Here is a 72,089-nt window from a genome sequence, read left to right as displayed (position 1 = left end):
AGAGTATGTGATCTGTACTGCTGTTTGCCAATACTTCTCATTCACCTTTTGAGCTCACGGTGTGATTGTGCTTTCCTATCCTCTCTGAGTCAGGCACAGGCATGTGATTAGCTCGGCCAATGGAATTTGAGCAGAAGTCATCAATGCCACTTTGACATAATCTTTTAAGGAGACTTTGAGAACCAATGAAGGGTTTGCCACCTTTGCTTCTCAGGCCATGGTGATCAGTGATGTTCTAGGTGGTGTCACCTCCAGTAACTTCACAAGGGCAGGTACTGTGACTGAGAAATAGGCTTTTGTTGCCTCAGGCCACAGAGGTTTGGGTGTTGTTTGTTACGGCAGCGTGTTCTGGCTCACCCTGAATGAAACCACTGTGGAATTTATTTATGGTGACTTTTGCTATACACATGCTTTAAATTACTTTCTTACAGTCAATTATGTCCATCTTTTCATTTATAACTTCTGGGCCTCTAATTTTGTCTGGGAAGATCTCTCACATGTCAAATTGAACTTGTTGACTAAGCTTAATTTCTGGATCTGCCCCCGATGGGCTTCCTTTGCTCTAACTGGACCCTCTCTCTACGACTCTGTTCTACTTCCCCCTATTGTCCTGCAAAGGGAATAGATTGGATTGGTCTTTTTTAGTGCAGGATACAGTAGATTATATGTAGTGAGCTTTTCACTTAGTAAAAGAGTCTGAAAGTGTGTGTCAATGGCAAAGGCAGACTCCCGTGACCGCTCAACTCATCTCTGTTCTCTGTACTCAGAATGCTAGGTGTCTGCAAATTGAATTGTTTTCATTTCCACCTCTAAAACTCATTTATTGTTTATTTCTCAGAAAGGGCTTTCTAGCCACACGGCTTTATTCAAAAGGTCATTCATAGCAGGAAGGAACCACTTAAGAAATATTTATTACACTCTCTTGCTGTCAGAGGTATTGATATGACATTAAGCTGCTTATCATGTCTGTGCCACCCTCCCTCCCCCAAGCAATCAGAAAAGGATCAAGTACACATTTTTAAAAATTATTGCAATTATATACAGATCTTTCAAAGTTATAAAACAGCCATAAGCCTGGAGGTTAACTTTCCCTATTTATCTTGTTATAAATGAATGAAATAACTTAATCTCAAAGTTGCTGGAGAACAAAAGGATAAAGAAAAACTGACATATGCTCACAGAGTGAAAAGAAATATTCCTACAATGTGTTCATAAGTCAAAAACAACATTCCATTCATAGAACTTGTGAGGGTAAAAACGTGCTGAAGTGTGTTTTGATGTGACCAAAGTGGTTGTGCCGTGAGACCTGTCAGTGTACTTATTTACACCCAGTTTATAAAGGGGAGTCTTTAACGGGATAGAAAACTCAGCTGTCTGGAGTCTGGTTGGATGTTTGGGAAGAAAGAAGCTGAGTAAAGGGGATCCTTAATGGGTTTTAGAACCAGCAGTTGATAAAAAGGGAATTTTGCACTAAATTCTAACCCAGATACTTTCAATACTTTGTTCTCTCTAACCAGAAATGAGGGAATGCAGTTGACGCCTACACTGAGAAGGTGACACTTTGGGTGAACTTGGTATTGAGTGTGCAGGTCTATCCATGACACTTGTGAAATCGGTTCTCTGCTCTACAGACAGGAAGCAGAACCTCTAGCTTCAGGTCTCCAGAATTTGCAGATGATTTGAGGGAGGAAAGACCACACAAAGGCAGGAATGGTCAAGACTTGCTTAGGTGACCTTGGTCTCTGAGGGGCCACCCATGGCCTGGCCAGCAGGTCAGTGTGGACCTCAAGTTAAAGTCAGAACCCCAGGCTGTGAGGAAAGCCAAACTGGGTCAGACCCTCCACCCCTCCTGGTTCCTCCTTTTACAAGCAACCAACTATTGTTCCATAGACATCTTTAGCTGAGCAAGTGGGCTCAGCTTTCTCAACAATCTGTGACAGGTCACGTGGAGAGAGAGAGATCACCCACTTTGCACTGGACTTTGCCTAAAGGGACGCTGTGGCTGAGGGCTCAGGAGTCTGTCTATTTTAGGAAGGCGGTGGCTTCCTCTGGCTACCAGCACTCCCATCATCACACTCAGGTTATCTGCAAAAAGCCAGCTGGGGGCAAAGTGTGAAGTGAGGAAGTACCGCTCCCTGGCTGCGGACAACCACCTCTGACAGGGAGTCACTTGACCGGACGCATTTCCCACTGGGGCAGGGAGGTAGCTGTGAGTGCCCAGAGTGAGTGGGCAGGGACGGCTTCCATCAGGAAGAGTGGCCTAAGCCATGCAGATCTTCCCAGAGACCGCAGACTTCACACCACTTGAGGGGACCCGCCTGCTACTGGGGAATCCAGTGCTGAGGGCTGACGTATTAGGAGGCTTTGAATTCTTAAAAATGAAATCACTCTACTGAAATAAAATGCTCTGTTTCCAAATGCACACTGTGAAAGAGAACTTTTGCCCCAATTTGTAAAATTATAGTTTATTGCTGAAACAGCCTGAGGGTACAAGTACAAATGAAATGACATTAATTAAAATACAAAAAACAGCAGAAGGGATCATTGTATAATGTAAGTTCAAAAGAACAGGAAAAAGATGGAAAGGTTCACCTTCCACCACTGGAGAGAACAGGTTTGAAAGGCCGGGGGCTGTGTCCCCAGCTCGTTAGACTGGACACAGGCACGGTCTTCCACGAAAAGCACTTTGCCCTATGCTTCCAAAATGGTGGTTAGGAGCTGGAGGCGGGATTTGCTCAGTGATAGCAAGGGTCATATGGATGCAGAGGATAGTGGTCTCCTGTTGCTTTGGCAGCAGCCTGAGCATATCCCTGCCCTCCAGCCAGCTCCTGCTGCTTCGTGCAGGTGGCCGAGTACATGCAGGAAATGTGCCATCCCCGACGGTGTGGCAGACGGTTAGGGGTCCCCACTGCTAAGTCCTGTCCCAGGGCCACTGTTTCTGCATCAGTGGGGGGTCCCAGTGATTTCCTGATTGAAGGGTGCAGCAGGTTGACCGCTGGGCGATGAAGACGCCCTCAAGAGGAGTGCCCTGAGGTGTTTGCACGTGGGGGGCCTGACAGGGAGCACGGCAGAGGGAGGAGGAAGGCTGTCCAGACCTGCTCGTGGAGGACGTTCCCACGTGGGGGACAGTGGACAGTGCAGCTCTGGAAGAAGCCGCAGGGGCAGTGAGTCGGGCGATGCTCGCCTGCGGGCTGGTGAGAGGTGGATGGGCCTCCGGTCCCTGAAGCTTCCGCCCACGACACAGCCCTGCCTGGTTCCCAGGCCAAGGACACTCCAGTCAGTGCTTGGCCTGCAGTCCTGGCTGGCAGTGCCCGGTGGACAGCACTGACATGGGTATGGGGCTGCAGGAAGGCGCCCTGGGCTGGTTCGATCTCATTTCCCTGTGCAGGTCCCTAGGGGAGAGCAGAGAAGCTGGGGCCTCTTGCCTCATGCCTCCTTTCCTTGCACCCACTGGGGTTCCACTCAGCTTCAGAGTGGTCCTACCAGTCAAGATGACCCCAAGCAGGTCTGTCCCCTGCCAGGGCGGGTGGGCGGGGAGAGAAGTGACCTCGACTTTTTCTGTTGCTCTGCTGTTCCTTCCTTTCACTGAGTCACACACGTCTGCAGCCACATCCCGGTGTGACCATGAGCCCTGGGCTTTGTTGCCTCTGAGGGCGTAGAAGGCAGGGCTGCATGCACATGTGCAGGTGGCAAGCAGGAAAAGAGAATTAAGAATTGGCGACCAAGACAGAGATTCAGTGCAAGACTCAGCACTCACTTTGAGGATTTTTACACCAAGTCAAGTAAGCAGAAAAGGCAAAATCACGTCTACCTTCAGCAAACACAGAAATCTGACTGCAAATTAGCTGCATGGTGGTCTATATTTGAAGCTGCAATCACTGGTTTTGTTTTTATTTGTTTAATCCCTTAAAAATCCCAACTCGTTATGCTGGCATAACTGAAGACTGAACCCCAAACGTGGGGGAGCCATTGTCCCCTGCACAGGAACCCAAGGTCTAGGGCTTGGCTGCATGGACATGGGACGGGGTGTCATCCCAGGAATAGCCACACTGCTGCAAGTGGACCTGCAGGAGAATGGCCACTGACTGGAGGGAGCTCACCTCCAAAGCCTGGCACAGCCTGACCCCCACCCTCTGCAAGGGGCCTTCAGCCGTAAGTCCTGCCAAACTGGGCTCCAGGCCACAGGGCGAGCTCGGCCATCACCAACTGAGTTGCGAGGCTGTGTTTCACCTGTGAACTCCCAGGGAGCTTGTGTGGTAAGCTTAGGACAAGAGAGGCCTGGGAGAACAGAGAGACATGTCACACAGGTCCCCTGGAGGCCAATATGTCTCATTCCAGCTCAGTGAGTTTCAAGGACTCTTATCCCACCGCAGTCTTTCCATGTTCCCGTCTGGATTTTACTTACTGTTTCAGATCACACGTATATCTCTACCTATAGCATCTATACGCATACTCACATCTGGATCTATCTCTACATCATTTTAAATGTAATTTGGAAAATATGGAGAAGTACAAAGTAAAACTTTACCTTTTAATCTCACATTCAGAGATCAGCATGAATAGTCTGTTTCTTTTTTTAATCTACTAGTTCCATATTTTACACAATTGGAATAGTATTGTGTTTATATTTTCACATGTTGTTTTTTCATTTAAGTTTATACTATACAAGCATCGTCCAACATCACTGAACATTCTCATCACTCACAAGATGTTCATTCACCTAACGCTACCAAAATGGATGAGGGCAGGTAGACATGTAAAACGTGGCGATGACACATAGCATCCCAGCCAGCATCTCTGTGTACGAAGCTCTTCTGGGCTTAGAGTTGCAGCCCGATTCCGATCTTACATCTTGAGTCAAGAGGTGGAGGTGTCCTGAGCCTCCTGCGGCTTCTCGCCGGGTTGCATCTGGGTGCCTTGTGGGTGGCGCCGGCTCTGGCTGCAGAGCTCACTGAGTGCTGTGAGAAGAGGCAGGGCGCAGTCCGTCACCTGGACGTGCTTGATTATTTCACTCCAATTTGATGTCCCTGGGGAACTCACACAAGTCATAAAAATTTTCACAGAAACCGTTGACTTCAGGTGTGTCCAACATCCCATGAACAACAGAAAATGCCTGTAATAATGCCCTCGATAGGAGAGTCTTTAGGCTCCACTGGCAGCTACCAAATTCCTCCAAGTGATTGATCCTTCAATAACAATTTGCTGTTGCATAAAATTAACCTTGGGTTACCTATCTCAAAATGCATAATTTCCCATTATCAGCCTGCATTTCTTCTGTTGAATCCTTAAGAGAACGCATTCAAATATCGAGAGCTGCCGAGTGCATAAAATCGGTAAAGACCAGGTGTGAAGAGCTTTGGGTTAGAGACACAGCACTAAAATGGTGGCCACAAAGTGGCAACAGAGAGGGCCCATGGGACAGCTCCCAGCAAAGCCGGAGGTGCTGGCTGCTGACACGCTACCTCAGTCTCCCGCCTGGGACCTCCGCACAGCAAGAACCTCCGTGAGAGAGAGAAAAGCTTGTCCGACTGTCCCTGGGAAGGGGCACACGTGCCAGGTCTTATGGTGATGTCTGGTTGAGAAGCCAAGTGTGGGAGGCCATCCGACTGCGTACAGACACGTTTCCATCACTCCCCACTTCAGGCCGAACTGTGTGAACGTGATGGAGCCCCAGGTTACAGTCAGCGAGCCAGGTGCTCACATTTGCATTTCCTGAGGTGATAGCAGAGCCTTCTTCCAAGTGCTCATGGCGAGCCAGCCCAGAGAGCTCTGGTGGCGCATCCTGGCCTCCTGGCTGCCCATGGCTCCAGCAGTGCCCTCCCCTGGACTCCACTGGCCGGCAGCTCCCACCTGGGGCGTCCAGTCCTTCCACAGAGGACGCCTGCGCAGAGGCTCTCCCCAGATGCCAGCCTGGGCTCCAAGGGACCGGGTCGCCAGTAGGTTTGCCGGCCTCTGCCTCATGCTCAGAAATCAGACTCAGGGGAATTGGAGGGGCCCCTTGCTTCCCTTGATAAAGACGCTCACCTGCAGGTCCATTCAGTGTGGGGGCTCTTGCCAGGCCTGGCGGTTCTCCTGCACTGCATGGTTGGTGTCCATTGTTTTCATTTCCTCTAAAATGTGTGTTTTGCTCCTGACCCTTTGCCTCGTGACGACTGCATGCAGGAGCATGAGGTGACACAGCCACTTACAAGGACATGTTTGGGGTTGGTCAAGTTAGACTGAACAAAGTGAGGAGTGAGATTCATTTGGGCCATGCCAGCAGCAGCCCCTCAAGGAAGCAGCCAGACTCTGGGAGTCTCGCAGCCTGCACCTTTGGCTTCAGTTTACTGCACAGCAGCATTCTCTAATGACACATGCCACTGGGCCAGCGCCTTGATTTGGGTGGGCCTGGGAGACACAAGTCGTCACTGGCCCACCCCCGCCCGGATGGAGAGAGTGGAGTGAGGTTGGGTGGGGCATCTCTAGGAGCCCCTCCCACTGCCCCATGGATGGGAGTGGTCCCGTTGGGTCTCTGCTTCTGTCACCATGGAGAGCTCTGCACAGTGAGGGGCTGGCTTGATGGGGCAGAGGGGGACTCAGTGGCCTGCAAGAGGACACACGGGCCTTTTCTAGAGCATCTCTGCCCAGTCTCTGTGTCCACCTGACAGCGCTGGTCATGTCACCCACAGAACAGGAATGTGTGGTATCTGTTGTTTCTCCATCACGGTTAACTCCTTCTGGTCCCGCTGGTAACTTAGCTCTAAGTTGTGTTTTGTGTAATGTACTATACGGTATTCTTTTTCTTTTTAGCATCTTAGACTCAAGTATTTTCATCAGGGGGATGCATCAAAATAAAGCATCTTGTTTCTGAAACCTCAAAAAACAAAGACACACTTAGTAGTTGGTATAAGGAAGCACTTGTCAGAAACCCGAGACAGGTAAATATTGTGATTAGTAATGGGGACCCGGCCTGCTTTTATTTGTAATGGTTCTTATGATAACGGACCGTGTATTAGTTGTGCCTCCATTTCAGCATATTGTAATTGTTGCATAGGTGAAAGAGTGGCACAGTTTGGTCTCTCCCCATCCTTTTGGTTCCCTGGCTCCATTCTGTCCCCACATGGATCTTCCACTGCTCAGGCCGCCCCCCCGACGTCCACTCTGCTGCTCCACGGCCATGACATTCTGGATTTTACTTCTGTCCCTGCTTCCCCTGTGCTCGGCCATAGGCTGGCCACCTCCACTGGGTTCTGACTTCCTGTTTGCATCTGCCCAGCTCCCCAGGCACGCAGGCCCCAAAGCTGTGGGCGGCGGTGCCACTGTACAGGGCCTTCCCACTGTACAGGGCCCCACTGTACAGGGTCCCACTGTACAGGGTTCCACTGTGACCCCGGACCAGAGCCCCCTCCTCTCCTGGCCCCCAATAAGCAGAAGTCATTCTGTTACTGCCAGGGAAAATGTGGCAAACCATGAAGAAAACGTAACATGCATTTGTCAAATGAGACTCTTATCCTTGACCATCTCAGTTTGTTTTCTCCAGAATAATCAGTTTAATACTTGTGATATTTGTGTATCTTTCAAATATATTCACCTATCCTGACATGACTGGCCTGGAATTCTTTCAAAATCATATGAGTAACTCTGAAGCATAAAGGCTACTATACTACACGTTGTCAAGGTCTTTGCTGCACAGGAGATACCGGCTCCACGGCTGTTGTATTTTTCAGGCGAAACTAACTAAGGAAATTTGCTGGACGAGGGCACTGCTTCTGCTGGCCTCTCGGAAAACTCACATTCTGTTTTGACAAGTCAACCGTGACATCGTATGAAGAGGTATGTGTTCAAATAGTTCTGAACATTCAGAAGAAACAAATTCCATAAACTAAAAAAACATTTGAAAAGGCATGCAAGCTAAATGCTGGTTAATTGCTATATGTGCATACTTAGCAGGCAAGTGTCATTAATCTTTAAATGGTGTTAACAATTAATCAAAATGACTGCAAGGCACAGTCATCTATCTTATAGTAACTCTAATAAATATGATTAAATAAAACACACAAAGTCAAAATATGTACTTTTCCTCTTGATGGGTCCTGATTAATAAGCACACGAGCAGCATCGGCAGGTGTCCCCGGGTGGGACTCAGCCAGGCAGTGGCCCTCGCTTCCTGGTCGAGCACAGCAATGTCTACACCGCGTTGGGGCTTCAAAGGCAGAGCCGTGTCTTCCCAGGTTAATCGAGACCGGAGCTGTTTCTACAGTTAGTGCGGTTGTTTTTAGAAAAGGATTCTTCCAGTTCATCTTGGGTGACTGACCACTCAGCAGACGCCTGCTTGCTTGTAGGCTCTCGCGGGGACTATCGGCCAGAGATGTCCTTCCCAGGACTGCACGGCCACTGACCTGAGCACGGAGGCCCTACCATCGAGTCTGAAGAAGGTGGTTGTGAAGGTCTCTGTGGGTGGTTGGACGCAAGGGTAATAAAGATTCCACGACTGATCACCCAGAAGATAAGAAGAAAATATAGGTTTAAAATAAAGCTTTGAAATTTGAAACGTTGGTAAGTTTCCAGAGCTGAAGATTAACTCTGTTTTATAAAAGGGAATCTCGGTGATGTGGGAGGAGGAGGTGGGCCGTTTACCTTGGTACCAGTCTCTCCCTTCCTCCTTCTCTCTCTCTCTCTCTCTCTCTCTCTCTCTCTCTCTCTCTCAGTCTCCCTGGGTGGATAGCTGACTGGCTGGCTGATTTCAGTAACAGCCCAGGTTCTCTCTCCGTGGGCTGTTGGAACACCACAGACCAGGTGGCCCTGGGGCATAGACAGAGAGCTGAATGGGGGACCAGGCAGCAGGACCTGGGCCTCCCAGCCTTTCAGCTACCCACCCTACTCACCGTGCCTCTGCCCTAAGTGATGTTGTCAGGGGCAGGAAAGGTAACTGTGGAATTCCTTAGGAGGGAACAAAGTGTGTAAACACACTCACTGCCTGCCTGTCCTGGCTCCTGGGGTGCAGGCAGAGGACCCAGCAGAACCCACAAGGCACTGGGGGCCAAGACCCCACAGAGAGGAGCCTGCCTGCTAAGCACACGGGGGAAGAAAGGCTGCAGGGGCCCTTGGCCCGGCCCCTGACTTGTTAGGCTCCCTTCTCCCCCCGGCCCCTGAACATGCCTCCAGTTCTCTTGACAATGCACCCCCCACCACCACTCTTCCAGCACAGGTGGGGACCAGCCACATGGCCTTCGAGAGTGGAAAAGATGGTCTCGAGGGAGGCACACAGCCACATCCAACGCAGGACCTGGACTTCCCTTGATCTGTCTGCTCACAGGAGAAACAGGGCACCTGCCCACCCCAGGACATCAGGCGCCGCCCTACGGATGAGGAAAGCACCTGCCAGGCCTTCCCTGATCCTAACAATGCTCATTTACACTTGTTTGTCCTTTGCACTTAGAAAGCAGCTGTATTACCCCCCAGGGGCCTAGCCTTCTGACCCTCCGTCCAGCCCCAGGCCCCAAATGCCTGGTTCTTGCAGGTAACAAAGAGAAAGAGAAACAGAGTCCAGGCTGCGGGTGGAGCGCCCTGGCCTCAGAACAGAATCTGGAGGATGACTTAGCTCCCCCTGTGAGGACGTGTCCCTGATAAGTGCACGTACCTGTCCTCCCTTCTGTGCCTCCCTGGAGTCCTGGCACCTTCTGGAATGGCCTGCAGCCCAGCCCCCTCCTCCAGCACCTGCTCCTGAAGCATCACCTATCACCTTTGTGTTAATTGTGTGCCATTGCATGGAAATACCGTCAACCCCTGGGGGGTTGCCTCCTCCAGGGCGTGGTGGGGGCAATGGGTGATTTCTCCTTTCACCCCCCCCCCAACCTCGTTTCCATCTGGAACAGTAAGAGGCGACCACGGAAAAGTTCTGGGAGTTTAGGACAATGACAAAGAAGGATTTGCGTCTGAAGCCGTCAGAGTGAGGACGGGAAGAGAGACCAGGCTAGAGAGAAGCACCTGGGGACAGAGACCTCTTCATCAAATCCTGACCACGTGGGAATGCCGTGGTGGCCTCACTGCACATACATTATTTGTCGTACCACTATTTGCTTTAAAACAGGAAGAGGAAGGAGAGAGTTGTAGGCCAAGTCCCAGCCAAGCTTAGAGTGGAGGTGGCAGGAGCAGCATAAGGCTCAGAGCTGTAGTTCCTGCGCTTTCCGAGCTTAACTGTCACCAGGACAGTCCCACGGTGACGCCCTCCTCTCTGACCGCAGTGCTGAACTCCGGCAGCGGCTCCGGCCCTCGGCTCACAGGGGCCTGTCAGGAGCTGCCTTTGTGTCTGAGGCCCGTCTGAGGGTGTTTGGACCCCATCCCTGACCACCTGCACCCTAAATGCAACCCAGGAAGACGCGCTGACCATAGAGGGATGGGGTGAAGCCGCCCCACCCACTCCTGACAGGACACTGCAGGCAACAGGAAAGAGATTCCGCAAGGAGACACTTAAAGTCAGAAAGAAAACAGCAGGAGACCACAGTGGAGGCCTGAAGCCCCAGGGCCTCCAAGGACGGCCGGAGCTCCGGAGCGCAGGGTGCCAGCCAGGCCCGGGAAGGCAGAACGACCTGGGCCCACCGGCTACTTTCCAAACCTGCATTTGTGTTCGTCGCGAGTGCTTGTGCTTTTGGGGCACAGCCCCGTGGAAACGGGAAAGGCCATTGTACAGAACAAGGGAGCCAGCTGTGAAAGGTGTTTGCTTCCTCCGCCCCCATCCGCGGGGTGGGGGGCGGGCGGCCTCCCCGCGCGACACAAGGACACAAGCTGCGGTCATTTGCCTTAAAGCCCCTAATGAGTGGGTCGCTGCCGGCCAGGCCCGGGAATAACCGGTCCCAGCGCGGCGGGCGCCACGCTCCGCGGGGCAGTAAGCAGACCGCAGTCACCGCGGCCTCCCGCTCGCTCCCAGGTGACAAGCCGCCCCTCCCGGCAGCCCAGCTAATGAGCAAGTAATGAGGCCTGGCCCGACCCCTCCTCCCTCCCGGCGGGTCCCGGGCTGCGAGGGGACGCGGGGCTTCCAAACGCGCAGCGCTGGGAGCCGGCCGGGGTGGCTGAGGCCGCGGGGCCGGAGCCCAGATAAACCCGGCCTCTCTCAGCGCCCGCGTCCCGCTCCGATCGCCTCCGCCGGGCAGACAGCTTGACGAGGTGCAGGCCCCGTCACGCCGCTGACGGTTTGTTTTGTCACTTGATGGATACGGAGCCCTGACCTTTCCCGCTACCTCGTCGCCGCCACCCCCTCCCCCGGCCGCGTCCCCCCCCCCCGCTTCTTGTCCCTTTGCAAGTTTGCCACATTCTACTGTGCAAATAGTCAAAACCCGAAAAGGTAGGCAGAGGGCTGTTTGAGACCATTAGCTTAATTTGAGCTGAAAGGTCTTTGTTGTAAATCGGGAGGGGAGGGACCTGGGGACCTCAGCAAAGTGTTTTGCTGGCGAGCTTGTTGAGATACGATTGCCTTTGTTGTGATAATCTGAAATTAATTTGCACTTGAACCCATCTTTCTTCTGGGCTCCCTTTAAACACTGTTATAATTATGCACCCCGCGTGAAATTGAGCGCGGGCCCTGATACGACAAAGCTGAGTATCTGAATTCCCCAGGTAGGAAAGGCTTTTTTCCCTACTTATCTCACAAGGTAATAAAACAAAGTGTTCCGTGCTCACGCTCCAGAGCAGGTATTTGCCGGAGGGGAACAGGGCTAATCAGTGTTCTCCTGCACATTTCATCATGTACTTTCTCAGTGGGTCAATCACTCTCTTTTAAACTGCTGTTAAACTTCTGCTACCATTAGTTGATTTGTACCTGGAACGTTATAAAAAAAAAAGTGGAAATGGGATGTTTTATTCTATTTCAGCCGCCCCTCATCTAAGAAGCTTGGTCTCCAACATCCATTTTCTCAGATTTTGTTAAACACTGAGAAAGGCTCCCTCCTAGGGTGAGCAGTTGATCTGAGGGAAGCACCTTTCCTGTTCTCAGTGTGAGCTGTAATATCCTTATCAGCATTCTTTTAGTTTTAACCCAGATTAGTGTTTTTGGTGAGGAATCTCATTAACTCCGGCAGCCATCTCCTTTTGTGATTGCCTTTGGAATTGTAATGGACTAAAAGGCCAGCGGGGCCTTTCCCCAGGCACTCATTTCTTCTCAAATGAGCCTGCAGCTTAGAATAACTACGCGGTCCTCAAAAAGAGACATTCTAGAGGATTCCCCTGGCTGGAAGCCTAAGAAAGTCGGCCTGGGAGAGGGGAACCCGGGGGAGGGGGGGTGAGGCCCCATGGGCACCCCCACACCACATTGCGCCCCCACCTCTCCCATACCCCCTCATGCTTTCCCAACTGTCCTTCCACTGACGCCTCAGCTGACCCCTCTCTGAAAAACAGCCTTGCAATTGTCCTCATCTTATCCCGGTGCTTATAACAAACTGCAATTTCATGGTCGCGTGAAGCAAAGCACCCACGTGCCCACCAGAAGTGACGGGGCAGAGCCTGGGCCCAGAAGGCACTGCTGCGCGAGACCCGGGTGGACTCAAAAGGAAATTCACTCACGTCAGAGTATCCACCACGTGTTTTGTAAATGATTAAAACACACAGTACCTGGCGTATTTTAGGAATAAAACCTTCAAGGGTCAAAATTCGTGGTTACTTGAAAAATAAAATACCGTCTTCTTAATGTGAATTTATTTCTATTGCGCGTGGGGTAAAATGTCAACAGCAAACTTATGTGACTGCTCTCGTGTTAGAAATTCTATTTTGAAAAAATACAAATGACTAATTTGGTGCAATATAATTTTTAACAAAAGAATGTGTATTGGTAACATGGCTTTCTCCTCTGGGAGTAATTGTTTTATGCGTCTATTTATTTCAGGGAAAATGAAGAGTATTTTAAGTTTGAGGTTGATCATGGTGGTAACAGGACTATTGTACTTACTATTTCCCAAAGCCTGTTAAAATATGCACGTGAGTGGCATCAGTGCTCTTTAACCACTTTTCTTACTACAGTATTTTAGACAAAGCATTTTGGGACAACGCCTCCGACTCTCATGTGGCTGCCGCCTTGGAAAGGCCACGCTGTTTGTATAGGCACCTTGGTACTGAAGGGAAGAAGCATGGACGCCAGCACAGAGGAGGTTGTTTTCCTACAAAGGAGTATGGGTGAGCCCATCGTAGGAGACGGCTGTTCCCCTGATACCACATGGAGCACAGCCAAGGTGTATGTGCTGCAAGTCATACGCAGGTGTGGGTGCACCGCTATCACACAGAAGGAGAGCTGGTGGTTCATGTCACGTACAGGCGACGTGGGTGTGTCTCCTGTCGCCTATGAGGGGAACGGATGCCAGGTGTTCTACAGAAGAGGCCCAGGTGACTGCTGTCACATAAAGGAAGGGTATGTAGTTGTGTCCTACAGAGAACATGTGGCAGTCCCCGTTACCACATCGAATGTGTGTGGGTGTGCCAGCTATCTCACAGAAGATGTGTGGGTGTCGCTTTATCACAGGCAGGTACGTGTGCCTACTATCCCACGGAGGATACGTGGGTGTCCCGGTCCTAACAAATGACACGTGGATACAGCCCTTAACACAGGGAAGAGGAGTGGTACCTCTGGTGCCTACATCACATGGAGAAGGGATGAGTCAGGTCCCTGAAGAGCCCCCCATTGTCCCCCATTGGCACTCTGCTTAGCCACAGCCTCTGGAACTCCCCATGAAGTGTCCTGGGAAGGACTTAAGAAATACACCATCTTAAAGTGGTGACCCCTGGTGACACTGTGAGGATGGGAGGGCAGGTGGCCTTATAGCTGCATTTCTCTCTTGAGTGTCTGTGCCTGTTTCCAGCACCTCCTTCCTTGTGGCTTTATCTCCACTCACTCTGTCCTGCTGTGCACGTCACAGCCAAAGACTGACAAGCAGCCGGGGTGCAACAACCTTCCACAAACAAAGCAGGCAGCCCTGTTTCTCTTAGGATAACATCTACTGATCTCATTAATGATTATCTGCTTTCTTGGGTCTTGTTTCCTGAAAGTTTGATATGGGGCAACAGAGGTGACAAAAGATTGGCACTGGGCTCTGGAAATTAAGTGGCTGGCCATTAGATCAGCCTCCAGGATGGACGGAGGCTGGAGTGTTTGGCAAACGCATTAGATGCTGTCTTGACTTAATCTCTCGCTCCTTTATCTTGAATCTGTTTTGAACCCTCACAGGCAATTTACCAGCCTTGTCGTTGATTTTTATCACCCAGATGTGCCCCTATGAAGACCTACTTTCTGAATGATGAATCGGCCCCTCATTCAAACAACTGTGCGCTTCACCTTACTGTGGAAATAACACTCTAAACCACAACAGCCCAAATACCATAAATGCCTCTAACCTCAGCCTCTGGCCGGACTCCTGGAAATGCAGCCTGGCCCTCTCTGCCGGTGGTCTGTTTGCGCCCAGTGCATCCTGCAGTTGAACTCACCGCACAGAACACGTGTGCACATCTCACAACCATGCAGAGGGGCAGCTGGGCCAAGGAATGCTGCCAAGAAAAGGCAACCTGAAAACTGAATTCATGCATGGCCTCTTCAGTCACAAGACTGGTTGTGGCACGTGTGTGGGTGTGCACCTCTGACTAGCATAGGGCTTGCTTCTGGTGTGTAAGACCAACCCAATTTTCGGGTAGAGTTCCTGAGACTGAGGTCTCCTGGCCACACATCGCTGATGACAAGCACCATGCTCCAAGTGCAGTGTCCTTTCTCCAGCTGCCTCCATCCCCTCCCCACGCCCCACCTGGGAATCACTATAGATCCCCTTCCTGGAAGTTAGCCGGGGCCCAGGTGAGCTTACAACTCTGGCAGGATGGACATGGCGTTTGTGGGATCTCCCAGCAGCACAGACTCTTCAGTGTTTAGCTTTGGAAGTTCTTTGCCTTAATGGGACTTGGTTTCAGTGGTGATCAGAATTATGGATGTTTCTTCGGAGGGTCTCACGCAGGTAGTGCTGTAGATGGGGCAGCAAGCAGCACCTGCCGCCTCGTCAGGATTTCTGCTGTCTGGACCATGCTGTTGTTGCACCCACAGTGAAGGTCAACGTCTCCACCATCCGGGGCTGAGTCCTGGAGTCTGGGTGGGGCTTGATGTTGGGTGTCTCACAGGTGCCACAGTGTGTGATGTTCTTGGAGGTTTATCCCGGCTGGACAAGGGCCCAGGCATTTGCCACAGTCACGTTACGGACATGGCATTCAGTGAGGCGTGTGACTTTGTCATCAGGTACGACTGATGTACAAGAATCTCCAGGGAGGGCCTGATCCGAAGATCGGATGCAAAAGAATAGCTTCTGTCCCCTTCCGCCTTCCCATGGCTCACCCAGAGGCTCCAAAAGGTAACTGCAGGCCAAAGACACCACCTATCCTGGCAGTGGCCTGGGGTAGGTGGAAATGCCACACAGCTCCAGGAGAGCAGGGGGAAGAGCAGGACCCTGATTTTGTGATTCTGGTGTTTATGATCACTGTGCAGAAGCCAGCTTTCTCACTCTGGCCTCTTGACATGCATTTCCTTCCCTTCAAATAGAATTTGAGACTGTGTCTCTCAGAGACTGACCTCCTTCCCATTTGCTAATTATCGTTACGATCATTTATAGATTCATGCCCCGTGGGGTCCCTGGCAGATGTATACATCCACAACCCCCAAATTAAGAGCCAGTCTCGACCCTCACTTGCCTTCCCTGCCTGCCCAACTGCATCCACCACACTTCAGAAATTCCCTGTTGGACCCAATTCCGAAAGGTCTCCAGGATCCCAGTAATTCCCTGTGCTCTGCTGGTGCCATGCCCTCTAACTCCAATCCACCCGCAGCTTTCTGCTCCTACACCCACCTCCATAGCCCATTTTGGTCATCTGTCAGGGGCATCTGCTCAAAATATCCACTGTATCAGGTCTCACCCTTGTTCCTGGAAGTCTTCAGAAGCTCCCCATAGTATTGGGGTCCAAATTCCCACTACGGCCTGCAACGCTCTTGAAATCTGGCCCTGTCCGCTCTCACATCTCCCTCTGCCCCAGTCACGCTGGCCTGTGCTGGTCTACAAAGGTCTACCCTCAGCTCATTCTGGCCCCAGAACCCTCGCTCTGGTGCAAAGTTTTTCTCCAGTTTCAGACATCACCTCCATGACTTCCTTACAGACAGACGCCTTCCCTGCCCGTCCTCCAGTCACACTTGATCTGATTAGGTTACTTCATCAAAGAGAATTGTCTTGTTTATATCTCTTCAAGGTTTCTTGGTAGACTGTCTTCTACAATAGTCTACGTTCTGAACGAAGGAACAAATGGCAGACATGCTGGAGACATAAGTGTGACCTTACCTCAGCCTGGGCTCAGCGTCTGTCTCCTGAATGACCCATGGCGACTCTTGTCTCATCTACACCTCAGTTCTCCGATCTTTAAATCATAAATGACAGTACTTGGCACTCAATGGAGCCATAGGTTTCGGTGAGATTTTGCTGCTAATGATTATGAGGGTTTATAGAAAACTTCTGCACAATACAAACATCCTGGGAGGGTAAAAGGTCTGAACAGGGGTTCCTAATGATGGCCTGAGAAGAGCGTGCTCCTCACGTGTGCTTTTCCTCCTCAATCTCATCCAATTGCTGCCATTTCTTTTCCACATTATTTCACGGACCTTGTGTTTGTGGATCTGTGAGGGCAGGTGCTCACGAGCTTGAAGTCGGGGAATGGGTGAGAATTACATAGTCGAGACCCCCTTGCCCAGTCTGGGGTCTCGTCTAGGGACAGGCTCCCAGTGCAGGGAGTCAGGTCTGGGAAGAGCTGGGTATCAGACAAGACCCGTGAATCATTCCTACTCATATATAGTTCACCAAAGCACCTCAATAAAGTGGTTTGCTCTCTATCAGTTTTATTTTCCACAGTCAGGAGAACATTCAAATCCTAGGTTGATCTAATGGCCCAATTTTATTTTCTTCTCGCAACTATGGAGTTGTAAATACTTTCCCTGGACTTATGTCCAAACATTTTGGAATTCACTAAATTTTTAAACTTAAAAATAACAGAAGTTGATGATGACTTTGGGTGGCATGAAAATGCCAACTCAGAAAAGGGGCCACGTGAAAGGCCCCTGGAATTTCATGGCTGGGAAGAGCTTTACCATGGGTGGCACCCTTCACTGGCAGATGGGACCTGGAGGCCCACAGGCGTTCCTGGGCTTGTCTAGGTCTGGTGAGAAGGGGAGACTGGGATGTGGAGAAGATACATGGCGCCTGATGATGTGATTGTACGTTGATACACAACATTTACTCCAGAGAACATAAAGTGATGTCCAATGTCACAGGATAGCAGAACATTAAAAAATATGCCTCCTTCAAATGTGTCTTTCAGTTAAACTTGAACTTCCCCTGCTAGGAGCTCTTCACGCACAGGGTTCGTCAATTCCGTCCTGCATCACACAGGTCCGTGGTAAATACACCGTGGTGTCAAAAGTCTCCACAATCCCACTGAGCTGCCAGGATACACAGGAAGCCAACAGAAGCCCAGGATGGCTTTTTAGAATTTGTATTTGGACCCAATTTTCCCAATTTTGAGGCAATATTTTTGTGACAAAGACTTAATATCCTCTTGCCACCTTCACACTGTTTGGGACCGTGTATTAGCATCTCGTGAAATGAAATCATGCATCAATCACGTCACGTGCCAGTGGAATCAGATCAGTGTCCCAGGGACAGGGAACTGTGTGTGCAGGTTGTTCTTGCTATTCTCACCCAGTCTCTGGCAATTCATTAGTATTTAAATATATGCTAATTTCATCAAGGTGTGAAAAGATCTTTTTCTTGCATATACATGAAAGCTCTATATTACTATTCAACTAGGTTTTTTTCTCTCTTTTTTTTAACCCAAGAAAAGCCTGCTGTGGTTTAACAAAAGTGAAGGCAATCATCATCATCATCACAGTCTTGAAAAAGTGAGGGGGGACTTGTATATTTCATGTTGTAAACATGCGCAGCGCAGGAACCTGTGGAATATGTGTTGAGGGGATCACGACCTGGCACCTGGAGTCTTAGGCGTTTAAAATAACATCCTCAATGTCATGTCCACGAGTTATTATTGCTGCCATTTACATGTCTTAGGTTTTTCTGGATGACATAATACAATGCTACATGGTATCCAATAGTATAGCCCAGCCCTGCTGTCTCACTGTGTATCAATTATGGATTAAAAAAAAAAAAAATCTACAAAACCGGTCAGCGTTTCCTGTGTCACAATGACATCAAATGAGTGCCTAGCACATGGGTGCTGACTGCACGCTCTGAAGGCCATCGCCCTGTAATCAGATGTTAGTTTAGAAACCAGCGTCCTCCCAGAGGTGGGCCTGCCCTGGAGACCTGCCCGGCCAGGTAGATGGCCTGCCATCTGCGCGGCCTAGCGAGCAGCCGTCTTGGCAAAGACCTCTTAAATGGCTCAACAAGGCACATCATAAAGGCCTTGTCTTGCACTCCCATCATGATACAGCTTAATGGTGTTTAAGGTGGCCTGGCGTGCGTTTGTCACGATGGTAGATTGTGGGCCCGTATAGATTTCCTGTCATTCTGCAGGCATCTCAGACGTGACAGGGGTGTGTAGAGCGCAGCAGGAACTGGGGGCTCGCAGGGGTTAAGTGTGCCTGCCTCCTGGCTCGCATCCCGGGCAGGGCAGGCGGGTGGAGGTGCCTCACTTCCCTCAGCTGGCTGATGACATGATGGATTACCCATGTCACTGTCGGTGCAGGCAGCGTCACTCTGCCACCGATAAGGTGGCCACTCTCCTCCACGCAGAGAACGCAGCTATTTTGCTCCATGATTTTAGGAGAAGAGCTGTTGCAGGTGTCCTTCCGAGTGGGCTTTGCGATGTCTTACTTGGATAGATCCTTATCGTTCTTTTAAATGATACGGGGTCAGAAATACACCATCTGCACATTTTAATGAAAAATGCCAACATTTCGAAGAAACAGCTTTCAAATTTTGCATCATGAAAGTAAAGCTTGAAAAGTGTAGCCTCTTAAAGATTTTCCTAGACTCTAAAATGGGCTCCCACGTGTCCGTTCTGGACAGTCTCCTGCGGTTGCTTCGTTTGTTTTGTGTGACTGAAACTGTCACATGTTGAATGAGCAGGAAAAACATTTAAAGCCGCCTCAGCACGACCTCGTCTAACTTTCACCTGGCAGAGATATTTGCCTCTGTAAACTGTTTGTCTCAACTATGAATCTCTCTGCTCATGCGAGAAACAGGGTCCTACTTTTCCAAATGTGGAGCATGGTGACAATTTCTTTTCCCCCACGTGACAACATTGAGTGTGCCAATGGTGGATGGCATCTTATTCCTTACACGAGAAGGGCGTTTCATTCGGTCGTCAGCATGAACAGGGACCTTTATCGGTCAAGTGCTAAGCCCGGGATGAGAATATGGGTGCTGTGCCAACTCTGCGATAGTGAAAGCCCTGCTAGAACGGAAGTGCCAGCCTGCATTATTGTGCATCATTGTGAAAACGCACAGGAAGTAGTGTCACCGTGCTTGGCCAACGCTATGTAAGGGAATGAGGTCCCTGAGCTCTTAAACCTCTCTGTGCTTCCATACGACAGCTTTGTCTGCAAGTGTTTGCAAATTCTTTCTTTAAAATTTTTATAATCTTGAGAATCAGCTGGGAGTGCGGTCCTGGCCCTTAGAGCTTGTCTCTGAAAGGGACTTTGAAACTTCCTGGAGTTTCCTGATCGCCCCATCACTTAATGACAACAACAAAAATCGTTCTACTGTTTCCAACGAGCTTTGTTTTGAAGTTTTAATCAGGTCTAAACGGGAAGTTATTGAGGAGGACGATGTGGTCTGCATTTCAATCCTGGCACCTCCCCTCCCCCTCCCCGTCCCCGGCTTTGTTGCCTGCCGTGTGGCCTTGGATTCCAGAGTGTTTCTAACATCCATAATGAGCTCAATGTCAAACTGATGGGGCTTTTGTCTTTAACAATAAGCATTTAGCTCAACTAAATGAATAGAAATTGCTTTAGTGAATTACAAAAGCCAAGGTCCTTTCAATGCATGAACACTGACATTAATTATTTTCAACATTGTTTTAGTTTTGCAAACGCCATAACTTAAAATTTGACTTAAAATGAAATAAATTCATTTACTATTTAAACTTAAAAAAAAAGTATCAATAAATCAAAGCGTCTGCTGATGGTATGAAAATCCTCTTCTGATAAAAAAAAACACACACAGCACAATCTAAGTGCATTATTGAATTATTCCCTGCTGATGAGTCTGAAATGACCTCAGCGATGCCTCTACTTCTCGGTTAGTTGGCCCACAGTCCTGCTACCTTCCTTGCAACGGGACATGTTCCCAACATTAGCAAACAGGGCCTGATTTCCTTCCCAGGACACTGAAACCAGCATTCACAAGCGGCCACCGTCCTCTTCAACCCCCCGCCCCCCATCCAGCAGTTGCTGCAAGAGATCTGAATGCTTTTCCCTAAATCTCTGTAATCCAATAAGCTTTTGTGTTTAGCAGCTTGTTTTGAAACTTGTATGGCACCCCAGCCTGAGTCTCCTCTGGTCGCTCACAGGCAGGTGAGCGCCCCAGGGCCCAATCGTTATTCACGGCGAGAGGCCTGCTCAGCCCCAACCAGAATGTAATTTGTAATTAACTGTCATTTACTTCTGTCTGCATTGACTTGTTGTTCAAAAGACAATGTAACTGGGCTGGTCACTCGTTTCTCTTTGTTGTGGATATAATGTCTCTCAGATCTGGTTGTTTTCATAATGTTTAGAAGCCTAGGGCTTACTCTCTTGAAACCAGAAGGAGAAGGGGAATTCACTGAAATAAATCCAACACAAATAATTTGTTATGCCAAGGCACATCAAACATCCTACTTGATGAAACGGGAAAAACCATCTTACAGGAGAACCACAGACAGTTTAAGCCAGATAATTTAAATGACCGAAGTGAGGGCCCTCCACAGCACATATTTTAAACTGCAGTCTTCAAAAGGCGGTCTGTTCTGTAGCTATGGACTCTAATTTATGCTCGCTTTTCAGTTTAATTATTTGCTTGTCACACTTTTCATTAGGAGAAAAATAAACAGAATGTGTCGCTAGGCCTTGGATGGAGGTGTGTTTCCAAGACTGTCAAGTAACTCCAAGTTTGACGACTAAGAAACTCACAAAGCTTTGAGTCCATTTGAACGGAAAAGACTGAAAGTGTTAAGAGCGTTTAAGAGGAAAACATCAGACACTTTCGCAGGCAGATCTCTAGGAAGTAAGCTGCCACTTTTTCCATGTTTTGGAAGCTTTACAATGGTCTTGAGGGACAGTAAACAGCTCATCTTAAATGTTTAAAATGTTCACTTAGAAATCTCAAATCTGCCTGCAGACAGGAAGGGCTCTAGGACACGTGTTTCTTTTTGCTTTGAGGGTGGGGTGCACTGGCCTCTAGCATTGTGTGAAGGGTGTCATTGTGTGTTTGCTAATGGAACCTGCACTCAGAGTCATCTTCCCTGGAAAGCTCGCTGTCTCTTGCCCTAAGCTGGTTGTGTCATCCTCACAAGGTGGAACCACACTGTGAATTGCCTGCTTATCTTGGAACACATGGAGCCATCTCAATTCAGTGTCGTGGTCCCGTAGCATTATTTTCAAATACACCAAACAGATGAGGTCCGCGCACAAAAGGGCTCAGACTGTGGAGACTGGCAGAGCAGTCCACTGGTTTCAAGCCCAGAAAGGTAGGCTGTCACCTACTGACTTGTTTCCTGAGAGCTCCAGGCCCCGCTCTTCTAACTATAGATGCCAGCCCCCCACTCGCCCCCGCACACAGAGCTGTTCAGAGTGTGTGCTGTGTGTCTGCGTGGAGAGAGCGTGCAGAGGGAGAGAGGGACACTTGGTTAGGCCTTAAGTAATGAAGCCTCAGCCGCTAGCAGACGGCCTGGGGGTGGACTGGGTCCCTGCTGGCGGGGTGGACTGGGTCCCTGCTGGCGGGCCACAGCAGGCTGCGGAGTGCCATCCAGGGGTTCCCACCTTGCATCAGCGACATCAGGGAGATACTCAAAGCCAGGCCACTCCAGAGTATTTGGATGCATTTCACGCTGGGTTTCCAAGAAACTGCAGAGCTCACATGTGCACCTTACTTCTTGCACGTCTACCTGCTGTTAATTGGTAAAGGGAGCGCTGACCCTTTTGATCTGGGCTGTAGGTTTCTAATGCCCAGGCCAGCTAAACTGAGCAGGATGGCTTGGCAGGGGCCTTGCGCGAACAGGGCTGCTCACTGCTCTCTCTCTCTCTCTCTCTCTCTCTCTCTGGCTTTCTTGCTTTTGGTTTACATCCAAGTTGCACAGAAATAAGAGATGACAGTTGTTACAGACACGCCGGTTTAATTACTTGTCAGCTTATGGCTGGTATCTCAGCCAGCCAACGCAGAAGCTTAACTTTCTTCTAGTAGCTTAAAACCTGACCAACTGCTCAGCTTTCGTATTTATCCTACAACTCTGGATACATTTGAGATAAAAACAAAAATAAATAAAAATACTTGAACAGCCTCTCTGATTGGCTGGCAAAAACCATCAGCCTCCTGTGCCGCTGACTCCACACAGACCTCAGGTGAGGGGAGATGTGGCCGCGCTGGCATTCAGGGGAGCACGCTGCGCCTGACCTCCAGTGTCTACTTTCCCTGAGACTACACTCACACACCCTCAGGAAGGCACACTGCGGTCATGATGGAGTGGAATTAGCGTTGGGAGACTATGATTCACGAGGAGAGTCGTGCTACCCTTCCCAGGTCTAGAGTTACCTGGGCGCATGGGTCATGAAATGTTCTGGTCGTCCTGGGTACTCACCCCATGCCCTGTATTTAATTTTGACTCCCTTTTTGATGTTGGATTAATTACCAGCTACGTGTGTCTTAAGCCCACTCAGCAGGCCAGCCTCCCTTGCTCCCAGCCTCCCGGCGCAGGGCCCTGGGGCTCCCCGGAGGATGGGTAGAGGTGAGGTGGTGCTGCTCAGCCACTCTGTGGAGCTCAGGCAGCGCCCTGGCCCCTCCCCGTGGTCCTCTGGCAGGTTCAATGGGTATTTAGTTAGTTAGTTAGCCATGTCTTTGTTGTCCACCAACACACATAGTTCCCATCGACCTGAAGCCGATTACTGGTTACGGTGGCGTCCCCACCACTCAGCCCAGTGCTGTGAAAGCCAGGCCAGTGGGTCGTAAGTCCAGGCAGGACACATGGAGACTGTACATCTTCACGTTTTGAAGTTCCTGGGCGTGTTAGGTGCATCATGGAGGGCTGGACCCCTGTCTGCCACTTCAACTCGTGGTCTTCAGTTTACTGTAGAAAGTAAGCAAAAGCCTCTGGCACGCCGTCCTTCGCAGAGCTACTTTGGTGACACCAGAGCTCCGGTGGTACAGCCATGCTTGGGCTGTCTGGGTCCCCGGGCCCAGCGGGCTGTTGTCATTCCACACAATAGTGCACTCTCCCTGCTTGCGGAGACATATTCCAGGCTCTTATCTCCAATGAAATTGATCCACTCAGATATGGGATATTTGCATGAGGGAGCTGGAAACTTCATCGATGAGCAGCCTTCTGAGCGCGTTGGCACAGCCCAGGCACTGGAGAGGCGGATGCACACAGGTGAGGAAGCTGGCAGTGCCGCGAAGACGACAGCCGGGCTTTTGTGCCTCTAGAAGCCGTTCACATCCAACCCAGGAGGACTAGGGAAAAAGTTAATTTGATTTGATAGCCGAAAAGGTCACATGTTTTGTCCCGTTGTTTGCACGGGCTGCCCCTCCCGCAGACCCTGCACCCCGGTCTGAGGATGGCGTCTGCGCAGCGCCCCCGCCGCAGCCAGCGGGACAGCCAAGCGCTGCGACCTGCCTGCCCCACCGCCACACCCCAAGAGCCAGCACAGCAGGGCCAAGTGTTGGGAGGCACAAGTCTCCACCAGCCAGCTGGTCTTGGTCTTGGAACGTCCCTTCCTGTTATCTCATGTTTACAAACAAAATAAAGCCTCACAAGGACAAACAGGTGAAACAAACAAAACAACAACACCTGGACCGCAACACAGAACAGGAGAAAATAACCCAGGAGAGGTCAAAGGGCATCGGTCCCTCATCAAAGTCCAATCTCGCTCTTGAGTGGTATTTGACATTGCTGAAGGTTTCATCTTGATTACTTTCAATAAAATTCAAAGTAAGGATGACTGTCTTGGCTCACTAAGCAACAAGGTTTTATCACTAATTACAATCCTTTATTACCAGTAGTTTAATGGGTTTATGATAGGTCATAAAACAATTCGGGACGGGAGTACAAAAAAGGGGTGGCTTCTACAGCGGTGACATCTTAATATCCATTCACTGTAATCATTTTATGACCTTTAATGGTAGCATTTTTTATTAAAATATGTACATGTGCCTTTACATGGGCTGTCTTGCCACCAAAACTGGGAGGCGGGGCAACAGTCGCATAAATATGTAGTGAAACACTTAATGAGGCATTCTGCAAACTTCCGGGGTCCAGAGTGTGTGACTGCGTGCCTCACACGTGTGGAGTCTCATCGTTGGTAATTATAATACAGTGACAAGCGCTGTAATAACTCCAACCCTGGAGCCTCAGTCAAGGGGGCTCTGTGTGCTTTCCTGGCCCACACGTTGGAGGCATTTTCTTCATTAATTATATTTCACATAAGAATAATTATCTTGTGTGAGACTGAAGTTCCAAGGCATTTGCCAGATCCTGTGAACGCCAGTCTTTCTTGAGTGAGCATTCCTACGCTTGGTGACAATCCCACCTAAAGTGACATTTTGGGGGACGTGTAAAGGATGGTGTTTGTTGTTGACCTGCATTTTGTTTTGTAGTCCAATTAGCCAAGCAAATACTTTAGGGAAAGAGGCGCTGCTCAGCTGGGTTTGCATCAGGCTCTGTCTGCACAGCACAGCCAGCCTCACCTGCCCCCCTTCCGCCCTTCGCCCACCCCCTCCCCACCAGAGCAGCCTGAAGTCCTGAAGAGCCCAGGGGCTTGGGACAGCCAGTTTGGGGGCAGGGAGGTTAGAGAGTTTGGGCAGACCTCCGTTCCCATTGTTTTGCTGCTACTGGGAAAATCTATTTGTTTGTGCAGCTATGACCTAAATATTTGACTGCATTTTTCAGCCACAGGGACCGTCATAGCCTTGAATCCCTGGGAAAATTCTTGATTTGAAAGTGGATTGTGACCTCCAATGGTAAATGTTTGAGAAATCAAGCCTAGCACTAGACGTACAAGTTTGTGAAAGGGATAAAGTATATATTAATATTTTTCAAGTTCATTGAGCCTCCTCAATTTAGAGATAAGGGCGATGACTTCCCTGAGCACTTTCTTAGAACCAGGTAGCTCTACCCGCCCCAACACACACACACACACACACACACACACACACTAAAAGGAAAGAAGTCCCACAAGTCCAGCTCCAGTTCTCGGCCTGTGACTGAGTCCCTGAGTCTGACCCTGCCTCTCTCTGGCCCTTGCTCCCTCATGCTGATTCCACCATGTCTGGTAAGAGTTCAGTCTTAGGGAGAAGCACTTTCTAAGCATTTTAGAATCACATCAGAATGCAAGAGAAAATATAAAAGTGACAGAGACTGCAGGGAAATTTTACTCATTTCAATTAATTAGACAAATTCAATTCAAATTATAAAGCATGTTTGGGACACACATTTTGTAACTTTCAAGTATAATAGAAACTTAACCCAGGCGAGAGAGAAAGAGAGAGAGAGAGAGACAGAAAGAGAGAGAGAGAGAGACAGAGAGAGCCAAGTGAGGTTCTCAAGGGAATTACTTTAGTGAATAGATTGGAATGATTTGTAATTAGCATATAAATTGTATGCACATAAATGATGCTTCTAAAAGGTATTTGAAAAGTTTGTTTTCTTAAGTATTTCAAATCAGACCCCCTGCAACCTTGTTTACAGCACTGATTTGCTCTTTCATGGAAAAGATTTGCAAAGAAAAACTTCAGTCCGGGTCCTCCCTTCTCCCTCGCTCCCCCCTCACTGGTGCTTTATCACAAATTACAAATTAGTGGCATACAAATTAATGAGGTTTTTACAGTATTCAGCCAAATCATGCAATAAGACGCTTTAATTCAAACACTGGAGCTTGATTATTATAATTTATTCAAATGCAATGCACTGTTTGCTAAATTTCAGAGGTCTGGAATCAATATGTAATTTAAAGTTAATTTTAACCTGGAGGAACAGAAGTGCCCTTGCTCTCCAGTTGGGTGGCGTTCAGCTCCACCCTTCTCTTGAAAACAGCAGTTAGGTGTTTCATAGAAACACCAGGTTTGATGTGACAGCTCTGAGTACAGAGAGCATAGACGCAGGGCCAGGTCAGCAGGACCCCAAGGCAGGGTCTAGACCACTAGGAGCTTTGACCTTGCAAAGCTGTTCGTTTAGGTGACACCATTAAATACATAACAGTGCAGTTGCCGGGCCATGTCTTCTGTCCTTACGGAAGATGAGCAGTGACAATGCTTTTCTGTGAATAACTAACTATATCCTGCCCACGGGTAACACAAAACACCAGGACTGTTTTCCTTCCAAGGGCCTGTTTTCCTTCCAGTCCTTGGGCCTAGTCTGCCGTTGAGGCATTTGCTGGGAATAGGAACCTTGTCCAACAGAACCGTTGGTGTTCCCTGTGGAACCACTTTGGGAAACACTGATGTGAGCTTGTCTTCATCCGTCAATGAGCGGTGGGTCCTTTTTGCTATTTAGTTGGTTTCATTTGCCTTCATTAATTAACTCATTTCAAAAGTAAAAGAAACGAACCCTGATGATCAAATTAAAATTTTCAGGAAACAGTTTTTTGTACGATTTTAAGGCAAATTTCTAACAGTAGACGGACACCACCAGCAGGTTGGTAGAATTAGATTGTGGTAGCTGTTACCACACTGTCCCCAGGAACATTGTCGCAAATGTATATGCCACCAGCCAGGTGGGAAAGGGCCTACTAGTTTATTATACTCTGGTCGATGAGGGGTTTTTAGAACTTTATTCCCTTTTTTTCTCAAATGGAGAACAGGTACCCAAATGTTATTTTTCAGTTATGAGCAAAATTGAGCCTCATTTTAGATATTGATGGACTTTGCCATGTTTTTTTTCCGTGAAAGCTAAGTTCACATCTTTTGCTCTTTTTTCCCCCTAGTGAGTTGTCTTCATTTTCCTTATTGGTTTCTAAAAGTGCTTTTTAATGCCAGACAATAGCCCCCTGTCCATGCTATCGGTAAACTGGGGGGATGGGGGATGGAGACCCCGGAGCTGCGGGGAGACTGAGTGAGTGAGGTGAGCGGGGTTCAGCGTGGCTCTGCCAGGCTCAGAGGGGCAGACGTCGTGATTCCTGTGATTCGATGGCTCGTGGTTCTCTGGATCCTTCAACGATTCTTTTGTCACTGTGCCCTCTCTGTTGTTAAAAAACAAAAATCAACTGAGGCTGCGGCCTGATGGCTCAGTTGGTTAGAGCACGAGCTCTCAGCAGCAAGGTTGCCGGTTCAACTCCCACATGGGATGGTGGGCGGCGCCCCCTGCAACTAGAGATTGAAAATGGCGACTGGACTTGGAGCTGAGCTACGCCCTCCACAACTAGACTGAAGGACAACGACTTGGAGCTGATGGGCCCTGGAGAAACACACTGTTCCCCTATATTCCCCAATACAATTTATAAAAAAGAACAGAATCAGCTGAGTGAATTTGAAGATCTTAATGACTTTATTCAACGATTCATGAATCGGGCAGTACCCCATCTTGCGAAGAGAAAGGAGCTGTGATGAGCTGTATAAAGTGGAAGGCTTGTAAAGGCCGAAAAGGGTGGGAAAAGAAAGTTAAAAGAGTGGACTGTTCCAGGCGAGTCACCGTTCCTTGGGGAAGGCAGGGGCCTATCACACAGATCACCTCGCAGGTGTTGAGCAGGAAATTCCCGACTGACTGATCAAAGGTTACTCCTCCAGAGGAGGATGAAACTGCAGTTAGGTCAAGTGTTGAGTCTCAGTTTGCTGACATGGGGCTTAGCACAAGTGACTCCATTTTGGGCCTCGTGTGTGTGTGTGTGTGTGTGTGTGTGTGTGTGTGTGTCTTTCTCTGTGTTCCTTTTCAAACATTCCAGTCTTGGGGAGATCATTTGCTTGGTGGTTAGTGGCTGCAAACATGCATTGAAAGCCTTTGAGAGGAAACAGCAGGGAGACCGCTATGATTATTATAAGCAGGATAATTCCCGATGTCTGGAGTGCACTTTGAAGCCATGGTCCCCAAGACCCAAACCAATCACAGTCAAAGAAAAAGTCACCTTTTAAAGCCAAGTGTCTGCTCAGCGATCTTTCGTAGCTGAGTCTCCACTTCTCAGACGTGTTCCTGCAGGAGCAGCAGATGCCGTGGCCACAGCACGCGCAGCTCCTTGCTCAGCCAGAAGGTGAGCAAGGCCATCTTATCCGCATCAACAACTTTGGCTGCAGAGTCTAAGGACTTTTCTTGGGCAGCTAGTGCTTTAGCCGTGGATTTTGTGATCCCGTCCACAGTGAAGGTGGGGTTCATGGTCATAGCCTGGTACTCCCACCCAGGGGGCACTGATCTATTAAAGGAAGCTCATTTTGAATCACGGATCCTCCTGGTAATTTCCATTTGCGTCTGTGGCTCATGATTGGAAAGGTGACAGTGATGGAGGTCAGTCAAGTTTAAGGGTCTGTAGATCACACAGGTGGCTTTATTCTGGTCACCCTTGCCCTGTTTCCCTTTCTTTCTACAGAGCCTGATGCAAGGGTCCCTGGGTTTGGGGTTGTGAACCAGACACAGGGAAATAGACCCCCTGGGTCAGGGAGTCAGCCACAATACAGAGGAGGCTGATCTTGTTCCAGAGAAACGGAGGCATTGAAAGTCAGGGGTAAGCTTGTGGTGGGCAGAACACCAGCATCGCAGCAAATTCAGCAGAAGTTTGAAGGTTGGGTTGCCCCCTCAGCAATGGCCTGGAAGCTGCAGGTGATGGGTTTATCTTTCCAGGCCATTGTCAGAGTAAAGGAAAGAGAGAGAAGAAGAGGGGTTTCATGTTTAACTAAAGTGAGAAGTCCACGGGCTTTCTGGGAGGAACCAGTCTGCCTCAATGTCGGCTACTCTTCCCATGAGCTTGATTTGAGGTCTCCAGCGGGTGTGTAGCTCCTCGAGTCTGAACGACCCCTTTTTAAATCAGAGGATGTGGACACAAGCTTCAAGTCCCTGAAGCTTGGCTGCCATCTGGGTATGGGGAGGACCTGGTATAGTCCCCACCAGGGAGACTCAAGGGCAGTGTTTGTACTTGACCCCAAATCAGAAAAGCGAAAGGGATTGGGGACGTTAGCTTGGAACGCAGCCGGTGACGTGAGGAAAGCAGAAGAATTCAGGATCCAGTCCAGTTTGCAGGTATGTAACCAAGCCCACGACAATTCATAGAACGAGAATCTAATATCTACAAAGGTGTAAACATAATATTTTTCTCTAGTTACCCTATTTTTTTAACCAAAGATAATCACAGTAAAACTAGTTTATTTGCCTTAATCTTAGCTCGATTATTTCCATAAGTGCAGTAGGAACAATGGCCATATAAGCTCTTCTGAAGACTGCTTTGCTGGAACCTGGGAACAAGGTACCAGGCTGATTTTTCTGAGGGGCTTTTTTGGCTCCATACAGGTAACCTTAGGTTCCTTAAAGCTGCCTCTCATATCTGGATCTACGCATACCTGTCTCAAGTATGACGTTCTAGTGAAAGCCTAGGTCATGTGGATTTCCAGCTGTGCCCTGTTACAGGGAGAACAGATTTGTGCTGATTGTATGCAAGTAACTAACTATAGTGCCGTGAAAACTGCTTACGAGTTTCCGAATTCTGGAGGAGTCAGGTAGGGAGAACAAGGAAGAGCTCCATCTTTGTTTACAAAGGTTTACTTGACCGGATTACCACATGTCACCTACAGCTTAAGAGAAAGGATTTCTTTAAATCTGGAAAAGCAAAACATTAGAGACCCAGGGTTATTTTAAACAGGAAGTCATGAATAGTATTATCATCCTTCTCAGTTTATTCAGTTCCATGTTAGTAATTCTTGCTCTGCTTGAATTCACCTCTTAGTATTAGTGTTAGTTCTGGAGATTCTTACCCAGTTCAGAAACTGGGTAACATCTTAACGTTATCAGAAACTTGGGCGTAGAAAGTCTTATCCATGAAGATGAAGCACTCTTGCAGGAACACGTTTGTGAAAATAGAGTAAAACAGTAACTCTCTGTAAACGATGTAAATGTAGTAAAAATGAAGTAAAAATGCTCATTATTAAAGATCTGATGAGAGTTCATTACAATGGAATTGACCAGGAAATTCGATTTTTTTTCTGTGACTCACAATATTTTAAGGTAATAACTGGAATTAGGACTGATAACATTATACCAGGACATATCCAGGAATTTCACACAATTCCTGGAATGCATAACATGTGACTTTACAAGTGTCACATGAAGAAGTCTTAGTATCACTTATTATTTGACACTGCATCCCCTGTACTTTAACAGAGCGAATGAGCCTGATTAGTTTAATGTCTCCCTTTTATATGGAGAGAGAAGACATCTTTTGAAATGTTTCAGGGACGTTGTGGAAAATCCCAAAGTGACTACCAGGTCAAAAATACTTAATGTAGAATTTGATTTTGGGGGGAAGTTTGTCAAAAATATCAAAAGGTTTTAAACACTTGGTTGAATAGGATCATAGGTCACTGTGAAACAACACTTAGCCATCCTTTTCACAGAGATAAACTTAAATTCTAATTTTGCACCAGCTTACTTTTGATATTAAAATTCATTTAACTAATTTTAGTGAGCTTGACCACACATAAAATTTCTTTCCAAAGATTTCTTTTCCACAACTTGCCTATTACCTCTTTTTCACATTCAGATTTTATCCTATTTTCTTCTTTCCAGTTCTGTAATAACCTCCCACGCTTTAGAATAAAATGTACTTTGCTTTCCCTCTACAAAATAATGTATCTCCATCCTTTATACTTTGTTTTATCTTGACCTCACCTCTTCGTTTTCTTGTGTATAGACATGTTCTCCTTATTATTTTTAGTAGCTTTAATACATATATTACAAATTTCACCATAAAAAATTAATTTATAGTAAAAATTTAAAAAAGCACACAATTGTGAACTGTTACACCAGCATTCTATAGATTGGCACATTTATGAATATGTTTAGACAGAGTCGGCCATCATCCCCAGCTATTTTTCTTGCTGACAAATTTTGTAAGACTAACATGAACTTATTTGACCTTTAGTAGAACTTCATAGGACAAAAGCATTATACTTAATGCTGATAACTCTAAATACATGCCTGTTTTAATGAAGCTGTCAAACTTTAGCTTCTATTCATTTGGGTTAGTTTCCATTATATTTTTTGTGAATGTAATTTATACAAGCATTTAATTTTCTTTCAGCCAACTAAATAGAGCTCTTTAACAAATACGATGCATCTACAACACAGATATGTAAATACACATAAACTTAGTCAGACACAGAGACCTTATAGCTGCCCTTTTTACAATCCCTGCCATGAGTCAGGTTCAATAACACAGAACTCAGTAATTACAAAAGAAGTTGGTTCTAAGCTGTTTTTCTTGTAGACAGAATAAGTTAAGTTTACCTGCTCAGATGGCTGAAGCTTTTAACTAACACTTGTGGAGACGACAAATAATTGTTATTCACCTAAGTTTCCAATGACCTTCCCCCCTTCGTTCTTTTTCTGATGCGAATTACCTCCCTGAAGTTGGTAATTTTGAAAGCGATGGACCAGATAAGAGTTAACATTTACATCTCAAAGGCATAGGGAGATAATGCCAGTTCCTCCAAGACGGTCTTTGGTTTCTTAAGGCCAATATCTTACAAGCCTTTTGAGACAGTAGGAGAGGCTTTGGGATGAGTAGAAAGGCCGGCTTTGAACTGCCTCAAACTGCATTTCTACTTGTGCAGACATTGGTAACGCAAGGCCGGTGGCTCTGGCGGTTCCTTGAGGAGTTGGGTTGCAGCCTAAATGACACCACAGGTTGATCTACTGATCTGACTACATTCTCCTGAAGTTACTTTTTTATATCAGGGAGAAGATTTCCAACTAAGATGGAATCAAAAGGTTTCTATGTTCTAGGTTTAGAGCCGCGTGCCTGTGGGGTGTTTTAGCAAATCTTTCCACAAAGGCTTCAGAAGGTTTTTCTTTCCCTCTGGGTACATGGTTTCATTTTAGCTTGGAGGAGCAGACCTAAAATATTCCTATCAGGCTTTGAATAATTTTAGTTTCCCCTGGCTGTTAGAGGAAATAATGTAGAAGTTTACCAAAAATCCCTCGGAGTTTTGTCACCTGGGGGGGGGGTCCTCACTGGAGCCCTCCTTTAGGGGTAGTTATGCCCCATTCAGGTGATGAGGAAACATTTGCATAGGCCCTTTGAGGACAATCTCTTTTCCAGGGTTCCAATTGAGACAGCGCCCCCGGGCCAGTGTTTTAATGATGGATCCCTAGGAGGTGCCGGCGGGAGGCCCAGGAGTTGTTTTAGGTCTCGGGCCTCCTAGCTGTTGTATCTGTAAGGCTAAAGGTTTGGCAAATGTGTATTAATGATCTTGCGTCTTTAAGTGTTCATTAACCTTTTGCAATGCATGTTTTAATGAAGCTGTTTTGGAATTTTGAAGGCTTCTGGATGCTTCTGTACACCAACAAAAGTCAGTACCCCATTCAGTCTGTGTGAGTTGGGAACCCTTGCTTCCAAGCTCACTTCTTAAACAATCATCTCTAATTGGAACGTAGCCCATGATAGCCACTGTGATTCTATGTTGTTTTTAGTAAGATTTTGCCATTTTTTGTAGATATCTGCAGCTTCTGGGACCAAACTTCTTAGATATAAAATAAGCAGGTGTGTCAGAAGCTGGTGTGCTCGACTCTTTGAATTTTAAAAATATCATTATTATCATTTCTCCTCCTTGTTCTCCTTCGCCATCATCGTCATCATCGTCATCATCGTCATTTTAGCTCAGCCTTGGGTCTCTCAGCCAAACTAATACCTAGAAGAGATGCGCCACCAGTTGGGAAAGGTGTGACGTCTGCCAGCGTATTCCATTGCACAGATTGGCGGGTGAGGGAGTATCACTCTAATACGCTCTGTGGCCATGTCACCCTAACGTGAGAGTCTGGCTCAGGTGGAGAAAGCTCTGAAAGCTTTGAAGGCTTGACCCATGCCCACCAGTTTTTGCGGCTCTTTGGCTTCTGAGATCCCCATCAGCAATCGCCTTGACCTCCTGTGCACACTAACATGTCAGCAGTAACCAACGAACTGAGAATGCACTGCATTAGCAAACCCTAGGAATGGGGGCTGCAGACTGATTACAAACAAACGAGGAACTGCAGCTTCTCATTTGCAGTTCCCAGCGTGGAACCTGGGGACAGAGCCCAGGGCTGGGGTTTAGATGCTGCTGCAGACTGGTCACTACAAGACCCTGTGCCCACCACCCGCAGTTCCTAGTGTGGGGCTGGGGACAGGACTGAACCAGCAGACCCAAAACACGGGGTCTGGGGTCTGGACTGAGTTTGCAAACAAAACAGGAATTGGGTACTGGAGAGCCAATGAGGTCGGCACCAGGAAGAAATGCCCCACGGCCCTCAGAAATAGCAAGAAAGACAGAGAACTCAGAGGGGCTCCTGAGTGCCATGCCTGTGTTTCTCATTGTCCCCAAAGCCATCAGCAGTTCACTGCAGATTCCACAGATGCCACCAAATCTGTTAAAAAACAACATGCAACTGAGCAAATTAGAAGACCCTGTTGGCTTTATTCAATGATTCATGGACCCAGCAGCCTCCTTTTTAGCAAAGAGAAAGGAGCTCGGAGGAGCTGTATAAAATGGAAGGCTCGTAAAGGCAGAAAAGGGTAAGAAAAGAATTTTAAAAGTGGACTATTTCAGGCAAGGCCCCTTCCTATGAGGCAGATTACCTCGCTGGTGTTGGTCAGGAAATTCGATTGGCTGGTCAAAGGTTTCATTCCTGGGAGAGGCTGAAACTGTAATTAGGTTAGCTATCAAGGGTAGGTTTGCTGACGTGGGGTTAGCACGAGAGACTCCATTTGGGGTCTCTCTTGTCTCTCTCTCTTGCTTTCTTTCTCTCTCTTTCTCTTAACACATTTTTCCTTGATAACCTCTGAGTTGGGTATTCTTGAACATTTTACCCTTTATGAAAAAGCATGGAAACAAATTCAGTTATGTCCACTTAGAAGTTACTTGGAGATGTATATGGAATAAATTATTTTTCTCAGATCGAAGGTTGCTTTAAAATGTGCCATTGAAACACTCCTATTCTGTGACAATGTGTATAAAGATTGAGTTTAATGTTTCCTGGTAAGAAGAGTATGAGAAAGCCAAAATTAGACAAATGTTTATCTGTCTTTCATGTCAACAAAATGGGTAAATGATGTCTATTTTCCTTTGAACACAGAAGTCAGAAATCACGCCGTGTTATTGCTAGTTTTTGCCTAGGATTGTTGATGAGTCATGTTGGGAAGGAAACAGTTTCCCTTCTTCCCTTCTGTGTTCTTTGGCTGGTCTAATAATCAAATTGACATAAGACAGATGAACAGGAGAAAAACAAATTTAATTTTGTACATCGCGAAAGCCCCAAGGTATGGGACACAAAAGGCGGCCAGGTAACTGAGGGTTTTCTAACACCCCAATCTAAGGAAAGGGGTGGGGTCTGGACACAGAGGGGAGGAAGGCGGTTCACAGGAAGGCAGAGGAGGTGTTTGGAAAACACAGGTTTCCCTGCCATGCAGGTAAGTTTGTGAGGTGGAAAGGTGTGTTTGGTGATAGCTCCCTTCCTGGTACTGGCCCCCTTTCTAGTGTAAATTTAGGCAGTTGAGGGGCTGGTGAAGAGTTTTTCCTGAATCTGCTGGGTTTTAATTGCCTGTAGCTCAAAACAATCCTCATGCCAAAGAGACATAGTTTGGGGCAGTAATTCTGCTGCCCTTCAGTGAGATGGAGAAGCTGGACATCTGTAACCTCCTACTGGAAGGGAAACTTGACCTCCAGTCCCTTGCTTTACCTCACCAACTGGTCAGACAGGTGCCGAAGGCCAAGCTGTGGTGCCCATGTCCTCCAGGATCTGTGGTTCTCCACTGGGTTTTGTCACCTATAGGACGTTTGGCGATGTCTGGATACATTTCAGCTGTGACACCTGGTGAGGGAGCTGCTCTTGGCATCTAGTGAGTGGGGGCCAGGGATGCTGTTAGACATCCCACAAAGCACAGGACGCCCCCACAGCAAAGAAGTGTGCTGTCCCAAATGTCCACAGTGCCAAGACTGAGAGATACCCTCCTAGTGACAAAGAGCAGATGTGACTCCATCCTTAGTGTCTCCCCTCGCTCCTGATGGCTGCCAGCAGAATTCAGGCCTTTTCCCTGGGCTTGCACCCTGACCAGCACATAGGTCCCGCTGGCCATCGGCCCTCCCACCCTCAGCCTGCACCCTCCTCCCCTGACATCTGGACCTCTAGTGCTGAGCCTGCCTGAGGGTGCCGAGTGTGTGCCAAGCTCTGTCCCCCACTTTACAGCATCGCTGTTTTGGGGCTCACCAAGACCGGACACCCATGGAGATGGCTCTCAATATTAATGAACTGTACCAGCCGGCAATTCTCCTAAGTGCTGGAATGACTCAGACGGACATTATTGTTTGTCTTCCTTTAGTATTAAAATGGGTTTAAATCTTTTAATTACATTTTAAATATTAATATTTTAAATATATATGTAAATATGAATTAAGACTCCCAAACAGAAAACATGCAGAAGCACACAGACTGTACCTGCCATCCTGCCCCTCCCTGGTGTCTGGGGTGGGTGGGTGGGTGGACTCCTTGCAGTGCTGGGAGAGACTGAGGAAAGCAGCCCAGGGTGCACTGTGCCTTCTGGTCGACCTGCAGCGGCTGCAGGAGCTGGCTCTGGAGCTGCCTTTGGAGCTGAGTCAGAAGCTGTGGTGATCGGGGGTGACCAGAGCAAACCACTCCCCCACCCCCCTCCCTCTGTATCCAAACTAACCTCCTGTAAACTTCTGGGAAGGGTTTCTGCCCTGGGGGAGACAGTGGTTTCTAGACCAGGTTCACAGCCTGAACTGCACATGAATTTACCCATGCAGCTTGGAAACAAATCAAAGACCCACAGCAGGACTCACCTCAGACCTTCTGAACTGAAGTCCAAGAAACAGTCATTTTGAAAAGCACTCCGTGCGACTCTGGTACTCAGACAGCGTGGAGAACTGCCGACCTGGCCCACACCATTCACTTCACTCCTGGTGGCCATGCACAGCCGCCAGAGTCAGCAAAAGACAGAAGCAGACCATTTCCAAGTTGAGAACTGGGGGCAGGAGGCCAGGCCCCCCTTTGCATTTTGAGTGGCTGCCTGTGGCCCTTTTGTGCCCAGGGAAGGGGTATGCACACCCCCACACCCTTTCTGGCCACAAAGCACCGTTACTCCAGGAAGTGTCCTGACTGGTGAGCCCCCCTGCAGACACAGGTGGCTGATGGGACAACTCCTTGGCTCTTTGACCCTAGACCCTTCTTGACTGTGACCCCACGTTCCAGCCAGTCAGGACGCCAGGCAGTGACTGTCTTTCTCAGCCCTGGAGCAGGGCCCACCCTCTGTGTCACAGCTGCTGCCTCTTGGGGCACAGTCTACAGTGAGATGGCCTGTGACAGAGTAAGAGTCGTTCCTACAGCTCAGTGACAAAGACCCAGCCATGGGGTCTGGACAGCGGCTGGGGAGCAGAATTACCAAGATTTCCTCTCTTACATTTTGTAAAGGACTCTCCTCTGCTCCTAAAATTGAAGAATAATCCTGATTCATAACATGACTTTCTTTTTTTTTCTTTTAAATTTCAAGTTATCATGATGGACAAAATGTTCCCCTCACGAGTGAGCTGGGTTGTCAGGTGCCATGACCTCCAAGCACAGTGCACGTGGCTTCTGCGTCATAGTGCAAAGGGTGGTCACAGACCCTGCGGTTCTCAGATGGATTTAGTAAAAGCACTGCTTTGACACTGAGGGTGATGATTTGGCACTCGGTGTTCTTGTTTCTCTTGGAAACTCTTGGTTTTAGGGCTGTCAAGTGGCCACAGCACAAAATGGAAGAGGAAGAGGCCACAAAGGAGTGACATGAGCAGTGAACAAGGGATAAAGGGCATCAGGACACAAAGAGCTATGTGACCGTCACACAGTCGGACCATCCTATCTGGGGCAAAGTACAGAGCACTGTTCTAGGGACACACTGAGTTCCTGGGATCAGAACAAATAGCACAAATTTATTCCACTTACAGAGAAAGGGGTAGTGTATTAAAGCTCTTAGAAATGGATCCAGCAAAATTGTTAAACAGAAAGAAAAATGTTGCTTAAAAGAAGAAATGTCAGGGATCCAGCTAACCTACTCACCAGAGTGAGCAAGTGAGGAGACGACCCAAAGTGTGCGGGAACCACATGCATTCAGGGTCTCAGCACTGGCCAGAGTCAGACAGGACGCTGGTGGCTGCATCGGCTGCAAGGACTCGTGTGTGCCTGGGGGTGAGTGCTGTCCCACCACGTGCCTGTCAGGAGACGGGACACAAAGTCCCCCAGTAAAAACTAAGCTATGGAAGATGGAATTCCTGCTCCAGAGGAAGGCACACATGCCCTGTGGGCCACCCGAGTGTCAAAGGACATAGGGGACATCATTGTGTATTTTCCTTTTCTAAAATATTTCGAAAGGGCTTTCTTATTTCATGCACTAGCATCTGTGACATGTTGAGGTGGGGACTGTGAAAGAATAAGGTATGAGACACAGCAGATCAACTTGGGGGGATGGTGAATGTGGAAGTCAGGTGTGGCGGTGCCCAGTCACAGGGTCAACTTGCAACCAGGCACACACACAACATTCTCATGCATGCTTTTGTCTTCCTCACAAGTGCTTCGTCAGACCATTGTCTTATAAATTAGGGAATAAGAGTGACTTAGTCATCAGCATAGCTTTATGAAACACTTTGGCATTGGAAGTTACTTTAGAAGAAACAAAAACTTAAAAATTATACATATATAAAATAAATGATAAATCAGTAGGTTAGTTCTTGAATTAGTGCTCCGTACATTGTCTCTCTCTTTCTCTCTCTCTCTCCCTCTCTCTCTCTATATATATCTATGTATAATGTAAAAATATATAAATGTAATGCAAATAGATATCTGAATATAGTGCTGATTGTACATTTACACTTGTATACATACATACTAGGTGTGATCAAAACATACGGTGAATGTCGCTGCCGAGTGCCATCCCACGGAAAGGCAGGGACCTTCAATACAGGAAGGGGCCGTCAAACCTTAGTCACAGTGTGTGACAAGTTTCAACTTGTTTGGTGCAGTCAGTTGGGTGTGAGCTACGGTTGAGAGAAGGTGTGTTTTAAAGTGTAAATCATCCTTCATCATGACAACCCTCCGTGTCACACATCGCTTGTGGTATATGGTAATTTCTGTCAAATAAAAACATTACAGTGTGTCCTCATTCACCTTATTCACTGAATATGGCACCGTGTGACGTCTGGCCCAAAGTCAGAATGATTCAGGACATCGAGGCAGCCACAGCAGCACAACTAAAGACACAAAAGAGGACTTCCAGAACTGCTTCAGGAAGTGGCAAGAACGATGGGATAAGTGTGTTCAACGCAAGGGGGAGTGTTTTAAGGGGGATTAATGGCAATGTGTCTTTACTGTAATAAATTTTTTATTTAAACATTCACCGTAGTTTTTGATCACACATTGTAGATATTTAAATAATACATTAATTATAAAAATTTATGTAGGAATTGAGATTCTGATATTTCCTTCTAGGACTAATTTTTAGAACAAATGATGTTCTTTGTTACACTCACAAACAAGTCTGAAGAGCTGTTGTTCAGTGTAGCTCTTGTGGGTAACATAAGATATAAAAGGTAACAAATGTTTTCAGGACAATGTTATTTTGGGGGCCTTAAGTAAAATCTCTTTTTATCTGTGCTTATTGGTGTGAAACATCAATAGGCATAATTTGTTTTATTTTTATTTATTTATACATATACTTATATTATTTGTATAAACAATATGTATTTTTAAATTTATCTATTTTTTTGTTTATTTGTTTGTTGGGTACAATAGCCCATAGTCATCCACTAGATAGTCTCATGTGCAATATTCCCAGAAGTTGGTAAGAATGTTGAACCTCGTGTTTGTGGGTTGATTTAAACTTTGTAAAAGTGCATGAGTCTCTCTGCAGACGCTGGAACACTATCGAATTAGACAATGGATTCTGCACCGTGGTGTTTGTTTTCCTGAGACAGAGGTGGAGAGAACTCCAGCCTGGAGCCTCCCATCCGGCAGGGAGCAGCCCTGTTTGCTGACAGCTGCTCCAGGATCTGTGGTCCTGCCCTCACATTTGCCAAGGACACACTGTAGTGTCTCTCTTCTGTCCCCCAACTTAATTGCGTTTAGCTACAGTTTGTCTTTCTCTGAATAGTGAAAACACTGTGAACAGCTTCTTTGCTTTAGAGGCTTCTAGGAATAGGACTCAGGGAAAGGTTTGCTATGCACTGTATTGAAGGTAGGACTCCAGACACGTGGAGGTGGGACCCCAGACGCATGGACATTCCAGAGGATTTTAGCTAACTGATCAATTATATTCATCTGTATCTGTCTATCTATCTATCTATCTATCTATCTATCTATCTATCTATCTATCTATCTATCTATCTATCTTTAAGTATCTCTCACCTTTCCTCTACCTCTTACCTGTCCCCCAGCTGTGCTGTTCTGTCGCATACGTCTGCACTACCGTTTCCTTTGCCAATGCTCCTCGCCTGGCGGCAAGTCAGGCAAACCCTGCTCACCAGTCAAGGCTCATCTAACACGTAACCTCTCCATTAGTCTTCCTCCCCATTTCATTAGCATTTCCATAGTTTCTAACCTCTAATTTACCACCAAGCACATTGCTGTAATTTCCTGGTTACACCCTGTAGTAGTCCGTTCTCCGGGGAAAGAAGAGAAACCTCAGCGAAGGTAACACCTGCACGGCACCAACTGCCCCTCAGTCCTGTTCCAAGACTGGCTTCGGTGCCTCATTTGATGACAGGACACGGAGGCCATTAAGTGGGCCGTGGAAATAGAGTGTGGTGGTTCAGTAGCAGTGGTTTTCCCGTGGGAACACTGAGCTTCCAGTGTCAACACGGGTCTCCAAGTGTGGGACAGGCTGAGTCACCAAATTTTAATGGCTCCTTCGAATCAGCATCCCCCGTTTCCAAGGGTCAATACAGCACAGGGACATGTGTGTATCCGAGATGAGCTGTAAAAGCACAGAACCCCCTTACTTTAATGAAACGTGATTCACAAAGTATTCCTCGTCCCCTTCGGGCTAAGTAATGATCAGGACTCTGCAGGGCCATGCCAAACACCGGCACCCGGGGACCTGTCTCCGCTAGCTGCCCCCACCCGGGACTCCCATCGACCCTGCACCTCCTTCCTGAACCCCACACACCACGACGTCTCCTGGCTGGTGAGTGCTTTTGGGGAGCCACAGAACTTGAGGCTGGAAGTCGGGGGAGTTGGACTAAGAGAGTTCTGTGCCCTTTTCCATTAACGGGGAGAGAGTGGCCCCCTCAGACATACGTGGGTAATAAACAGGAGCGAGCAGCTCAGAGAAGGCCAAGGTCACGCTGCACCTGCCAAGGTGACAGACAACTTGGGAATCTGCTGAAAGCAAGAGAAGCGCACATGTGTGAACTTGGAAGGGGCTCTGAGACTAACGAGAAGACAATGGCCTGTGTGCGTTACTGATACAACCCTGACTGGCCAAGAAAGCCCGACTCACAACTGCACACATACAGGGGACAAAATCTCAAGCTAAAATAATTCACTTCTGGGTGGACTTCCAAGCAAAATTAATCAACAGGGAAACTATCTATAGGGCTGGAGGGGACTCTTCTGGAGGCTTCGAGGGGCTTTCAGATACATGACCACCCACTTGCAGATCTGTTTCAGGACTCTTTTTGGATGTGAGTGACGTCCACATGCAAAAACAGGCGTAGAGAATGTTCTCCTGGCAGGAGAGCCCAATTTCAGGGCATCTGTGTCCTCTGTGCATAGAAATCAAATTGCCTCCACTTTTCTTGCCTCTCCCACCGAGAACTGAGCCAGTTTCTTTAGTTTCAAAAAGAGGAGAGGCCAGTGTGGACATCCTTGCTGGATGTCACCTCCTTTGACCCAAAATGTCAGTCTCCTTCAGCTGGTGCTGGTCTTGTGACTGTCAGCTCAATTTATACACAGACTCTTAAATTTCCAAATCTCCATTTAATTGATTTTTTTCAGGTTGACCTGGATTATACTCTGTGTTATTGTCAACTTGGTGTAAGTTTCTGGCCATTGTGACAAAGGGGCATTTTACACAGTCCATTTTGCAATTTTGTGTTACTCACAGCAGATATGAAGGAAACTCCAATCCCACAGTCAGGCCACGACTCACTACTCCCTGCACATTCACACTTTATTAATGACACGAAATGAGTCTAAGTTGTAAGCAATTCAATTTCAGTTCATTAAAAATGAGATCCCCCCACATCTAACTTCCGCCCCAGGACACGAAAGGACTCAGGAGATCCGTTGGCACCGATATCATGGCAATGATTTCAGGTTTCAAGAAGGGCCTCACAGCTGCGGCCAAGGGGCTGGCATGCTGGGTGCTTGTCAGCATGACTGCAGCTGTGTTGGAAAGAGGGAGTGGAAGGTGGGCTGTTCACCTGCTTCTCCATCATTCACTGGCTCACAGGAGCTGGGGGTCAGTAGTTCGACAGAGTTCAGTCGTCACCAGCCCCACTGGGGACTAGACTCAGGTCTTGTCCTCACCACCAGGCTGTGGCATTTCCTTCCATGGTGCTGCTCACGTATGTAAATGTATTCTCTAAGCCCCGTACTGTGGGTAACAAGCATTGTGTCTGTTATGTGTAACAGACCTATATGTTGCTTCTCAGGGCCAGCTGATTTACATAGCATTGGATAAGGTGATTTATGAAAATGCATCACCAACTTATCCAATGATATGCAAATTAGCTGGCCCATCGGAGCAACATTACAGAGCTACTTCAGAAGGTGCGGTGACCACCAGCAGGACAGGCCAGGAGGTGATCAACTTCTCCTTTCTCCTAAGTTCAGTTGCCTACATTTCAGCTTTTCTACTTGATCTTTCATTCAAAACACACCATTAGCCCATCAGATTTTCACCTGTCCTTCACTTTTCTTGAGATATTTTAAAAGGTTATGCCTGTAACTTTTAGAAAAGGTTTTCCATTTTTTAAGGTGATGAAATGCATATCATCAAGATATTAACAAATCTGCAAGGTACTAGCTTTGGCAGATTGAGCACCTAATAAAATCAGTCCGATAAGTACCCAGGACAGTAGAACAGCAGCAAGGTGGCACGCGGGACAAAACATGCCCTTTCCGCTTTCATTTCGTGGTCCTCGTTCAAACCTCGTCTCATTCACCCTCATCAAGGTCACACAGATCTCAGAAACTAATATATTCTGTTGACTTTTTACATTATGACCCAGTCTTTAAAACGCAACGTAAACTGTTTGAAAAAGTAAAAAATGGAACCTACAATCTTGAACCATAAGACTTTTAATGATGTTTGTATATTTGTGTATTTTTAAAATTACCTGGGGTTGGGACAAGAGTTGGTTGGGATCAAGAAGCTTTGGGGGGATGGGATCTTCTAAATCTTGACTGTGGGAACCTGGGTGTAGAAATTTGTCAAAAGCTCATCTAATTGGGCCCTTAAAATGGGTCCATTTTGCTACATGCAAATTATATAGCTCAGCGATGTTGATTAAAAAGGAGACCTCCCTGCCTATCTAGTTGATTTTTGAAGATTAATAAAGTAGTTTTTGAAAGACTTCCAAAACACTGCAAAATTTAGCAAAATTCAAACTCAGAAGCTGACCGACAAGATCTACTTTGTTATATAAATAGCACTTGGCATTCTGTGTGCAGACTGTGTGTCCCCAAACAGGACAGGCCAGGCTCAAGTGAGAGAGGACTGGCAGAAAATCAATTCTGATAGGAATTCCTCCTGCTTTGCCTGCAAAAACCTACTTTCGGGGACCCCATGGAGGTCAGAACATCTGGCTTTCCCATCAGCTGCAGACAGACAGGGTGGTGGCAACAGCAGACTAGGACATTCAGCCCCAGCCCAACCTGTCTGTAGGGCAAGTCCTAGGTGACCTTGGCTGATCCCGGAATCAGCCACTGCCACTTCCCTGAATGCACACGTGGTCTAACCCACCTGCTGTCTATACCTGATGCTACATCATTATATGCTGACTGACAGCTCAGGGGCCCCCAAGTTTTTCTGGAAGTTTGTCCTGACCCACCAGCTGGAAGTGGCCACGAACTGGGAAAGGTGGAGCATTGTCTGTAAGTCTGTCCAGAAGAGAGCAAGGCATTGGCCATCCCTCCTGTCCTTCCCAGGAAGCTAAACAACACCTGAACACCTGCTGAGTCCCCCACCCCACCCCGGAGCACCCAGCTCAGCGCAGACCACATTTCGCTTGGAACTGATGTCAGAGAGCTTTCTGACTGAACATGTTAGATTTGTTTTCAGGTGTGTTCTGCCTTCCCATCAGATGTGAGCTCCATGCAGGCAGGGCAGGGCTGGTGCTGCTCCCTGCTGTACCCGCCAACATTGTCTGAGCACAGACGGTGCTCGTGCATGATCATTCCATGAATAATTGAAATATGCGTGTACATTTAGTCTATTTATATGCATTTCAGGTAGGTGGCTCTTTGCAGGGGAAGCAGGAGATGTGTGCCTGTCTGCTCCAGGGTCTCCGCACAGGCCTGTCCCTCTCCCGGGTTGTCACCCCCACTTCTCCTCAGGGGGCTCCTCATCCACAGGTCTCAGTGTGAATAGTGAGCCCTCCCAGCCCAGCCCAGGTGAGGTCCCCTCTTCCTCACATCTTCATGACAGGCTGTGTGCAGTTGTGCTTGTGCAGTTTGTGTGACTGTTCGCTCCAGATCTGCCCTACCTGAGCCCTTGCCCAGAGCCTGGGTTCAGACTGAGCCCGTTTCACAATGTGCTGAGCATAAACTGTGATGCTCACTTTGCAACAACACTTGAAACTTGGCTCGTTGCCGCCAACATTGTGAGACGTTTTCATGAGCTCTTCCCTACTTCGTGAGAGTTTTATTACTTTCCTGGTAAGAAAATTAGAAAAAAACGAAAAACACTGAAGTTTTCTTATGAACTGTGTTTGAATACGAAAGACATACGATGGTCATGCTCACTGCTGCTTAAACGCGGATCTCTCAGAATCCACTTAGAGCAGACTTGTCAGTGTGGGAACTGCCGACGTTGGGCTAGGTCATTGTCACGGGGCCGTTCTGTACACTGTGTCCTCCACCACCAGATGCCAGGAGCACTCCCTACCCTCAGGTGAGACAACCAGAAACGTCTCCAGACGTGGCCTAGTGTCCCCAGGAGGGCAAATTTCCTGGATGAGATGCCCTGATGGGGAATTCTGTCATTATCAGCCTGTTTCAGGATATTCAGTACCTGTGTCCCTGCCACCTGCACCGACATTTACACACACTGCACGCACACACACACACACACACATTCCACACACACACTTTATAAATGTCATCCTTTTGGATTTTATGTGCTGAACTCCTACTAAATAGTAGGGCTTCTCCCTTACGTTTTTCTTACTGGTGTATTTGAATCTCCTAAATTTAACAGCTTGGAAGCTCATATCCTCTATGGGCCGTAAATCCTTTCCAACGTGGTGGTCCTGTTGTACCTGTAAGGACGCCTTATTTTCAAGTCAAAGGTGTCCCCGAGATGTCCTGGCACTCCTGAAACAGTTCTCTCTGATTATCCAAAATAACTTTTTGAACGTTGGGGAAAACCACACTTATTTGGAAAGGAAGGCGGCTAAGGAGATACTTTAAAATAATATCGGAGAGGACGTGGACAAGAGCCGGTGGTTCTGCCGGGCAGGCCCTGCGCAGGGGCCCCTGTCAGGATTGCGTGATAAATGGGGGCCCCAGGGGCCTCGCTACTGGGTTAGTGCTCTGGTTCTGCCACAGCTGCTCACAAACCCGGCATTGAAGTGTCTGCCAGGAAAGCATAACATAACCTGACACCGATCAGCCCAAGGGCACGGCCCAGAGAAGGCCAGATTGTCTGCCCCGCCGCCCGCTCCCGAGACGGGAAGTGGAGCGAGGCCTGTGGGAGACTTTCCAGTACATTTGGAAGGACCTGGCCCCTCCGCAGTGACAGGTGGGTAAGCACAGCAGCGTCCTCAGAGGCATCTTCCCCAACTGCAGCTGCGGGGCTGGGCGCTGCCCTGTGGGTGTCTGCAGGCTGCACTGCTGCGCAGGCGCACGTCCGTGTCCCCAGTCGGCTGCTCCCGCAGCGGTGCACTGTTTGCCTTGCAAACCACAAGGCCATTAGGCACCCGAGGCCACACCCAGGCCACCAGAGGAGCGCCAGCCAGTTCTGCTAATGGTTTTAAAGTGCTCTTTCTACTCCGAAGGATAAAGACTATTTCAAATGCCACTGGAGGTACTTCATTTACTTATGTTATATTTTAAACAGAGGCAACTAGGAAAATCAATATTAAGTCACTGCATGAAACACCGATCAAAGGATTTCTTCAGATTTTTGTGGGTAAGGAACACATAAGGACCTTCACGGGTTTGAGTGAATTTTACTCTACAAACATCTTATTTGGGGATTGTAATTGGTTTATGTGAATATACCATGAGTCAGTTTCTCACCACTTTCAACACCATTTACACCTCTCATGATCTTTCTTTTTATAACCTTGACTTTTTTTATTATTACGATTATTTTTAATTGTGGTAAAATATACATAACCTAAAATTTCCCATTCTAACCATCTTAAGTGTACAGATTAGTAATATTAAGTATATTCACAGTGTCATGCAAACATCACCACCTCCATCTGCAGAACTATTTTTTATGTTGCACAATTGAAATTCTGTCCCCATTAAACATTCACTCCCCAACCCCCTGCCCAGTCCCTGGCACTCACCACCTACTTTCTGTCTCTATGAATTTGATGACTCTAGGGCCCTCATATAAGTGGAATCGTACAGTATTTGCCTTCTTGTGACTGGCTTATTTCACTCAGGATAATGTCCTTAAGGTACATTTGTGCTGTCGCCTGTGTCAGAACTTCATTCCTTTGGAAGGCTGACTTAGTCCATTGCATGTGTAGACCACATTTTGTTTATCCATTTCTGTGTTGACTGACATGTGGCTCGCTTCCATCTTCTGCGTATTGTGGATAATGCTGCTATGAACATGGGTGGGCAAATATCTTTTTGAGAGCCCAAATGGAGTTGCTGAATCATGTACTATTTCTGTTCTTAAATTTTAGGAACTTCCATACTCTTTTCCACAGTGGTGGAGCCATTTTGGCCATTTTGCATCCTCACCAACAGTGCACAAGGATTCCAATTTCTCCACATCCTCACCAACATTTGTTATTGCCTGTTTTGTAATAGTAGCTATCTTAAGACAAGACAGTCCATATTAGTGTAAGTTCTGTGGGCATTTGAAAAGAACACATATTTTCCTCTTGCTGGATGGAGTGTTCTGTAAATGTTAACTAGATTCTGTTGGTTGATGATGTTGTTGAGTTATTCTATATTACTCCTGACTTCTGTACTAATTGTTTTTTTAGTTGTTTTACCAGTTGTTGAGGGAGGGGTCTTGAATTCTCCATCTATAATTGTGCTCAATTTCTCTACACATTTCTGCTTCCATTTCTGTTATTTTTTGGTTCACATATTTTGTAGCTCTGCTGTTTGGTGCATATACACTTAAGATTGCTATATCTTCTTGATGGATTGACCCTTTTATCATTATATAAGTTAACCCTCTGTCTCTGTTAACTTTCCTTGCTCTCAAGTCTATTGTATCTGATTATTAATATAGCCACCTACATTTGCGTTCCTTTGATTATTTTTTTCATAATCTATGTTTGTCCATACTTTTTTTTTTAACCTGCTTATATTGTTCTAATTCAAGTGAGTTTTTTGTAGACATATAATTGGGTCTTTTTAAAAATTTTTTTATAATCCACTCTGTCAATCTGTGTCTTTTAATTGGTGTGTTTAGAACATTTACATTTAATGCAATTAATGTGTTAGGGGTTAAGTCAGCTGTTTAATTTCTGTTGTCTTGGGGACAACCAATTTTTTTGGCTTTGTTCTGATTTTTAATTTTTAAAACTTTTGTTGAGGTATAATTGACATACAACATTATATTAGCTTCAAGTGTACAATATAATGATTCAATATTTGTATATATTGTGAAATGATCACCACAATAAGTCTAGTTAATATCTGTCACCACACATAGTGACAATGTATTTTTTGTGACAAGAGCTTTTCAGATCAACTATCTTGACAACTTTCAAATATGCAATACAGGATTAGTCACTATAGTGGCCATGTTGTGTATTACATCCCAGGACTATTCATCTCATAACTGGAAGTGTGGACCTTTTGACAAACTTCACCCGTTTCATGTATTTTATTATTACTTTTTTAGAATGAGGAAAGCGGTTTGTCTTTAGGCTGATGGGAGTGGTCCCATAGAGAGAAAAGAAGTGAAGCAGAATATCTGTTACATTCACCTTCTGTTAGGGTTACTCATGTACATCTAATGTGCCCACAGTTGATGGCATGCCCTTGGCTTTACTGAGCTCAGAATGCCTTGCAGAACTTTATGTAAAAGAGTCAATAAATATTTGTGGCCTTAACTCAATTAGAACAACACTGCTCTTCAAGGTTGGGCATCAGAACAAGCATGCATGTTGCAAATGGTGTCTTTTCATGAGAGGACCACAGCATGTGGCACCCAGGCTACCTTGAGTCAGAGGCACAGATCAGAACTGAGCACATTGTGTGTGAGAAACATTTCTAGTAGGTGCTTGTGGATGGTCGTGAGGTTCTATGACAGTACATGAGTATGACTAAGTCCATCTAGCTGTGCAAAAGGTACAGCTGTACTCTTTCACTTGAAATGTGATGTAAGCACACACACCCCAACAACAAAATGTGGGGATGGCAGGAGTTGTTGAAAAATGAGTAATTTTCCTGGATGAAGTTTGTGTGAGAATAGTGTAACATCGACAACCCATTCTGTGTGAAGATTTGTGGTGCCTCGCTGTTGCTTCAGTTCAGAGACACACATTTTTGCCATTGAAAAAAACATTTTTTTCTCCCTCAATAATGACCATGTTTAGCAACAGGTATGTAGGATCAGCATGAGCATGAAGGTTTTCAATGCTCAGTGTGTATTGTCACAGAGTTCATGAAAAAGCCATTAGCCGGCCACCCCTCCCCTTTCTCTGTCAGGCGGAATCATGTCATAAATATCGTCACTTGTCAAGCAGGATATCAATCTATCCAGGTAGCCCCCACTTCCTGTCTCAGGCCATATGTTTCTGTTATTTATGTCAAGAAAATGGCGTTTACACAACCGCTGTAGTTGTTGACAGAAGTGTCGCTCCTCTGATAGAGCTGGGTGTACGGCCTGGGCCAGGCCCACAGATAGTGTGTGAGCTGGTGCGTTTTAAAATGTGCTTCTACACACCTGATAGGGTAAACTGGGTGGGGCTCACAGCACCATCTGCCCAGCCAGCGGAGCTCCAACGGCATGGACCTTTGCCCCAGGCGGTCAGTGCATTTTGCAGAGATAGTGCTGTGGTCAGTGTGTCCCTCTGATGTCTCAATGCTAAAGCTGTTTTGTAGGAGGCACAGCGAGGAGCCAGCCTTGATGGCTGACCTGGGAGTCCTCTGTTCCAAGATGCCTAGCACAGTGTGGGCTCATGCAGGTGTGTTCTGTCTGCCCTTTTGCTGCTGAGGTGGGCAGTTGGCATGGAATGCCAACCAGCAATCAGAGATTTTCGGTCAGTGCTTGTGACTCAAAGAGAACTGGTCCATGATTATAGCCTTCTTAATAGAGCATAGTACACAGCCGAAATTTCATGTGCTTCTGTATTGTGAAATATGTTCAACACACACACACACACACACACACACACACACACACACACACACGGCATTAGTAGTCTTTTCCTGGCAACCATCGGGCCATTCCATGATGACTTAACACGAATGCCTTTATTTCATTTGGTAGCTCAGAAATTACTTTGATCTCTTTGAAAATAAAGTAACTTAATCCTTAAGCGTCAGTCCTGTTCTCAATTTCTCTACACAAGAATAATGGTATGTTTGGGCAATTTAACTACAACATTATAAAATAGATCATGTAATTTTTTTAATTGAGCTTCAAAAGCTTGTATGATTTTTGTTGGTGGTCTCTATCTTCGTCTGACACTGTGATGCAGCTTTAACTCAATGCCTGTGGAGAGTTGGACCGAAATTGAATATAGATCTGATCTGGAGCCAGTACAGCAAACCAGCCTGATTATACGGGATTACACGGTGCATGCAGTTTTAAATTAAATAGTTTCTTGCCCTATTAAATAATGTTGCGGTGAGTTATTTTCATTTCTTGTCTACTTTCATATACAAGTTTGTTTTTTCTTTTATTAATATTCCTTTATTTAGATGTGGTGACAGCTCAGGACCTCACCTCTCTCTGGAGAGTCTGTTTGTATCATGTAAAATTTCGGAGAAAATCTTTTTTTCCCCTTTTAGTATGTTTCATCACATAATTTTCTGGAATTCCTTTAAGTTTTGCTAGAAAGTCAAATGACATCTTTACTGGAGCAAATCAATGCTTAAACTTTCCTCTTTTATGTCCTGTTTACTGATGCTGTTTTTTGTCTGTGGTCCAGCTTCATATCACTTGCTATTTGCCACTGGTGCTCCCAAGGCAATATCCACCCAGGAACCCAAGATTCTGAGAACAGGAGAGACCGCTCCTGGTCAGCAAGGAAGCTCTGGGAGAAGTGGCCATCCCACAGCCCCGGGAACACGCCTCTCTCTGTGTGACCACAGGCAGCTTCTGCAAACACCAAAATATGTGCATCTGGAGCCCCACACTGTGTGCTGCTGTCAGACTTCAGATGAAACCCGGTTTGGCAAAACCATACACGGCTTAAGTATATTCAGAGAAAATCTGACCCCAGGAAACAAAGGAAAGCAGTGTAGCCCTGGGCAGCCTCCTGTCATTAACACTGGTCTTTATTGTCGCTTTTCTTGGCCTTTCTCCATTTGAGAGCACATTTAAGTAGCTATTATTCCAGTTCACGTATTTTTTTCCCCCTCAAAATTGGCTGACGCCATCACAAAACCTAAGGGCAGTGGTAGTATTTTAGTCCCTGTGCTTCTGTGGGGCTATCACCTGGGGACGGTCCCTTAGTGAGGCCCAGGATGCTCCCTCAGTGTCGTGTTGTGGGCCAGCAGCCGCTCAGTGGGTCCTGCATCCCTCCACCTGCATCGTGTCATTCGTGACAGTCCCACTCACCCGCAGCCCGCAGCGGGGCTTCCCGGATGCCAAGCTGTCTGTAGGGCAGGTCTTCTTTTTGCCTCACCCATTCTTGAGTCACTTCAGGCTCATGACAGGGAATTCACAAATGTTTGTTGCATTACTTTAAGAAAGAGGTCAGGTAAATGTGTGTGGGAAGGTAGGGGTTTAGGGAAGAGCAGATTCCAGAATTTCTATGTAGATGTGAATTAGCGATTACAATGTGCTTAGAAGCGTTCATTGGGAAGCTAGTGTAGAGCTGTTTGCATATTCCTTAGCACGTCCCTTTAAAGTAGATTGCATCTTCAGGTGTACAGTGCACCTGAAACTAATGAAAACAATAGATTGCATCTTTGTTTGGGTTGGCTTGGGGAGAAGCTTACAAGGACAGGTACGTAAATGCAATTTAGAAATTGTGTGTGTGTATGTCCAGTTGGCGTTAAGAATACAACTATATTAAAGAATATAACTATAATTAAACATACTTGTACACACGTACTTTTAAAAATGGATACCTAAACACATGGACTGAAATACCTGTATTATGTAAAGTTGTTTCTCCTTGTAGGATAAAATGATTTGTCTTCAGCAAAAAGACGGATTTTTTTTTTAAAGGTGCAAGGGGACACGCTTTTCAGTGCTGCCTACTGCCCCCCCCTGCCCCTCCCAGAACCCAGCCAGGTGATGTCAGCAGCTGTCATCTCCTCCTAACTAGTGTTTGTGCCTCATTTCCCTTCCCAATTGTCCTTTCTGTCCACGCTATTTAGGTGTAAATAATGAATGCACAGACAGTAAGCGTTCATTTTTGTGAGTTTCAAAACTCTGCACAGGTGTGTGACCCACGTCTAAATCAGGAGAAGGAACGTTTCCATCACCTAAGAGTGGGATTTCTGGTCCACAGAGTAAGTATATGTTTGACTTTATTTTTTTAAATGCCAAATATTTTTTTCAAAACAGAATTTATGAGAATTTCAGCAATACTGGGGAGTTCGGTTGCTCCCCATTCTCACCAACAATGTGTAAGTCTCCATAATTTTGGCTCCTCTGTTGGTTCTGACGTCATTTCTTACTGTGGCTTTATTTGCATTTTCCTGTTGACTAATGATATTAATCACCTTTTCATGTCCTTATTGTCTACTTGTATCTCTTCCTTATTGAAGTGTATCTTTAAATAGGTTGCCTATTTGTATTAGGCTGTTTGTCTATTAAATCACACAGTTTACATGTTTTGCATGTCAGTCACTTGTCAGACACAGGTGCCGGGAACATGTCTGCTCTGCTCTGTGGTCACCTTAACATTTTCTTAATGGCGTTTTCCGTAACACAAATTTTTAATTCTGATGAAGGCCAATTTGCCAACTTTCTTCTTTTATGGTTAATATCCTTTGTGTCTTATCTAAGAAATCTTTGCCCACCCGGCAGTTGTGAAGATTGCGAAGATTGCTTCCTATATTTCCTCCTAAAAGCTGTATAGATTTAACTATTATATTGAGGTCTATAATCCATCTCAAATTAATTATTGAATATGCTGGGAGGTGAGGGGTGAGATTCCTTTTTCCCCCATATGGATATGAGTGGTTTCAGTTCCGTTTGTTGGAGAGCCATTTCTGCATCCATTGTCTTTCCTGACGCCGTTGTTGAGAATCGATGATCACGGCAGGTGTGGGCCTCCTGTGGCGCTCTCGCCTATCCATCCGTCCCACTACTTCTGCACCACACTGCCTTGGCTACTGCAGATTTAGAATACATTCGGAAATAAAAACGTGCAAGTCCTACGCCCCCGTTCTTCCATGTCAAGTTCGTTTTGGCTACCCAGGGTCCTGCCTTTCCACATACATTTTCGAATCAACTTGTTTCTGAGTAAAAGCCTGCTGGGTTTTGCATTCTGTATATAAATTATTCTTATTATATAATATATTCTTATTACAACTATTATACTACGTCATAAATGTGTCACAACAAAATAGACGGCATCACCTTATCTCTATGTTAGTCTAAGCTTAGAATTCAATATCCTCTACAACTTGCAATCACTAATTTGTTGTTCCAGAGAGATGGTTCTACGTATTTTCCAAATATGCTGTACTTTCCAATTTCTGTGTTTCCCCCTCCCAGGCGTGCCTTCTTTATCATAGTTCTACAAGGAGAGTGTTACCTCTTTCAAGGCTGACAGCTGATGTCAGCCCTTCATCGCACCCCTCAGTAGCTGGAAGCCATCTGCCTTCTGCAGACTGACGTGATTTTTCCTTTGTCGTCATGTGGCTGTACCGCATTGTGCTTACCTGTGGGTAAGTTCCCAGTCCTCATCCACGGTGGGCAGTGTGGCACTCATAGCAGCAGCCAAAGCACAAGGACCCCTGGGATGGGATGGGCTGAACAAAAAGAAGCCAAAGGGCCCTCGTTTGAAACTCTGGGAGAGACTTCAAACCTCAGTGGAACCTCCTCACCCAGGGCAACGCACAGGAGCTTACCCTGTGGGAGCAACACCTGTCCTGAGGGCCCAGCTGCACCAGGCCACCAGCTGCCGAGGGACCCTGCAGCCTGCCACCCCAGGAGCCTACCACTTAATGTACATAATGTGTGGTCTGCAGACCAGCTGGTTAGAAAGGCAGATACGGCACGAACCTCCTGATTTGCAGTCTGCATTTTAACCAGCTCCTCAGGAAACTCCACCCCTGGAAGGTCGGGAGAGCTCTGCCCAGGTGGCCGGGTACCAAGTCACCTGTAGTAGCAGCTGTTAATTTATTGATTCATGTTTTCTGCATGAGGAAGGGGGAGAGGAGAAGAGGACGTTACGATCTTTATTCAAGCTCAGAATTATGTTTTGCTTCTCTTCCCATCAATGGTGCTCATTTACGATCTATACTCTCAGCAGGAGGTGAGCAAGCACGGGACAGGAACGGAGGTGATGGGCTGCAGCTTTCCCTGCAGTATTTGCATGTCACTTGGCAAGTGAGGGGCTCCAAACGATCAATCTTGAGAGTTTTGGAATTCAGAGGCTACTGTAGATTGTCCACTGGACCCGGTCTTGGGACCCGCTGGAATCCAGAACGATGTGTGCATTCTGGGTGGTGCCAGTGCTTTCCTCTCTGGCTGGGGTGTAGGGACATAGCAAGTCACAGTGTGGACTTCCCCTCTCATGTGGGTGGTGAGGGGATATTCTGAGGTGGAGAGACTTGTGCTGCTCCTAGGTTGAAATGATCGCTCTTCCCTCACTCATGAGAAAACTGATGTGACTCTCATTCTTTAGCTCTCGCTCATCTTTGAAATGTGAACGCCCACATCAAAAGACATTTATGACTATTAAATGAGACAAAGTACATTCCACATTTCTCAAGTCTGGCACAAAACAAGAACTTGAAAAATATTAGCTACAATAAAGATAAAAAACATTAATAATGAAAAAAAACACGCTATTTGGGATAAATAAGCTGTAGATAGTGTGTGTGTGTGTGTGTGTGTGTATGTGTGTGTGCACACTCTACACATAGAATGATTACATTAATGCAGAGTTGATAGGACCATATTTTCAAAAGCTAGGCTTTCAGAAACTAGGCTTTTGATGGCATATTTTTTCTATTTTTTTTGAGATTTATCTTGTGGAACACAACCTTGCCTTCACTCAATATATGCGGAGGATTACAGACAAGGTGATGGATAGATTCCTTATCTTTTATAGATGTCATCGGACATGTGACTCCAGTCTCCTGAGCAGAGACGGGAACAGAAACTACTCAGTAAATAGTTATGGCCTTGGCTTGAGTCAATTGCCATTTGCCAGAGAAAGAATGACTTCAGATAACTTTAGATACAAGAGTCCTCTGGGAGCGATATTCTTCCATCAATCACTCTAGCACTGAGGGCTGTTTTCAAGCTGTGAGGATATACCCAACTCTCCTCCTCACCCGTGTTTCTCCCCTAACATATAGAAACATCACAATTAAGTTCCACTTGTCAGGAGCCCCAGCCACTGACAAACTCAGCTAGAGAGAGCAGGGCCAGGAACCAGGAAGCAAACATGAACATTTTCCTGCACAAATTTACAGAGATCTGAGCATGTCACAGAGACCACCGCCCGTCACCTCGACGCCCTGAGGCTGCTGCTATGGGAGCACACACACTTCTCACACAGGTTTCTTAAGCCCACACCATGGTTTCCAAACCCATCGCCGACTAGAGGGCACAGGAGAGAAGAGGTAGCCCCATCTCAGAGGGGAGCTGGCTGTTGATGTGACTTGATGTGGGGTGAGGCAGACCGTCTGCCCGGCCCTCATCACCCCGGACTTGCCTGTGGTCTACCCCCTTCATGGAACGGACACCATCCACACCCCAAGGACCCAGGGTCTCTAGGCCCAGCACAGGTCTCCCATCGAACTCCCCACTTGCAGAGCTAGCCATCCCTCAGCCACCACTTCTTAGCTTTCCCACAGCAACATCACAGGCTGGAAGGGTCCAAAGCTTAGCTCACAGCCCCTGCCTCAGCCCTACCCGATGTGCTATTCATCTTCCATTCTCCGCTGCACATTTGCATCACCAATGTCTCCTCCCACAGCACCCCATTCATCACATCAGGACCACTCCATGTGTGTCCCCGGGTTGTCTGTTTTCTCCATCCCCGCAGCCACTGCCCCACTCTAGGCACCCATCCCAGCTTGTGTAGGTCCCTACACCAGCCTCCTAGTCACCTCTCTGTCTCCCACTTTACTGGCTTCCAATCCCCTGTCCACTACGGCCAGGGTAATCATGCTCAGCGACGCGTCTCATCATGCCACAGCCCTCCTGTGTCTTCTTCTGTTCTAAGCACAGGATCCCACCCTAGCAGATCACCAAGACTCTACTGCCTGATGTCTTGTCTCCCCTAAACCACACTGTGTATCCACACCCACCACTAAACATGCTAAGTTCCATCTCTGTTCCTCCGGATCTTCTCCCCCAGCGGTGGCTCTGATGGCAGAAACGTCGTTCCTGCTTCCCTCACATCCCCCCACTGACGCCTACATGATCCTTTGCTTCCCTGGATGGTGACCACTTCCTGCCCGATGTCTTCTGGGATCTCCAGAGCATGGGTAGATGTCCCAGGCCACGTTTCTGTTGGTCCCTACGATGAGGTCACTGCCCTTGTCCTTATGATAAAATATTGTAGCTGCTTGGTGAATTGTGTTCTTCCCTCTTAGATGGCAGGAGGGGCAGGAGGAGCTGACGGCCACTCCTCACGTTGAGATGTTTGCACGTATTATCTCACTGAATCCTCAAAGCAATTTTGTAAAATAAGTACTGTTATTACTGATGACAACACTGAGATTAAGGAAGAGTAAGTAATAATTTGCCCCACATTACGTAGCGTGATGGACTAAGAGTCAAGCCCAGGCATACAGGTGTGGTCCCTGCCCGCTCCCTGCTTTCTTCTGCACAGGGGGCCAGGCGTTTCCCACTGTGCTTATCACTGTACCCCAAGTCTTACTTAGCTCAGCGCCTGACACAGGAGCCTCACTCAGCTTTCTTGGGATGTAAGCGGAATGAACAGACTATGATTGCAAAAGCCTGCAGAGAAGCCATTAGAAGATAATGTCATGGAGGAATCAGGCTTGAAGGGCAGAGACCACTGCGGCAGCTGGTTTTCTAGGAGCAGCTGCTCACGTATCACGCCACTCCTCCCGGAAGCGTCCCTGCTGCATTTACTGTCTTCACAGGCTCTGCTGAGGACTCAAGCCCCTGTGAAGGGAGGGCCTTAGCACCTGACTCCCTTTGTGTGCCATCCATCATGGCAGGCCATATTGACCTAGTCTCCCCAAGGCACTGCAGCCTGGGGGCAAGGGGTATACCAGTTGTCTCCACCAACGGCCTTGCATAGAAACAACCCCAGACTCTCAGCGGCAGACACACAGATGTCGACAGTCCTGAGTCTGGATGGTCTCGTGAGCTGACCTGGGCTGGGTGTGACAGAGCTCAGCTCCAGCAGGCATCTGTGGTCAGGGTCATGTGGCTTGGGTGGTTTTGCCGATTGTGGCTGGGCTTGCCCACTCGCTGGCTGATTTAAAATATCCTGGCTGGGACATGGGATGATTCAGCTTGGCTGCATGTCTGTCACTCTGCAGCAGCCAGCCCCGGCATGTCCTCATGGCAGAGGAGCAGAGAGGAGGCAGAAACATGCAGCACTTCTCAAACCTTTGTGTCCTGGCTGCTAACATCCCATCGCCCAGAGCATCTCACATGATGAGCTCAGAAGCCAGGAGCTGGGAAGTCCGCTTCACTTCGTTATGCAGGACAGGGTGTGCTCACTGAGAGGGCGAAGGATGGGGTCATCCAGGCAGCTCATTGAAGTCAAACCGCTTCCTTTCCAAAACCAGGATGTTGCTTGAGAAAGAAGGACGGCCTTGCCAGGTTGTCAACACAGCACACCTGCTTCCGGGGCTGCATCCTAGTATGGTGACCAAGGGAGACATGAACGCCCATCCATGCTGGGAACAGGGAGCCTGGTGGAGGCCGCCACATCAGCGACACGCAGATCCGGTCACTCTTGGGAAACACGTCTGGAATTATAACACAGTGTTAAAAATAATTTCTTTCAAAAGCTGTTGTGATATTGGACTTGACTAAACACATGTCTGACAAATGAAGCCTTACCCACACTTTATTTCAATATGTAGATATATATAATTTATAAGTGGTATATCCTTTTTGGGATAAATATTCTTGTTGCTTTTCTATAGAATGCAGTTGACTGTACATAGACATGTTGAGAATTGTATTTTTAAAATAAATCCATTGGTTTACAAAGAGTAATTAATTTATTAAAGGATTTGAATAGTATTCTTCTAAACATATATGTATAGAATTTTGACATCATATGCACACAGATATTAAACAAACTACACCAGTTTAAGCAATTTCCGTGCAAATCTAAAATTTTTATAGTTGGATAGAAACTCCACCTTGCTCCCAGATCTAACAGCCAAACATCCATGATTGAGGCTTCCATGAAATATATTTCAACGCAGAGAGGGCTCTGGCTCTCTAAGAGAAAATTATATGAAGGAGATTGAAATAATGGTTCAACAGCATGATAGAAGAATTGATGCTTTCAGGAGCTTCTGTTGGTAGAATGGTCCAGTGCACTGTCTGCTCTGTTATTGGGGGATGGGGTTCTTAGCGGCTTCTGCAACTGAGCCATAGGCTGCAGCTGGGAGGATGTCCTCATTTTTCCAACACAAAGGCCTCAATTATCAGAAACCCAACATATTTGCCTACTAGGATGTGATACATGGACTTTCAAATCAAAACTTGACAAAACGATGTGTCTGAGCCAGCGTCACGAACACATTTCTGATTCTTAGGACACTCATATAAGATGATGGAAGTCTGTAAGGCTCACGGTGGTAGATGGTATCTTGGTCTTGGCAGTGACCTTGGCTGGTGCATCACCAAGAAAGTAAACAGTTGGTCAGCTGGTGTGCTGACGAGTGGAGTGAGTGATGGGATGGGAAGGCAGTGGTCCTGCATCTGTGAGTCATAACATAAAATGCAGTTCTCAGAAGCTGTGACACGCTGATAACATCAATGCATTTCCATTTTTGTACATTGGAAATAACGGTCTTGCTTTTTTGTTGGTTGTGTAATTCATAAGAAATAAAGTCAGGACAGTAGCCTAAAAATGATGAGTCGATGAATTTAAACAAAATGTAGGCGCCTTTAAAAAGTGTTTTTGCTGCTATTAGGAATATAATGAGAAAAAAGCTGAGTAAAGTTGGCATGTCACTATGAGAGACTGATTATTTCTTTTCTAAAATGCCACTGAAATAAGCAAGGGAATACACAAGAAAGTAGAGTTACGACGAAGGAAGACCATAAACTTAATCTGCATGGATTTCCATAACTGTGTCAAGAATTCTGTACCCACTGGAGTCATCATGCAAAAATAAGGATAATAGATACTCTCAAGTATTTAAAGATTTAAGACATTCGATGTAATTAGGGGGAAAACAAAGCCCTGAAAGCATACTCTGGTTGACTATGGAAAGGATTAAAATTGCAAACTTAAGAACAAAAACTTATTATAATAAAGCACAAATGGCTGAATGTAAGTAAGTGACTGGGACAACAATGGTTTCAAATTAATGCCAACAATAGTTTCTGAAAACAAAATCGTGTATCAACAGGCTGAGTATAAAGTAAGATTAGATTAACATAGACTAGGAAGTAGAGACGTCAGATAACTGAAAATGAGACTTAAAAACCATCACACTGGTTACATGATTTGAACAATTGAAGCCACATACATAAATATTTCAATCTTGACAATTTATTTAAAACATGTTTTTCTTTATGACAAAATCCACCCAAATAATTTAGGAGAAGGCCCATTGTTTCTGTGTTTAGATACAAATTATCGTGTGTTCTAGACTCTCGCAAGTTAAATTGCTGAAATCTCTGTGGAATGCATAAGAACAATGTATTTTACAGCATTTTGTGTGTGCCTGCCCCGGTACTGTGCCTGGTTCCATCCTGCTGGGCCAGGAAAGTTACTGGGATGGTGGGTGTGTAATCACAAGGTCCGTCCCCATAGAGACAGTGCACTGAGAAGACACCTGGCTTTGGAGTCAACACCGAGGTGTGTGTGCACTTCACGCCACATTGTGATGATGGTGGAGCAAACTGCATTTATCGACATCCCCACACTTGTGAGAAGAACGGGTTCTCACTTTCTTGGTAGTTAGTCATCCTTGTGGACATTCTGTAACATTGCAACACTCCAGGGAATATGGACAGGGGTCCTTCCCCACCCTTTCCCCCCACACTGACCAATGATGGCCATGGCATTGGAAGGCTTTAGAAGAGGTGGTCCTGTGGGTGCTGGTATGTGTGGAATTAGGGGCTAGGCTCAGCTGGGTGTAGCCTTCCTGTTATGGATAAGAGAGAAGACTAGTGTGACCACAGTAGAGAGTGGTGGGGAGGGAATAGATATGAGAGCAGAGAACGGGGCTGGATCTGTCTGTTATGCTTTTCAATTAATTATAGTGGGATCAGAGAACATAATCTGTATGCATTTAATTCCTTTAAACTTACTGAAAATTTCTTTTGGTAGTCCAGCATATCATCTGCACGTACTTGTAAAGAATATATATTTAGCTCTTGATGGGTGGATGTATGATAAATGTCGATTGTGTCAAGTTGGTTACTGGTGTCACTGCTGACTTTTTATCTACTTCTATTTGTTCCTGAAGGATACCACTTCAGTCCACAAGCTTATAAGTTCGTGTATTTCTGCCTTCAGTTCTGTCTGTTAGGGTTTCAGGGACTTTCAAGCTGTTAGTTGATGCATACATGTTTATAGCTGTTTTGTCTTCTTGATGAATTATCCCCCTTTTTTTTTTATTACCATTGTGATATGTCTCTTTTTAACCTTGTTAATATTTATTTTCCTATTTTTGTTTGCTATTAAAATAGCGAATATTAACTATATATGAGCACCTTAGCTATATGCTCAATGGTAACATGATATATACTCATATTTTCCACGCTTTTATTTTTAAGCTATTAGGTATGATCAAAAGATACAATGAATGCTGCTGCCGAGTGCCATCCAACAGAAAGGCAGGGATCTTCAATAAGGGAAGCAGCACGTCGAACTTTAGTAACAGTGTGCGACAAGTTTCAACTTGTTCTGTGCAGTCAGTCGGGTGTCAGCTACAGTTGAGAAAAGGTGTGTTTTAAAGTGTGATGTAAATCATCTTCCATCATGACAACGCTCTGTGTCACACGTCGCTTCTGGTATATGGCAATTTCTGTCAAATGAAAACATTACGGTGTGTCTTCATGCACCTTATTCACTGGATCTGGCACCATGTGACTTCTGGCTCTTCCCCAAAGTCAAAATGACCATGAAAGGTAAATGGTTTGAATTGATTCAGGACATTGAGGCAGCCACAACAGTGCAAGAAGAGACACTCACAGAAGAGGACTTCCAGAATTGCTTCAGAAAGTGGCAAGAATGATGGGATAAATGTGTTTGAAGTGAGGAGAAGTATTTTGAGGGGGATTATTGGCAATGTGTCTTTACTGTAATAATTTTTTGAATTTAAATATTAGCAGTATTTTTGATCACACCTCATATATGTGTCGTGGTTAAAGTGAATTTCTTGTGGACAACATATATTTGGGTACTGATTTTCTTTTTTTTTAAGGATTTTTATTGGGGAAGGGGAACAGGACTTTTTTATTGGGGACAGTGTGTACTTCCATTTTTTCCAAGTCAAGTTGTTGTCCTTTCAATCTTAGTTGTGAAGGGTGCCCTTCAGCTTCAAGTTGTTGTCCTTTCAGTCTTAGTTGTGGAGGGCACAGCTCAGCTCCAGGTCCAGTTGCTGTTTCTAGTTGCAGGGTCACAGCCCACCATCCCTTGCGGGAGTCGAACCGGCAACCTTGTGGTTGAGAGGATGCACTCCAACCAACTGAGCCATCCGGGAGATCAGCTCAGCTCAAGGTGCCGTGTTCAATCTTAGTTGCAGGGGGCGCTGCCCACCATCCCTTGCGGGACTCGAGGAGTTGAACCAGCAGCCTTGTGGTTGAGAGCCCACTGGGCCATGTGGGAATCGAACCGGCAGCCTTTGGAGTTAGGAACACGGAGCTCTAACTGCCTGAGCCACCGGGCCGGCCCCTGAGTATTGACTTTTTAAAGCAACCTGACAATCCCTGTCTTTTCATAAGAAATTAGACCACTAATATTTAATGCAGTTTTCTCTATGGTTATATTTAAACCCACCATCTTATTTATTTTCTATTTATCCCAACTGTGCTTTGTCCCTGTTTTATTCTTTTTCTGCTTTCTTAACGCCCCTTCCAATTTCCTTACCCCACTTTACAAATAAGAGTAGCTCCCCCCATCCTCAACCTTACTATGGTGCATTTATCTGAAAGTTAAAATAATCTATGTAAAGAAACAAACGGGCACTTTGAAATACTAGTGTCTTTCACTGTCTTATGCCAAGGGTAAAATTAGAAAGGGCACTTATTGAAGTTTCCTGAAAGAGAGAGACAACAGGCACGATGATCAGTATTTAATCATCTTGACTATTCTATATCCATACTATAGTCAGAATACAATGCTGCTAGGGCCTTCCCACAAAATACATGCAATAGTGTCAATAAAAACTACTAAAGTATGTAGACCCCTAATTCATCACAGCAAGAACATGGCAAGCTTTTAATCACTGTCTATTTCTGTCTGTTTATCTACTTATTATCTGTCTGTCTATGTGTCTATCTCCCTTTATTTTCCCTTATTTAGTGTAGAATTATAATTTGTAAAATGCATGCTCTGAAAAATTAATATTTCAGAGTTATTTCCCATTGTTTTCTCTACTCTTGGCAATGAGAATCAGCTTAGTCAGTATCCCACATCTTGATGTGTGTCTCATCTGCACATTCTCCGTAATATCAAGAAATAGGAAATGCAAGTTTTCATATTCTTTTCTTACAGATCAGTGCCAGAATCATATATTGGGAGTAAGTCAGCATTTTCTATTTTAGTGGACATTGCCATTTATTTTGTCAGAAGATTATTGGAAACTGTAAATTAATCACCTCAACCCATGCACACACAGAATATTTAAAATTTTTAACATTTATATATTTCACAGGGAACTATGATGGTGTGATTGATGTCTAGAAACATAAGTAACTAGCATAAATTTATTTAGGGGAAGGGAAATAGAAACATAACTTCAAGGATTAATAGAAGCAATAAAACCTTTCGGAGTCAGAGAGCTTATCCATGGATTTGAGCATGGATTGTGGGGGGCGTCATGGTCTTTGGATTTCATTAGACATATTGAAAAATGAGTGTAACAATTTTGTTTTTTTTTAATTTTAATATGACGAAATAGAAATAACTTCTTTACAATTGTGTAAACATAACGTAAACATGTATAATCCGTACATATGATTCGATGGTGGTTTTAATGGGAACCCAACAACAAAAGGTTGAGAACCAGGGTGCTGTCTCCTGGGTGAGGCCAAGAAGCCAGCGAGACCCGCTGTCTGTGGAGCCTGCAGCCCCCTGCGTCCCGCCATCATGGAGTACCCACTGGCATCCAGGGCCCCGAATATGTCCTGTTGCCCCCAACCTGGTGGCCGCTAGCAATACTGTCCAGATGAAGGATGATCATGACAAGATGTTTAAGATGAGTGAAAAAATCTTACTCCTATGTGTTGGAGAGGCTGGAGACACTGTACAGTTTGCAGGATGTATTCAGAAAAATGTGCAACTTTATAAGATGCGAAATGGTTATGAATCGTCTCCCACAGCAGCAGCTAACTTCACACGCGAAACCTGGCTGACTGTCTTCGGAGTCGGGCCCGTATCATGGCAACCTGCTCCTGGCTGGCTGCGACGGACATCCGGATCCAGCGCCCTGCTACCTGGCCTACCTGGCAGCCTTGGCCAAGGCCCCTTTTGCAGCCTATGGCCATGGTGCCTTCCTGACGCTCAGTATCCTGGACCGGTGCTACACCCCAGCTATCTCACGTGAGAGGGCAGTGGAGCTTCTTAGGAAACGTCTAGAGGAGCTCCAGAAATGCTTCATCCTGAATCTGCCAACCTTCAGTTTTCAAATCATTGACAAAAATGGCATCCAAGACCTGGCCAACATTTCCTTCCCTAAACAGGGCTCCTAACGTCATGCCCCATGTCTCACGTGCCAGGGAACTTGTTTGGATGGGCTTCTTTATTTTTTTCTACTCTTTGGATGTGAACTCTTGATAGATGGTCAATTCAGGATAAAGCTAAGTATGGATTAAAAAAAAAAAAAAAAAGGCTGAGGACCATTACTCTAGCCTGTATTCCAAATAAATAGAATTGTTGGATAATAGGTTATGGTCAGTTTTCACTTTACTGTATGTTGCCCAAGTTTTCTGCAAAGCAGGTCCGCTCATATACACTCTTAACCTTAATTTAAACTCTCATTTCTCAAGCCAATTTGTGAATAGCATATCATTTATTGTTCTTTTACTTTACATTTCTCTGGTTAGTGAGCTTGTGAGTTGATTAATGTTCACACTTTGTCCTTTTTTACTATGTTAATGTAAGATAATAAATTTCCCTCTAAATGTTGTGTTGGTGTATCCTACAAGTGTTTTCAGTATTGTTTGAAATACCTTCTAGTTTCCAATGTAATTTCTTATTTGAGACATAAATAGTTAGGACCTGAGTTTTTAATTTCTAAATGTTTTATTTGGTAATTATTTTGTATTACTTACTAATGATATTTTGTAGGTGACAGAAAATGGTTTGAATAAAAATATTTGAGCTTTTAAATGCTTTTCAAAATCTCACTGCATATTACACTTTCAAAAGTTGGGTATATTTAGAGTGAATTTTTTAATCATTGGGTGCAGAGTTTCACGGATATTTATTGCTTAAGCTTGATAATTTGTGTCATTTAAATATTTAAAAATTATAACTAATTTTATTTCTCTATCAATATTCAAGTTATTTTGTTTATTTTGTTAAAATTACCTAGTATGGTAATGAGTATGTTCCCTTTTTTCTTATATTTACGTTTGTTAGTATGTATTCTGAGTCTACGTGCATGTAAGGTAAGGACTTTTATGGTTCATTGGTGAATTTTCCCCTTTATCATTAAGAAATAAACTTATTTTTCACATATGCTTTTGTTTGCCACAAGGTTGGTCTATTTCTTTGGTTATTGAAATAGTTGCAACGCATTCTTTTATTCATTAGTATTTTCTGTGTGTAATGTACGTCTTAACTTTCACTATTTCCTCATCTTTAAACAGGATGCTAATGGATTTTTTTTTTGCGTTTCTCTCAGATAACACCTACCTTTGAATAAAACAGTTTATTATTTTTATATTAAAATTAATTACTAACATAGTTGGGATTATTTCTGCCAAATTTGTCATTTATCATGCATTTTCTTTTCTTCTTTTTTGGTTTACTTTTATTTTTTGTAATTGCATTACATTAGATGAGTTTATTTATTTCTCCTTCTTGTTAATTGAAAGTTTCATGTCCTATTTACATAAAAAAATCAAAAGTTTACTTAGTGCATAGAATCAAAAGCTGTAGGTAGAGTTATACTAACGTCATCATCTTCTTTACTAATAAAATTTGAATGTCAACTCTGTTCCTCATCTTTAATGGTATTTTTTTCAGAGTATTTTCATCACATTTCTTAATTCACAAGTGACTAATTTTGTAGTAAATATTTTTTCCAAATATATACGTTTGCCAATATTTTTGCATAACAGTTTTTTCCTATCATACTTGTTTCTGTGTTCAATTTTATAAAATTGCAGTATGACCTTTGATATCCTTTTAGCTATGGTGAGACAATGTAAAGATTCTCAGTCTTGATTTTTTTTCTGAAAATCTCTTTTTCTGCTTCATTTCTGAATGACAGTTTATTCCAACTAATATGAAAGAAAGAAAATAATTAATACTTTTGCATAAAATAAAAGTAAACCAAAATTAATTTAAGAAAGAGATCTTAATAGACCTAGACTTATACATGGAACCCTTAAAAGCAGAAACATACTCACAAAAGAGCCATATCTGGACATTTTTGCTGATGAGATTTGCCAAAACTTCAAGAAAGAGATGTGGAATGATACTTTAGGTAGGCCTGAATTTTAGGTGTAAAATTATTCCCACAATTTTTTAAAAAATGGTTAGTTGTGTGTCTTCTAGTTTTTATAATAAGTGATGCAAAGTCAATTGTCATTTTGAAGGCTTTATGTCCTTTCATTATTTATTTATCTGTGTGTCATTTTATTTGTTTGTGTTTAAGCTTTCCCTTGGTCTCTTCTCTTTTGTATATTTACTCATTGGTCTAAATGTGGATTTTAGAAAGTTCTATTTCTAGTGTTTATGTGGTTTTCAAATTGAGTGTGTGAGTATTCCTTTAATTTCACAATACTCTTATTCAAGATCTCTTAACACAACATCTTTCCCTTTTAAAAATATTTACTGCTTCTGCTTTTAGTCATCATACCCTCTAATCTCTCAATCTCTATTGTATACGCTCCATCTATTGGGTTTTTTGGGCTAGCTGTCTTCTGAGTAATTTTCTTGTCTGCCTTTCAGTGTAGTAATTTTCACTTATCCTTATATGAGCACCTGTTTAAATCTTAATTACTCTTTAAAAATTCTACATTGATTACAATACATACTATATGTTTTGACTATTACTATCTTTTATTGAATCAGTGACATTAATTCATATTTGGTCACAAATATGCCCTTTGTGATGCTCTTTGCCCTATGGTCCTATTTGGGACCACATTTCTTTTACCTAAAGAATTCTCCTTAATGTTTCTTTTAGTGTAAGTTTACTTGTGGTAAATTTGCTATGTTTTTGTCTATCTGTAAATATGTTCTTTTACTTTTTTTTGTGAAGGACATTTTGGTTGGTCACAAAATTCTAATTTTGCAGTTATCTTCCAGCACATTTAAATCCATAATTCCAGCCCTCTCTCGTCCATCATTTTTGTTGCACAGTCAGCTGCCAGTTTTACTGTTGATCGGGTACCAAGATTTTTTCCCTTTGTGTTCTTTTTAGCAGTCTTCCTACAGTCTTCTCAGATATTAATTTCTTTGTATTTATCCTGCCTGTAGTCTTTAGAGATTTCGAATATGTGGGTTTTTATTTTTCATAAGTTTGAAAAAAAACTTAGCCATTATCTCTGCAAATAAATATATTTTTTCTGCCACATCTCTCTTTTCTCTTTCTAAGTCTCTAATTACATGTATGTTAGCCTTGTCACTGTGTCTCATTTTTACTTCTATTCTTTTCTCTGTTTTTTAAAATCCCTCTTTCTCTCCGTTTTAGTGCAGGTATTTCCACTTACCTATCTTTCAGTTATTTAACTTTCTCATCTCTCTCCGCCATTTAATGTGCCATTAAACCCATCAATTTGTGTTTTTACAAATAGTTGTGAAATTTTCTCTTTTTCTCCCTCCCCCTTTTCATATTCCAGTCTTCTGGTGAAATTTCTCATTTATTGATCTTATTATTTTATATTTAAAGTTTTTTTGAGTATATTATTCATAGTTATTTCATAGTCCTTATCAGACAATGTCAAGGTTAATCATTTGTGAGTCTATTATAATTCTTTCTCATGGATGTTTTTCTTTTTTTTTCTCATGGATTTTGTTCATAACATTTGTTTCTTGCCAGCTTTTGTAACATTTGCGTAAATACCAGACATTGTGAATAAAACATTTTAGAGGATCTAAATGATGTTACTTTTCTTTAAAAGTTGTTTTTGTTTAAAATGATGTTACTTTTCTTTCAACGTTGGCAGGCAGAGAGACTGATTCACTCAGGGACTGCCTTAACCTAAATGTGGTTGCTGCTCATTATGTTTTTATTCTCAGGGATCATATTTTCATTTGTAGAAGTTCTATCTGTTTCTTTTTCAAATGTTTTTGTTCTCCTTAGTGTCCTTTTTTTCAACAGTTTCATTCCTTCTTATGTGTATCATAATTTTCAATATATTTATGTTTATTATTTTCTCATTCAAACTGTTTACTTGCTGACACTTCTAATTCTTTAGGTGTATCTTTTGAGTTTCAGCCATTCTTTTGTTCTGTAATGTTTATTGTGAGTTTATCTTCATCCTCCGTGACAGTTTTTCCTGTGTGTTAAGTACACATGACTTGCAGTGTGAAAATATTCTTATGGGACAACGGTGTGTTCACCTGGGGCTCCAAGAGCGTCAGCAGCATGGAAGTACGTTTTCACTCCATCAGTGTGGCCATCCTGTACAACAAGACACTGCAAATCCTCAGCCTGCACCCACTCACTCGTGGTGACAGCTTGGAATTCTTTCTTTTGGGAGGGAGGTGATTCTAAGTCATGCCACAGCAGCTGATGAGCTTCCACCTGAGATAGTGGATTGGTGGGTTTTGTTCCTACCCCCAAGCCCCCCAGTCATGTAATGAACAACCCTCTCAGGGTCCGGGTTTTATGCCAGCTTCTCTATTACACATCCTGCCTCGCACAGCCCTGTCTCCTGTGCCAGTGGGTGTGCTGGATTTGAATGCCTGGGTTCTGGGGCTGGGCTATATCAGGGTCTATACAGTCTTGGGTTAACTCCACAGATGCCCCACACTTGTTACTCTGGCTTTGCATTTTAATTTACTTTATGATGCCTGGAGATTTTACTTTACCTCTTTAAAGGTCTGTCATGTATTCTTTCTTTGTACCTATCTATTTATTATATATAGTCCATCCATGTTTCATGCTTGGAATGAGAAGTTAATTTTATTTTGACTGCTCTGTTGTCAGAATCCCCAGTCTGTTGCCAGTTGCAAAAAATGTGTGCCTTAATCCTTTGGCGCTTAACCTTAAATTTTCAAAATCCAGGCTCTTTAAAAATCAAGGCCTGACTTTTAGGACAGCATTCTCTGCAATCTGACTCAAGAGCAATGAAATCCAAAGGAGGGAATTGCCTCATTTATTCCCTGAGTCTGCTGTGGCATCCCTTCTCTGAGACGCGCGGATGGAAGTGGTATCATATGAGCTGGGGCAGGTAACAGTACCCAGTGAACCTCAGAGGCATGTGTGTGAAACATCAATGAATATTTCAATTTATTATCCTGCCGAAAGTGCTTTGTCTACTTATCATTAAATTGCCATCAAATCAATAATAACTCACATATTTATTATCACTGATTTGAAGCCAACTTCAAAAGGAACAGGCTTGACAGTAGCTACCAGTTACCATGCAATCATTAAGTCCGACTTGTTTTATGCTAATGCTCTTAGAATATATAAGTGCATTTAAATAAAGTAACAATTAGCCTTCGGTGGAAATCATTCCTTTTTAGGATCATTCAACTCACGTTAATGAATTGAATGTCCTTCATGAAGATAAGTGATCGTCCATTAACACTAGAAAAACACTCTTCTTCAAGAATGGAGGTGTGAACCCAGGTACAACTGATTATTTTACTGATACCTGATTAATATTCATGAGTTGATACTTTTAGCACTCTGTTTTAATAAATATGCAATATCACTACACAATTTCTTAGTGTGCAGAGGCCTTATTTTGTGTTTTAATATTGTATTAATTACTTGTGTCAACGGAGCCATTCAAATCAACTGCACTCTCATGTGACCTGAAGCTTTCTGAGACCTGTGGTCTCCCAATGGCAAAGGTAAGGAATTCCATGAAATCAAAATTAAACTAGAAATCTGTGTAGGTTTTCTGTAGACAACTTACACATGCATGACAGAAATCTGACATGATAATGCATCCATAAATGCCACAGGTGCTCTTTCTGTTACAATGATAAATGTATGTGCATAACATATGTACTGAAGTATATACATATTTTAAAGAGCGGTTATAGGACTTGAGACTCTTCTCTAATTGGCCATTCCCACCCAACAGCTGGCAGAAGTACTTTAAAAATCCCTCAAACTCTGTCTCAAAAGGTGATGGAATAAAACCTAAAGCAGGTAAAGACGTGTGAATCCCATTGAGGGAATATGTTTTAATTGAAGGATAAACAACTTGCAAATATTTTTATATATTAACTTGAAAATCAATTAAAACTTCAACATGAATCATTTGACTTTCTTTGTTGCACTGTATTTGCAGAAATTTTTCTAAATTTAGACGTGTAGAGCTGTAAGGAATAAGCTTCATGTTTTTAAAATATAGTTTTTATATAAGAAACCTAGAAATTCCTTAGAAATGAAAGCCAAACTCTACCTGCACTTGGCCCTATGGGCAGACCCTTGAGTGGGTATAGATGTTTTTCCAGACCCAAATCATTCTGTGATGGGAGGAGAAATATTAAATCCAACACAGAGATAAAGAAGGTAGGGGACAGTCCGCGCTGGGTCAATGGGAACCGAATCAGGACTGCTGCGGGGTTACGAATGAGGGAGGGGAAACCTGCTTTGGGGAACCAGGATTTTGGGGGCCTCATTTAGGAGGAACTCCAGTCCAGCACATCCAAAGCATCAGTGGTGCCCAGGGGTGGGGAGGGGCCGGCCAGGGTGGTGGGGTCGAGTCTGCAGGCGGAGGGGACACGTGTGAGCGTGGCGGTGCGCGGAGGGGTGTACCAGCGAGTCCCTGCGCCAGGCCAGGTGCGAAGCCGCGAGAGGATCCTGGACAGGCCCAGCCTCTGGTGAACGCGCTCCACACAATCCCCACTCTCCCAGCAATGCTGAGAATTAAGCCTCCCTTTCTTCGTTTTAAAGATGGCAAGAGGGAGGCAAAGCCGCTTGCTCAAGATGGGCTCGCAGCACAGATCTGTGTGGCTCCCAGGCCTGTGCCGTTCTCGCCATCCCCTTCTTCCCCCAGAGACAGCGGAAGGGCCAGGGTAGTGGCTCGGGCCGCCGGAGCACTGGAGGGTTGGGTTGGGCGACAGAGCAGGGTCCAGGTGCGCAGGGCGCCAACACTCCATCTCTCCATCGCGGCAAAGAACAGAGACGGGAAAAGGGCCACCTCCCAGAACAAGCCCCTGCGAGTGAGAGGCTCAGGGCACAAAGCCACGTTCAGACGGTGTCCTCCTGGCCACCGGAGCCTGTGTCCTCATCCGTAGCTGGGGCCTCCCAGCAGCTGCCTCCGAATTGCGCGCCATGACCAGGCAGGCACCCACAGCGGCCTGCACTGAACACCCAGCACAGAAAGTGAACGCCTGGACTGATTTGTTTCCTGGGCAAGAATGAAGCTACCCAGTCACAGGCCCGCCCTGGACTCACGGCTGGGGCGCACCGTCCCGGGGACCTGTCCCCCTGCCCTGCACCTCCTGTCCCAGGGCTGTGTGCATCGTCCCATCCCAGGGCTGGACACTTAGCAGGCACGTGGTACTGGTGGTGTCCTGGCCCCTGACAAGAGAGCAAATTATGGCTTGTGTTTTCTGGATTCACAGCAAGGAATCACGCAAAACATTTGAGAAGAAAATTTCTGTACAACAAGGTTTAATGTTGTTTAAAGGGGTGCATTTCAGAAGTCGATAGATTATTTCTGGTAGAAACCACCGCCGCCTGCTGACCTGGGTGGAGGGGAAGCCGGTGACGTGCGGGGACTGACGCGCTTGAACCGTCTGCCTCCCCCGCGAGCGGAGTGACCCCGACGTGCGCGATGTCCTCGTGCGTCTGCAAGTCCAGCGCTTTCGGGTCACGCACGGCAGGATGTGGACAGACTGTCCGTGGTAACAAGTGCTTAGGCTGCCGTCTTAGGGAAACAACATGAATCACCCCAAACCGTGTCAAGCACACGGCCAATTTTTGTCGGACAGACTCCCCTCCCTTCTTCTGAGTCGCGGATGGACCCCTGACTGCTTAGCGTTTTGCGTTTTCTGTGTTTCTGGGAAGAAGGTCACGTCTCAGACGCAGTGTGTGTTTCAGGGACGCCTTCAGCCTTCTCTCAAGGCCCCCAAAGCCCCTCGTTTTCCACGTGAGAATACTTGTGAGCGCGCACACACACCACACACACACACACACCACACACACACACACACACATAACACACACACACACTACACACACCACACACACACACCACACACACACACACACCACACACACACACACACCACACACACACACACACACACACACACACACACACACACACACACACACACCACACACACACACACACACACACACACACACACACACACACACACACACATACACACACACCACACACACACACACACACACACACACACCACACACACACACACACACACACACACACACACACACACACACACACACACCACACACACACACCACACACACACACCACACACACACACACACCATACACACACACACACACCACACACACACAGAATATAGACTCAGTGATGCCCAAGGATTAAAGTTCCCTGAACAAAGTGACTTGGAGCTGGGGGAGCAGAAGCAGGGAGAGAAGGGATGTGGAGGGAACAACTGATTCAAGGAAGTAAGTACCGTCCAGAACCTTCTGTCTAAGGTTACAAACAACAAAAACAATCCATATTTTTGCGTTTGTTTTCCTCTCCAAGTGTTGAAACTTTCATCATGGATGGATAGCAAACCTCTCACCAGCGCCTAAAAGTCCTCATGGCGAAGCCCTTCTGTCACCAACGAAGTCCTTTTCAGACGCAGTGTCCCTGGCTGCTTGTGCCCTCAGGAGAGGCCTGTGCAGGCTCTGGGGGTGCGATAGCACCTCCGGGGCGTCTCTGGGGCTAGTGACCAGCTCAGCATCCATGTTGCTTCCGGGACCCACTTAGGCAAACTGAGCTGATGACCCTGATCTTTAGTCTGAGCAAGCAAAGCACAGACATTAAGTTGAGGTGGCCGTCCTCAGGACGAGGGTCCATTTGCTGTTCCAGCCTGGGGCAGGACATCTGCAAGCACGTCCAGCCCTGGTGGAAACAGCCAGCCAAGAGCTGAACCCAAATGGCCCCTTGCAAACACCACTAAACTTGCACCATGAGCTGCAAACGCTGCATTAGGAGGTGTCTTGTTTGCATGGAGCCAATGTGCCTTCCCTCCCTCTGTGAGGGTGA

The 72,089-nt window shown here is 45.8% G+C and overlaps 1 pseudogene; it reads left to right on the top strand.

The window, feature by feature from the left end:
- Positions 1-34,804: 34,804 nt before the first annotated feature.
- On the top strand, positions 34,805-63,214 carry LOC109453575 (proteasome subunit beta type-2; annotated as a pseudogene).
- Positions 63,215-72,089: the final 8,875 nt, after the last annotated feature.

This window comes from Rhinolophus sinicus, linkage group LG03, assembly GCF_036562045.2.
Source record: "Rhinolophus sinicus isolate RSC01 linkage group LG03, ASM3656204v1, whole genome shotgun sequence".
NCBI classification, from domain to species: domain Eukaryota; kingdom Metazoa; phylum Chordata; class Mammalia; order Chiroptera; family Rhinolophidae; genus Rhinolophus; species Rhinolophus sinicus.
Note: the sequence above shows the minus strand (reverse complement) of the source record. Positions and strands in the feature narration are given on the sequence as shown.